General features: G+C 35.7%; 9 non-coding genes and 1 pseudogene across 9 annotated transcripts; 3 read left to right on the forward strand and 7 right to left on the reverse strand.

Moving 5' to 3' along the window:
• Positions 1-17,350: 17,350 nt before the first annotated feature.
• Positions 17,351-17,478, reverse strand: LOC135022370 (U1 spliceosomal RNA; annotated as a pseudogene).
• A 671-nt stretch (positions 17,479-18,149) lies between these two features.
• On the reverse strand, positions 18,150-18,311 carry LOC135022367 (U1 spliceosomal RNA). The gene has a single exon (XR_010219506.1). It is a non-coding gene; the product is annotated as a U1 spliceosomal RNA (small nuclear RNA).
• A 152-nt stretch (positions 18,312-18,463) lies between these two features.
• Positions 18,464-18,627, reverse strand: LOC135022353 (U1 spliceosomal RNA). The gene has a single exon (XR_010219494.1). It is a non-coding gene; the product is annotated as a U1 spliceosomal RNA (small nuclear RNA).
• A 646-nt stretch (positions 18,628-19,273) lies between these two features.
• LOC135022360 (U1 spliceosomal RNA) lies at positions 19,274-19,436 on the reverse strand. The gene has a single exon (XR_010219500.1). It is a non-coding gene; the product is annotated as a U1 spliceosomal RNA (small nuclear RNA).
• Positions 19,437-19,588: 152 nt separating this feature from the next.
• On the reverse strand, positions 19,589-19,752 carry LOC135022356 (U1 spliceosomal RNA). Its single transcript, XR_010219497.1, has one exon. It is a non-coding gene; the product is annotated as a U1 spliceosomal RNA (small nuclear RNA).
• Positions 19,753-20,423: 671 nt separating this feature from the next.
• On the reverse strand, positions 20,424-20,586 carry LOC135022364 (U1 spliceosomal RNA). Its single transcript, XR_010219503.1, has one exon. It is a non-coding gene; the product is annotated as a U1 spliceosomal RNA (small nuclear RNA).
• Positions 20,587-20,738: 152 nt separating this feature from the next.
• Positions 20,739-20,902, reverse strand: LOC135022373 (U1 spliceosomal RNA). The gene has a single exon (XR_010219509.1). It is a non-coding gene; the product is annotated as a U1 spliceosomal RNA (small nuclear RNA).
• A 23,975-nt stretch (positions 20,903-44,877) lies between these two features.
• Positions 44,878-44,951, forward strand: TRNAN-AUU (transfer RNA asparagine (anticodon AUU)). The gene has a single exon. It is a non-coding gene; the product is annotated as a tRNA-Asn (tRNA).
• A 4,597-nt stretch (positions 44,952-49,548) lies between these two features.
• Positions 49,549-49,622, forward strand: TRNAN-AUU (transfer RNA asparagine (anticodon AUU)). The gene has a single exon. It is a non-coding gene; the product is annotated as a tRNA-Asn (tRNA).
• A 1,096-nt stretch (positions 49,623-50,718) lies between these two features.
• TRNAN-AUU (transfer RNA asparagine (anticodon AUU)) lies at positions 50,719-50,792 on the forward strand. The gene has a single exon. It is a non-coding gene; the product is annotated as a tRNA-Asn (tRNA).
• Positions 50,793-57,794: the final 7,002 nt, after the last annotated feature.

The following is a 57,794-nucleotide window of genomic DNA, read 5'->3' on the forward strand; positions in this document are numbered from 1 at the left end:
AATGAATCCAGAACTGACTGAAGAGTTTTAGACGTGCCCCCACTGGTGCGGGCTCCTGCAAGAGAGCCCCAGCGTCATGCAGTGGATTTGGCAGAAGCAGAGGATGATCTCTGCTCCTGCGATCTTGAAGACAATAACTTTTACCATTTTAATTTGTTTTAATAGTATATTGACAGTATTGTTTTCTTTCAAAAATCCACTTCATTTTCTTTACCCTATTATTAAAATGGTAATTGACAAAAACAAACTACATTGTCACCAGAAGAGCAATACAAAATGTACAAGTGATATATTAAATTCATCTTTCCAGCTTGAATTTCAATGATGCATTGGGTCAACAATTTTGTGAGAAACATCTTCACCCTTAAATAAAGATTTTCTTAATTCCTTACCTGTGTGCTAATTAGATATCACCTTGTTTTCACATTAAACAGACTTCCACATGAGAAAGCAGCAAGGATGCAGTGGCGTTAATGTTTCCTGGTGTCAACTTGTATTATTTCAGTAGACATTGAAATGAGGATGCATCTTGCTGCCTTTCCAATGAAGCAAGTTTAATTTAGTAATAGGTGAAAAACCATCCTTACAAAGGTGTTAATCAGAGACTTGGCTTTGTGGACACTTTTCAGAGAACAAATTTGTTAGCATAAAAATAAAGCCAGAAAATGAAGAGCTGTTTAATCACTCAATTGGATTTTTCTGCCAGCATATTTTTTTTCTCTGCAACCCACTGCTAAATTGTGCTTCCTAGCTGTTTTTTATAAAATCACTGAATCAAATCTAACTCTGATTACATCAGAGAAGGCCAGGTACCCTACACAATAAGAGGGGGTTTGAAATTTTGACTTGTCTACTTAAATATCACCAAAATCTGATCACAAGGTCAATTACGTCCCTGGGTGGGATTGAACCACCAACCTTTTGGTTAATAGTCAAGCACACTAACCGATTGCGCCACAGAGACACTTTGCAAAATGTACATACTGACAAAGGCTAATAAGCATACATCTAGAACGTTTCCTAGAAAAACATTAAAAAATAAATAATCTGGAGAGTTTTTGTAAGATGTTTCTTCCATCAACCAACGAATAAACACATTGGTACTTTCCCATGATGAGTGAGTGCTTCAGGATCTCTTGCACTTACATGTGCAGCAGAGTACTGCAATGGAAGCATGCTGGACCCATAACCCAGAGGTAGGCAGATTGAAACTATCCTTTGCTATATGCATTTTTTTTTGTTAATTTAAGTAATCAAAACTGGGATTGATATTTTTGCTCTTTTATTTTTACTTAAAGTACAATAACTTTTACCATTTTAATTTGTTTTAATAGTATATTGACAGTATAGTTTTCTTTCAAAAATCCACTTCATTTTCTTTACCCTATTATTAAAATGGTAATTGACAAAAAAACTACATTGTCACCAGAAGAGCAATACAAAATGTACAAGTGATATATTAAAATCATCTTTCCAGCTTGAATTTCAATGATGCATTGGGGCAACGATTTTGTGAGAAACATCTTCACCCTTAAATAAAGATTTTCTTAATTCCTTACCTGTGTGCTAATTAGATATCACCTTGTTTTCACATTAAACAGACTTCCACATGAGAAAGCAGCAAGGATGCAGTGGCGTTAATGTTTCCTGGTGTCAACCTGTATTATTTCAGTAGACATTGAAATGAGGATGCATCTTGCTGCCTTTCCAATGAAGCAAGTTTAATTTAGTAATAGGTGAAAAACCATCCCTACAAAGGTGTTAATCAGAGACTTTGCTTTGTGGACACTTTTCAGAGAACAAATTTGTTAGCATAAAAATAAAGCCAGAAAATGAAGAGCTGTTTAATCACTCAATTGGATTTTTCTGCCAGCATATTTCTTTTTCTCTGCAACCCACTGCTAAATTGTGCTTCCTAGCTGTTTTTATAAAATCACTGAATCAAATCTAACTCTGATTACATCAGAGAAGGCCAGGTACCCTACACCATAACAGGGGGTTTGAAATTTTGACTTGTCTACTTAAAGATCACCAAAATCTGATAACAAGGTCAATTACGTACCTGGGTGGGATTGAACCACCAACCTTTTGGTTAATAGCCGTACACACTAACTAATTGCGCCACAGAGACACATTGCAAAAGTATATACTGACAAGGGCTAATAAGCATTCATCTAAAACGTTTCCTAGAAAAACTTTAAAAAGTCAATAATCTGGAGAGTTTTTGTAAGATGTTTCTTCCATCAACCAACGAAGAAACACATTGGTACTTTCCCATGATGAGTGAGTGCTTCAGGATCTCTTGCACTTACATGTGCAGCAGAGTACAGCAATGGAAGCATGCTGGGCCCATAACCCAGAGGTAGGCAGATTGAAACTATCCTTTGCTATATGCTTTTTTTTTTGTTAATTAAAGTAATCCAAAACTGGGATTGATATTTTGGCTCTTTTATTTTTACTTAAAGTACAATAACTTTTACCATTTTAATTTGTTTTAATAGTATATTGACAGTATTGTTTTCTTTCAAAAATCCACTTAATTTTCTTTACCCTATTATTAAAATGGTAATTGACAAAAACAAACTACATTGTCACCAGAAGAGCAATACAAAATGTACAAGTGATATATTAAAATCATCTTTCCAGCTTGAATTTCAATGATGCATTGGGGCAACGATTTTGTGAGAAACATCTTCACCCTTAAATAAAGATTTTCTTAATTCCTTACCTGTGTGATAATTAGATATCACCTTGTTTTCGCATTAAACAGACTTCCACATGAGAAAGCAGCAAGGATGCAGTGGCGTTAATGTTTCCTGGTGTCAACTTGTATTATTTCAGTAGACATTGAAATGAGGATGCATCTTGCTGCCTTTCCAATGAAGCAAGTTTAATTTAGTAATAGGTGAAAAACCATCCTTACAAAGGTGTTAATCAGAGACTTGGCTTTGTGGACACTTTTCAGAGAACAAATTTGTTAGCATAAAAATAAAGCAAGAAAATGAAGAGCTGTTTAATCACTCAATTGGATTTTTCTGCCAGCATATTTTTTTTCTCTGCAAACCACTGCTAAATTGTGCTTCCTAGCTGTTTTTATAAAATCAATGAATCAAATCTAACTCTGATTACATCAGAGAAGGCCAGGTACCCTACACCATAAGAGGGGGTATGAAATTTTGACTTGTCTACTTAAAGATCACCAAAATCTGATAGCAAGATCAATTACATCCCTGGGTGGGATTGAACCACCAACCTTTTAGTTAATAGCCATACACACTAACTGATTGCGCCACAAAGACACTTTGCGAAAGGGCATACTGACAAAGGCTAATAAGCATTCATCTAAAACGTTTCCTAGAAAAACTTTAAAAAGTCAATAATCTGGAGAGTTTTTGTAAGATGTTTCTTCCATCAACCAACGAAGAAACACATTGGTACTTTCCCATGATGAGTGAGTGCTTCAGGATCTCTTGCACTTACATGTGCAGCAGAGTACAGCAATGGAAGCATGCTGGGCCCATAACCCAGAGGTAGGCAGATTGAAACTATCCTTTGCTATATGCTTTTTTTTTGTTAATTAAAGTAATCCAAAACTGGGATTGATATTTTGGCTCTTTTATTTTTACTTAAAGTACAATAACTTTTACCATTTTAATTTTCTTTTAATAGTATATTGACAGTATTGTTTTCTTTCAAAAATCCACTTAATTTTCTTTACCCTATTATTAAAATGGTAATTGACAAAAACAAACTACATTGTCACCAGAAGAGCAATACAAAATGTACAAGTGATATATTAAAATCATCTTTCCAGCTTGAATTTCAATGATGCATTGGGGCAACGATTTTGTGAGAAACATCTTCACCCTTAAATAAAGATTTTCTTAATTCCTTACCTGTGTGATAATTAGATATCACCTTGTTTTCGCATTAAACAGACTTCCACATGAGAAAGCAGCAAGGATGCAGTGGCGTTAATGTTTCCTGGTGTCAACTTGTATTATTTCAGTAGACATTGAAATGAGGATGCATCTTGCTGCCTTTCCAATGAAGCAAGTTTAATTTAGTAATAGGTGAAAAACCATCCCTACAAAGGTGTTAATCAGAGACTTGGCTTTGTGGACACTTTTCAGAGAACAAATTTGTTAGCATAAAAATAAAGCCAGAAAATGAAGAGCTGTTTAATCACTCAATTGGATTTTTTTTGCCAGCATATTTTTTTTCTCTGCAACCCACTGCTAAATTGTGCTTCCTAGCTGTTTTTTATAAAATCACTGAATCAAATCTAACTCTGGTTACATCAGAGAAGGCCAGGTACCCTACACAATAAGAGGGGGTTTGAAATTTTGACTTGTCTACTTAAATATCACCAAAATCTGATCACAAGGTCAATTACGTCCCTGGGTGGGATTGAACCACCAACCTTTTGGTTAATAGTCGAACACACTAACCGATCGCGCCACAGAGACACTTTGCAAAAAGTACATACTGACAAAGGCTAATAAGCATACATCTAGAACGTTTCCTAGAAAAACATTAAAAAATAAATAATCTGGAGAGTTTTTGTAAGATGTTTCTTCCATCAACCAACGAATAAACACATTGGTACTTTCCCATGATGAGTGAGTGCTTCTGGATCTCTTGCACTTACATGTGCAGCAGAGTACTGCAATGGAAGCATGCTGGACCCATAACCCAGAGGTAGGCAGATTGAAACTATCCTTTGCTATATGCATTTTTTTTGTTAATTTAAGTAATCAAAACTGGGATTGATATTTTTGCTCTTTTATTTTTACTTAAAGTACAATAACTTTTACCATTTTAATTTGTTTTAATAGTTTATTGACAGTATAGTTTTCTTTCAAAAATCCACTTAATTTTCTTTACCCTATTATTAAAATGGTAATTGACAAAAAAAACTACATTGTCACCAGAAGAGCAATACAAAATGTACAAGTGATATATTAAAATCATCTTTCCAGCTTGAATTTCAATGATGCATTGGGGCAACAATTTTGTGAGAAACATCTTCACCCTTAAATAAAGATTTTCGTAATTCCTTACCTGTGTGCTAATTAGATATCACCTTGTTTTCACATTAAACAGACTTCCACATGAGAAAGCAGCAAGGATGCAGTGGCGTTAATGTTTCCTGGTTTCAACCTGTATTATTTCAGTAGACATTGAAATGAGGATGCATCTTGCTGCCTTTCCAATGAAGCAAGTTTAATTTAGTAATAGGTGAAAAACCATCCCTACAAAGGTGTTAATCAGAGACTTGGCTTTGTGGACACTTTTCAGAGAACAAATTTGTTAGCATAAAAATAAAGCCAGAAAATGAAGAGCTGTTTAATCACGCAATTTGATTTTTTTGCCAGCATATTTTTTTCTCTGCAACCCACTGCTAAATTGTGCTTCCTAGATGTTTTTATAAAATCATTGAATCAAATCTAACTCTGATTACATCAGAGAAGGCCAGGTACCCTACACAATAACAGGGGGTATGAAATTTGACATGTCTACTTAAAGATCACCAAAATCTGATAACAAGGTCAATTACGTCCCTGGGTGGGATTGAACCACCAACCTTTTGGTTAATAGCCGTACACACTAACTGATTGCGCCACAGAGACACTTTGCAAAAGTCTATACTGACAAATGCTAATAAGCATTCATCTAAAACGTTTCCTAGAAAAACTTAAAAAAAGTCAATAATCTGGAGAGTTTTTGTAAGATGTTTCTTCTATCAACCAACGAAGAAACACATTGGTACTTTCCCATGATGAGTGAGTGCTTCAGGATCTCTTGCACTTACATGTGCAGCAGAGTACAGCAATGGAAGCATGCTGGGCCCATAACCCAGAGGTAGGCAGATTGAAACTATCCTCTGCTATATGCATTTTTTGTTGTTAATTAAAGTAATCCAAAACTGGGATTGATATTTTGGCTCTTTTATTTTTACTTAAAGTACAATAACTTTTACCATTTTAATTTGTTTTAATAGTATATTGACAGTATTGTTTTCTTTCAAAAATCCACTTCATTTTCTTTACCCTATTATTAAAATGGTAATTGACAAAAATAAACTACATTGTCACCAGAAGAGCAATACAAAATGTACAAGTGATATATTAAAATCATCTTTCCAGCTTGAATTTCAATGATGCATTGGGGCAACGATTTTGTGAGAAACATCTTCACCCTTAAATAAAGATTTTCTTAATTCCTTACCTGTGTGCTAATTAGATATCACCTTGTTTTCACATTAAACAGACTTCCACATGAGAAAGTAGCAAGGATGCAGTGGCGTTAATGTTTCCTGGTGTCAACCTGTATTATTTCAGTAGACATTGAAATGAGGATGCATCTTGCTGCCTTTCCAATGAAGCAAGTTTAATTTAGTAATAGGTGAAAAACCATCCCTACAAAGGTGTTAATCAGAGACTTTGCTTTGTGGACACTTTTCAGAGAACAAATTTGTTAGCATAAAAATAAAGCCAGAAAATGAAGAGCTGTTTAATCACTCAATTGGATTTTTCTGCCAGCATATTTCTTTTTCTCTGCAACCCACTGCTAAATTGTGCTTCCTAGCTGTTTTTATAAAATCACTGAATCAAATCTAACTCTGATTACATCAGAGAAGGCCAGGTACCCTACACAATAAGAGGGGGTTTGAAATTTTGACTTGTCTACTTAAATATCACCAAAATCTGATCACAAGGTCAATTACGTCCCTGGGTGGGATTGAACCACCAACCTTTTGGTTAATAGTCGAACACACTAACCGATCGCGCCACAGAGACACTTTGCAAAAAGTACATACTGACAAAGGCTAATAAGCATACATCTAGAACGTTTCCTAGAAAAACATTAAAAAATAAATAATCTGGAGAGTTTTTGTAAGATGTTTCTTCCATCAACCAACGAATAAACACATTGGTACTTTCCCATGATGAGTGAGTGCTTCAGGATCTCTTGCACTTACATGTGCAGCAGAGTACTGCAATGGAAGCATGCTGGACCCATAACCCAGAGGTAGGCAGATTGAAACTATCCTTTGCTATATGCATTTTTTTTTGTTAATTTAAGTAATCAAAACTGGGATTGATATTTTTGCTCTTTTATTTTTACTTAAAGTACAATAACTTTTACCATTTTAATTTGTTTTAATAGTATATTGACAGTATAGTTTTCTTTCAAAAATCCACTTAATTTTCTTTACCCTATTATTAAAATGGTAATTGACAAAAAAAACTACATTGTCACCAGAAGAGCAATACAAAATGTACAAGTGATATATTAAAATCATCTTTCCAGCTTGAATTTCAATGATGCATTGGGGCAACAATTTTGTGAGAAACATCTTCACCCTTAAATAAAGATTTTTTGTAATTCCTTACCTGTGTGCTAATTAGATATCACCTTGTTTTCACATTAAACAGACTTCCACATGAGAAAGCAGCAAGGATGCAGTGGCGTTAATGTTTCCTGGTTTCAACCTGTATTATTTCAGTAGACATTGAAATGAGGATGCATCTTGCTGCCTTTCCAATGAAGCAAGTTTAATTTAGTAATAGGTGAAAAACCATCCCTACAAAGGTGTTAATCAGAGACTTGGCTTTGTGGACACTTTTCAGAGAACAAATTTGTTAGCATAAAAATAAAGCCAGAAAATGAAGAGCTGTTTAATCACGCAATTTGATTTTTTTGCCAGCATATTTCTTTTTCTCTGCAACCCACTGCTAAATTGTGCTTCCTAGATGTTTTTATAAAATCATTGAATCAAATCTAACTCTGATTACATCAGAGAAGGCCAGGTACCCTACACAATAACAGGGGGTTTGAAATTTTGACTTGTCTACTTAAAGATCACCAAAATCTGATAACAAGGTCAATTACGTACCTGGGTGGGATTGAACCACCAACCTTTTGGTTAATAGCCGTACACACTAACTAATTGCGCCACAGAGACACATTGCAAAAGTATATACTGACAAGGGCTAATAAGCATTCATCTAAAACGTTTCCTAGAAAAACTTTAAAAAGTCAATAATCTGGAGAGTTTTTGTAAGATGTTTCTTCCATCAACCAACGAAGAAACACATTGGTACTTTCCCATGATGAGTGAGTGCTTCAGGATCTCTTGCACTTACATGTGCAGCAGAGTACAGCAATGGAAGCATGCTGGGCCCATAACCCAGAGATAGGCAGATTGAAACTATCCTTTGCTATATGCTTTTTTTTTGTTAATTAAAGTAATCCAAAACTGGGATTGATATTTTGTCTCTTTTATTTTTACTTAAAGTACAATAACTTTTACCATTTTAATTTGTTTTAATAGTATATTGACAGTATTGTTTTCTTTCAAAAATCCACTTAATTTTCTTTACCCTATTATTAAAATGGTAATTGACAAAAACAAACTACATTGTCACCAGAAGAGCAATACAAAATGTACAAGTGATATATTAAAATCATCTTTCCAGCTTGAATTTCAATGATGCATTGGGGCAACGATTTTGTGAGAAACATCTTCACCCTTAAATAAAGATTTTCTTAATTCCTTACCTGTGTGCTAATTAGATATCACCTTGTTTTCACATTAAACAGACTTCCACATGAGAAAGCAGCAAGGATGCAGTGGCGTTAATGTTTCCTGGTGTCAACCTGTATTATTTCAGTAGACATTGAAATGAGGATGCATCTTGCTGCCTTTCCAATGAAGCAAGTTTAATTTAGTAATAGGTGAAAAACCATCCTTACAAAGGTGTTAATCAGAGACTTGGCTTTGTGGACACTTTTCAGAGAACAAATTTGTTAGCATAAAAATAAAGCCAGAAAATGAAGAGCTGTTTAATCACTCAATTGGATTTTTCTGCCAGCATATTTTTTTTCTCTGTAACCCACTGCTAAATTGTGCTTCCTAGCTGTTTTTTATAAAATCACTGAATCAAATCTAACTCTGATTACATCAGAGAAGGCCAGGTAGCCTACACAATAAGAGGGGGTTTGAAATTTTGACTTGTCTACTTAAATATCACCAAAATCTGATCACAAGGTCAATTACGTCCCTGGGTGGGATTGAACCACCAACCTTTTGGTTAATAGTCGAACACACTAACCGATCGCGCCACAGAGACACTTTGCAAAAAGTACATACTGACAAAGGCTAATAAGCATACATCTAGAACGTTTCCTAGAAAAACATTAAAAAATAAATAATCTGGAGAGTTTTTGTAAGATGTTTCTTCCATCAACCAACGAATAAACACATTGGTACTTTCCCATGATGAGTGAGTGCTTCAGGATCTCTTGCACTTACATGTGCAGCAGAGTACTGCAATGGAAGCATGCTGGACCCATAACCCAGAGGTAGGCAGATTGAAACTATCCTTTGCTATATGCATTTTTTTTTGTTAATTTAAGTAATCAAAACTGGGATTGATATTTTTGCTCTTTTATTTTTACTTAAAGTACAATAACTTTTACCATTTTAATTTGTTTTAATAGTATATTGACAGTATAGTTTTCTTTCAAAAATCCACTTAATTTTCTTTACCCTATTATTAAAATGGTAATTGACAAAAAAAACTACATTGTCACCAGAAGAGCAATACAAAATGTACAAGTGATATATTAAAATCATCTTTCCAGCTTGAATTTCAATGATGCATTGGGGCAACAATTTTGTGAGAAACATCTTCACCCTTAAATAAAGATTTTCGTAATTCCTTACCTGTGTGCTAATTAGATATCACCTTGTTTTCACATTAAACAGACTTCCACATGAGAAAGCAGCAAGGATGCAGTGGCGTTAATGTTTCCTGGTTTCAACCTGTATTATTTCAGTAGACATTGAAATGAGGATGCATCTTGCTGCCTTTCCAATGAAGCAAGTTTAATTTAGTAATAGGTGAAAAACCATCCCTACAAAGGTGTTAATCAGAGACTTGGCTTTGTGGACACTTTTCAGAGAACAAATTTGTTAGCATAAAAATAAAGCCAGAAAATGAAGAGCTGTTTAATCACGCAATTTGATTTTTTTGCCAGCATATTTCTTTTTCTCTGCAACCCACTGCTAAATTGTGCTTCCTAGATGTTTTTATAAAATCATTGAATCAAATCTAACTCTGATTACATCAGAGAAGGCCAGGTACCCTACACAATAACAGGGGGTATGAAATTTGACTTGTCTACTTAAAGATCACCAAAATCTGATAACAAGGTCAATTACGTCCCTGGGTGGGATTGAACCACCAACCTTTTGGTTAATAGCCGTACACACTAACTGATTGCGCCACAGAGACACTTTGCAAAAGTACATACTGACAAATGCTAATAAGCATTCATCTAAAACGTTTCCTAGAAAAACTTAAAAAAGTCAATAATCTGGAGAGTTTTTGTAAGATGTTTCTTCTATCAACCAACGAAGAAACACATTGGTACTTTCCCATGATGAGTGAGTGCTTCAGGATCTCTTGCACTTACATGTGCCGCAGAGTACAGCAATGGAAGCATGCTGGGCCCATAACCCAGAGGTAGGCAGATTGAAACTATCCTCTGCTATATGCATTTTTTTTTGTTAATTAAAGTAATCCAAAACTGGGATTGATATTTTGGCTCTTTTATTTTTACTTAAAGTACAATAACTTTTACCATTTTAATTTGTTTTAATAGTATATTGACAGTATTGTTTTCTTTCAAAAATCCACTTCATTTTCTTTACCCTATTATTAAAATGGTAATTGACAAAAACAAACTACATTGTCACCAGAAGAGCAATACAAAATGTACAAGTGATATATTAAAATCATCTTTCCAGCTTGAATTTCAATGATGCATTGGGGCAACGATTTTGTGAGAAACATCTTCACCCTTAAATAAAGATTTTCTTAATTCCTTACCTGTGTGCTAATTAGATATCACCTTGTTTTCACATTAAACAGACTTCCACATGAGAAAGCAGCAAGGATGCAGTGGCGTTAATGTTTCCTGGTGTAAACCTATATTATTTCAGTAGACATTGAAATGAGGATGCATCTTGCTGCCTTTCCAATGAAGCAAGTTTAATTTAGTAATAGGTGAAAAACCATCCCTACAAAGGTGTTAATCAGAGACTTTGCTTTGTGGACACTTTTCAGAGAACAAATTTGTTAGCATAAAAATAAAGCCAGAAAATGAAGAGCTGTTTAATCACTCAATTGGATTTTTCTGCCAGCATATTTCTTTTTCTCTGCAACCCACTGCTAAATTGTGCTTCCTAGCTGTTTTTATAAAATCACTGAATCAAATCTAACTCTGATTACATCAGAGAAGGCCAGGTACCCTACACCATAACAGGGGGTTTGAAATTTTGACTTGTCTACTTAAAGATCACCAAAATCTGATAACAAGGTCAATTACGTACCTGGGTGGGATTGAACCACTAACCTTTTGGTTAATAGCCGTACACACTAACTAATTGCGCCACAGAGACACATTGCAAAAGTATATACTGACAAGGGCTAATATGCATTCATCTAAAACGTTTCCTAGAAAAACTTTAAAAAGTCAATAATCTGGAGAGTTTTTGTAAGATGTTTCTTCCATCAACCAACGAAGAAACACATTGGTACTTTCCCATGATGAGTGAGTGCTTCAGGATCTCTTGCACTTACATGTGCAGCAGAGTACAGCAATGGAAGCATGCTGGGCCCATAACCCAGAGGTAGGCAGATTGAAACTATCCTTTGCTATATGCTTTTTTTTTGTTAATTAAAGTAATCCAAAACTGGGATTGATATTTTGGCTCTTTTATTTTTACTTAAAGTACAATAACTTTTACCATTTTAATTTGTTTTAATAGTATATTGACAGTATTGTTTTCTTTCAAAAATCCACTTAATTTTCTTTACCCTATTATTAAAATGGTAATTGACAAAAACAAACTACATTGTCACCAGAAGAGCAATACAAAATGTACAAGTGATATATTAAAATCATCTTTCCAGCTTGAATTTCAATGATGCATTGGGGCAACGATTTTGTGAGAAACATCTTCACCCTTAAATAAAGACTTTCTTAATTCCTTACCTGTGTGATAATTAGATATCACCTTGTTTTCGCATTAAACAGACTTCCACATGAGAAAGCAGCAAGGATGCAGTGGCATTAATGTTTCCTGGTGTCAACTTGTATTATTTCAGTAGACATTGAAATGAGGATGCATCTTGCTGCCTTTCCAATGAAGCAAGTTTAATTTAGTAATAGGTGAAAAACCATCCTTACAAAGGTGTTAATCAGAGACTTGGCTTTGTGGACACTTTTCAGAGAACAAATTTGTTAGCATAAAAATAAAGCCAGAAAATGAAGAGCTGTTTAATCACTCAATTGGATTTTTCTGCCAGCATATTTTTTTTCTCTGCAAACCACTGCTAAATTGTGCTTCCTAGCTGTTTTTATAAAATCAATGAATCAAATCTAACTCTGATAACATCAGAGAAGGCCAGGTACCCTACACCATAAGAAGGGGTTTGAAATTTTGACTTGTCTACTTAAAGATCACCAAAATCTGATAACAAGATCAATTACATCCCTGGGTGGGATTGAACCACCAACCTTTTAGTTAATAGCCGTACACACTAACTGATTGCGCCACAGAGACACTTTGCGAAAGGGTATACTGACAAAGGCTAATAAGCATTCATCTAAAACGTTTCCTAGAAAAACTTTAAAAAGTCAATAATCTGGAGAGTTTTTGTAAGATGTTTCTTCCATCAACCAACGAAGAAACACATTGGTACTTTCCCATGATGAGTGAGTGCTTCAGGATCTCTTGCACTTACATGTGCAGCAGAGTACAGCAATGGAAGCATGCTGGGCTCATAACCCAGAGGTAGGCAGATTGAAACTATCCTCTGCTGTATGCTTTTTTTTTTAATTAAAGTAATCCAAAACTGGGATTGATATTTTGGCTCTTTTATTTTTACTTAAAGTACAATAACTTTTACCATTTTAATTTGTTTTAATAGTATATTGACAGTATTGTTTTCTTTCAAAAATCCACTTAATTTTCTTTACCCTATTATTAAAATGGTAATTGACAAAAACAAACTACATTGTCACCAGAAGAGCAATACAAAATGTACAAGTGATATATTAAAATCATCTTTCCAGCTTGAATTTCAATGATGCATTGGGGCAACGATTTTGTGAGAAACATCTTCACCCTTAAATAAAGATTTTCTTAATTCCTTACCTGTGTGCTAATTGGATATCACCTTGTTTTCGCATTAAACAGACTTCCACATGAGAAAGCAGCAAGGATGCAGTGGCGTTAATGTTTCCTGGTGTCAACTTGTATTATTTCAGTAGACATTGAAATGAGGATGCATCTTGCTGCCTTTCCAATGAAGCAAGTTTAATTTAGTAATAGGTGAAAAACCATCCCTACAAAGGTGTTAATCAGAGACTTGGCTTTGTGGACACTTTTCAGAGAACAAATTTGTTAGCTTAAAAATAAAGCCAGAAAATGAAGAGCTGTTTAATCACTCAATTGGATTTTTTTTTGCCAGCATATTTTTTTTCTCTGCAACCCACTGCTAAATTGTGCTTCCTAGCTGTTTTTTTTATAAAATCACTGAATCAAATCTAACTCTGATTATATCAGAGAAGGCCAGGTACCCTACACAATAAGAGGGGGTTTGAAATTTTGACTTGTCTACTTAAATATCACCAAAATCTGATCACAAGGTCAATTACGTTCCTGGGTGGGATTGAACCACCAACCTTTTGGTTAATAGCCTTACACACTAACCAATTGCACCACAGAGACACTTTGCAAAAAGTACATACTGACAAAGGCTAATAAGCATTCATCAAGAACGTTTCCTAGAAAAACTTTAAAAAGTCAATAATCTGGAGAGTTTTTGTAAGATGTTTCTTCCATCAACCAATGAAGAAACACATTGGTACTTTCCCATGATGAGTGAGTGCTTCAGGATCTCTTGCACTTACATGTGCAGCAGAGTACTGCAATGGAAGCATGCTGGGCCCATAACCCAGAGATAGGCAGATTGAAACTATCCTTTGCTATATGCATTTTTTTTTGTTAATTAAAGTAATCCAAAACTGGGATTGATATTTTGGCTCTTTTATTTTTACTTAAAGTACAATAACTTTTACCATTTTAATTTGTTTTGATAGTATATTGACAGTATTGTTTTCTTTTAAAAATCCACTTAATTTTCTTTACCCTATTATTAAAATGGTAATTGACAAAAACAAACTACATTGTCACCAGAAGAGCAATACAAAATGTACAAGTGATATATTAAAATCATCTTTCCAGCTTGAATTTCAATGATGCATTGGGGCAACGATTTTGTGAGAAACATCTTCACCCTTAAATAAAGATTTTCTTAATTCCTTACCTGTGTGATAATTAGATATCACCTTGTTTTCACATTAAACAGACTTCCACATGAGAAAGCAGCAAGGATGCAGTGGCGTTAATGTTTCCTGGTGTCAACCTGTATTATTTCAGTAGACATTGAAATGAGGATGCATCTTGTTGCCTTTCCAATGAAGCAAGTTTAATTTAGTAATAGGTGAAAAACCATCCCTACAAAGGTGTTAATCAGAGACTTGGCTTTGTGGACACATTTCAGAGAACAAATTTGTTAGCATAAAAATAAAGCCAGAAAATGAAGAGCTGTTTAATCACTCAATTGTATTTTTTTGCCAGCATATTTTTTTATCTGCAACCCACTGCTAAATTGTGCTTCCTAGCTGTTTTTTTTATAAAATCACTGAATCAAATCTAACTCTGATTACATCAGAGAAGGCCAGGTACCCTACACAATAAGAGGGGGTATGAAATTTTGACTTGTCTACTTAAATATCACCAAAATCTGATCACAAGGTCAATTACATTCCTGGGTGGGATTGAACCACCAACCTTTTGGTTAATAGTCTTACACACTAACCAATTGCACCACAGAGACACTTTGCAAAAGTACATACTGACAAAGGCTAATAAGCATTCATCTAGAACGTTTCCTAGAAAAACTTTAAAAAGTCAATAATCTGGAGAGTTTTTGTAAGATGTTTCTTCCATCAACCAACGAAGAAACACATTGGTACTTTCCCATTATGAGTGAGTGCTTCAGGATCTCTTGCACTTACATGTGCAGCAGAGTACTGCAATGGAAGCATGCTGGGCCCATAACCCAGAGGTAGGCAGATTGAAACTATCCTTTGCTATATGCATTTTTTTTTGTTAATTAAAGTAATCCAAAACTGGGATTGATATTTTTGCTCTTTTATTTTTACTTAAAGTACAATAACTTTTACCATTTTAATTTGTTTTAATAGTATATTGACAGTATTGTTTTCTTTCAAAAATCCACTTAATTTTCTTTACCCTATTATTAAAATGGTAATTGACAAAAACAAATTACATTGTCACAAGAAGAGCAATACAAAATGTACAAGTGATATATTAAAATCATCTTTCCAGCTTGAATTTCAATGATGCATTGGGGCAACGATTTTGTGAGAAACATCTTCACCCTTAAAGATTTTCTTAATTCCTTACCTGTGTGCTAATTAGATATCACCTTGTTTTCACATTAAACAGACTTCCACATGAGAAAGCAGCAAGGATGCAGTGGTGTTAATGTTTCCTGGTGTCAACCTGTATTATTTCAGTAGACATTGAAATGAGGATGCATCTTGCTGCCTTTCCAATGAAGCAAGTTTAATTTAGTAATAGGTGAAAAACCATCCCTACAAAGGTGTTAATCAGAGACTTGGCTTTGTGGACACTTTTCAGAGAACAAATTTGTTAGCATAAAAATAAAGCCAGAAAATGAAGAGCTGTTTAATCACTCAATTGGATTTTTTTGCAAGCATATTTCTTTTTCTCTGCAACCCACTGCTAAATTGTGCTTCCTAGCTGTTTTAATAAAATCACTGAATCAAATCTAACTCTGATTACATCAGAGAAGGCCAGGTAGCCTACACCATAACAGGGGGTTTGAAATTTTGACTTGTCTACTTAAAGATCACCAAAATCTGATCACAAGGTCAATTACGTCCCTGGGTGTGATTGAACCACCAACCTTTTGGTTAGTAGCTGTACACACTAACTAATTGCGCCACAGAGACACTTTGCAGAAGTAAATACTGACAAAGGCTAATAAGCATTCATCTAGAACGTTTCCTAGAAAAACTTTAAAAAGTCAATAATCTGGAGAGTTTTTGTAAGATGTTTCTTCCATCAACCAACGAAGAAACACATTGGTACTTTCCCATGATGAGCGAGTGCTTCAGGATCTCTTGCACTTACATGTGCAGCAGAGTACAGCAATGGAAGCATGCTGGGCCCATAACCCAGAGGTAGGCAGATTGAAACTATCCTTTGCTATATGCTTTTTTTTTGTTAATTAAAGTAATCCAAAACTGGGATTGATATTTTGGCTCTTTTATTTTTACTTAAAGTACAATAACTTTTACCATTTTAATTTGTTTTAATAGTATATTGACAGTATTGTTTTCTTTCAAAAATCCACTTAATTTTCTTTACCCTATTATTAAAATGGTAATTGACAAAAACAAACTACATTGTCACCAGAAGAGCAATACAAAATGTACAAGTGATATATTAAAATCATCTTTCCAGCTTGAATTTCAATGATGCATTGGGGCAACGATTTTGTGAGAAACATCTTCACCCTTAAATAAAGATTTTCTTAATTCCTTACCTGTGTGATAATTAGATATCACCTTGTTTTCGCATTAAACAGACTTCCACATGAGAAAGCAGCAAGGATGCAGTGGCGTTAATGTTTCCTGGTGTCAACTTGTATTATTTCAGTAGACATTGAAATGAGGATGCATCTTGCTGCCTTTCCAATGAAGCAAGTTTAATTTAGTAATAGGTGAAAAACCATCCTTACAAAGGTGTTAATCAGAGACTTTGCTTTGTGGACACTTTTCAGAGAACAAATTTGTTAGCATAAAAATAAGCCAGAAAATGAAGAGCTGTTAAATCACTCAATTGGATTTTTCTGCCAGCATATTTTTTTTCTCTGCAAACCACTGCTAAATTGTGCTTCCTAGCTGTTTTTATAAAATCAATGAATCAAATCTAACTCTGATTACATCAGAGAAGGCCAGGTACCCTACACCATAAGAGGGGGTTTGAAATTTTGACTTGTCTACTTAAAGATCACCAAAATCTGATAACAAGATCAATTACATCCCTGGGTGGGATTGAACCACCAACCTTTTAGTTAATAGCCGTACACACTAACTGATTGCGCCACAGAGACACTTTGCGAAAGTCTGTTTAATGTCTGTTTAATGTGAAAATGCAGTCGAGTTTCCCACATTTGGGGAAATCATAGGGGTCAGCATACCCAGAATGCAATGAATGAACCTCACCCTGGGAGAACAATCTTCATGACCATGGTATCTCCTATGCAAAATAAGTATGATTTGGGATAGGGCAGGGGAGGGCCGCTGCTCAGGCACATCTCTGTCAAGTAAAGGAGATTCAACTGAGGCAGCACAAGGGAACTCTCATCTGGGGACAACAACTGCAGGGAGAACACATATTTTCAGATGAACATGGGAGGGCAGAAGGCTGCCTAATACTGAAGCACCCCCAAACAACAAACCAAATGCAACAACTAGTGCAAGCATTCCTGGGGGAAGGCCTGCAGCAGATGGATTTGCATATGGTAATGCCATCCAAGCAGTGGGTCAAAGTTGGCTTCAACCCTCGTCTGCATATGAAAAGAAAAAAGGGATGTGCAGGGCATGGCGGCCTTTTGCGGCGCTTGCATGACCCTTAGTTCGCATTAAACACCCCCACCCTCCTTCGGTGTGGGGCTCATGTTGGCTATGCCCCAGCACCTGAAGCATTCAAGCTGATTTCTTGCAGCAGCTGGGCACTGTAACAGCTCCAGAGCTGCTCTGTGAGGCAAGTAAAAGGGTGTGGGCCCTGCAGCACTACCTGTAGTTTGCATTGTGTGTTGGAAGGCACAAAGTAAGCAGACGGGAGAAGTCAGGATAGTGCGCAAGGGCATAGAAGGGAGCGGCTCAAGAAAAGAGAAGTGGAAACAGACAGCAAACTAGGCTGGAGAGAGACCTGAGACAAAGAGATCTGAATTATACGAGAGACGACCAGGGGAAACACAAATTATGCAGAAAGTTTCCCACATTTGGGGAAATCACAGGGGCAGCACACCCAGAGTGCAATGGGTGAGCCTTGCCCTGGGAGAAGCACCTACATGATCATAGTATCTCACCTGGCAGGTAAGTAGGAGTTGGGCTAGAGCTGGGGAGGGTCGCTGCTCGGGTACCCCCCTGTCAAGTGAAGGAGATCCAACTGAGGCAGCACAAGGGAACTCTCGAAAGAGGAACAAGGCTAGAGGAAGATCTGAGACAAAGAAATCTGATTTTTACCAGAGTTGACCAGAAGAAAGCACAAACACAGTCCCCCACTACCACAAATAATGCAGTCGAGTTTCCCACATTTGGGGAAATCATAGGGGTCAGCATACCCAGAATGCAATGAATGAACCTCACCCTGGGAGAACAATCTTCATGACCATGGTATCTCCTATGCAAAATAAGTATGATTTGGGATAGGGCTGGGGAGGGCCGCTGCTCAGGCACATCTCTGTCAAGTAAAGGAGATTCAACTGAGGCAGCACAAGGGAACTCTCATCTGGGGACAACAACTGCAGGGAGAACACATATTTTCAGATGAACATGGGAGGGCAGAAGGCTGCCTAATACTGAAGCACCCCCAAACAACAAACCAAATGCAACAACTAGTGCAAGCATTCCTGGGGGAAGGCCTGCAGCAGATGGATTTGCATATGGTGATGTCATCCAAGCAGTGGGTCAAAGTTGGCTTCAACCATCGTCTGCATATGAAAAGAAAAAAGGGATGTGCAGGGCATGGTGTCCTTTTGTGGCGCTTGGATGACCCCTCCTTCGGTGTGGGGCTCATGTTGGCTATGCCCCAGCCCCTGAAGCATTCAAGATGATTTCTTGCAGCAGCTGGGCACTGTAACAGCTCCAGAGCTGTTCTGTAAAGCATGTAAAAGGGTGTGGGCCCTGCAGCACTACCTGTAGTATGCATTGTGCGTTGGAAGGCACAAAGTAAGCAGACGGGAGAGGTCAGGATAGTGCGCAAGGGCATAGAAGGGAGCGGCTCAAGAAAAGAGAAGTGGAAACAGACAGCAAACTAGGCTGGAGAAAGACCTGAGACAAAGAGATCTGAATTATACGAGAGCCGACCAGAGGAAACACAAATTATGCAGTCAAGTTTCCCACATTTGGGGAAATCGCAGGAGCAGCACACCCAGAGTGCAATGGGTGAGCCTTGCCCTGGGAGAAGCACCTTCCTGATCATAGTATCTCACCTGGCAGGTAAGTAGGAGTTGGGCTAGAGCTGGGGAGGGTCGCTGCTCGGGCACCCCCCTGTCAAGTGAAGGAGATCCAACTGAGGCAGCACAAGGGAACTCTCGAAAGAAGAACAAGGCTAGAGGAATATCTGAGACAAAGAAATCTGACTTTTACCAGAGCTGAGCAGAGGAAAGCACAAACACAGTCCCCCACTACCACAAATAATGCAGTCGAGTTTCCCACATTTGGGGAAATCACAGGGGTCAGCATACCCAGAATGCAATGAATGAACCTCACCCTGGGAGAACAATCTTCATGACCATGGTATCTCTTATGCAAAATAAGTATGATTTGGGATAGGGCTGGGGAGGGCCGCTGCTCAGGCACATCTCTGTCAAGTAAAGGAGATTCAACTGAGGCAGCACAAGGGAACTCTCATCTGGGGACAACAACTGCAGGGAGAACACATATTTTCAGATGAACATGGGAGGGCAGAAGGCTGCCTAATACTGAAGCACCCCCAAACAACAAACCAAATGCAACAACTAGTGCAAGCATTCCTGGGGGAAGGCCTGCAGCAGATTGATTTGCATATGGTAATGCCATCCAAGCAGTGGGTCAAAGTTGGCTTCAACCCTCGTCTGCATATGAAAAGAGAAAAGGGGCGTGCAGGGCATGGCGGCCTTTTGCGGCGCTTGGGTGACCCTTAGTTCGCATTAAACACCCCCACCCTCCTTCGGTGTGGGGCTCATGTTGGCAATGCCCAAGCCCCTGAAGCATTCAAGCTGATTTCTTGCAGCAGCTGGGTACTGTAACAGCTCCAGAGCTGCTCTGTGAGGCAAGTAAAAGGGTGTGGGCCCTGCAGCACTACCTGTAGTTTGCATTGTGTGTTGGAAGGCACAAAGTAAGCAGACGGGAGAAGTCAGGATAGTGCGCAAGGGCATAGAAGGGAGCGGCTCAAGAAAAGAGAAGTGGAAACAGACAGCAAACTAGGCTGGAGAGAGACCTGAGACAAAGAGATCTGAATTATACGAGAGACGACCAGGGGAAACACAAATTATGCAGTCAAGTTTCCCACATTTGGGGAAATCACAGGGGCAGCACACCCAGAGTGCAATGGGTGACCCTTGCCCTGGGAGAAGCACCTACATGATCATAGTATCTCACCTGGCAGGTAAGTAGGAGTTGGGCTAGAGCTGGGGAGGGTCGCTACTCGGGTACCCCCCTGTCAACTTAAGGAGATCCAACTGAGGCAGCACAAGGGAACTCTCGAAAGAGGAACAAGGCTAGAGGAAGATCTGAGACAAAGAAATCTGACTTTTACCAGAGCTGACCAGAGGAAAGCACAAACACAGTCCCCCACTACCACAAATAATGCAGTCGAGTTTCCCACATTTGGGGAAATCATAGGGGTCAGCATACCCAGAATGCAATGAATGAACCTCACCCTGGGAGAACAATCTTCATGACCATGGTATCTCCTATGCAAAATAAGTATGATTTGGGATAGAGCTGGGGAGGGCCGCTGCTCAGGCACATCTCTGTCAAGTAAAGGAGATTCAACTGAGGCAGCACAAGGGAACTCTCATCTGGGGACAACAACTGCAGGGAGAACACATATTTTCAGATGAACATGGGAGGGCAGAAGGCTGCCTAATACTGAAGCACCCCCAAACAACAAACCAAATGCAACAACTAGTGCAAGCATTCCTGGGTGAAGGCCTGCAGCAGATAGATTTGCATATGGTGATGTCATCCAAGCAGTGGGTCAAAGTTGGCTTCAACCCTCGTCTGCATATGAAAAGAGAAAAGGGGCGTGCAGGGCATGGCAGGCCTTTTGCGGCGCTTGGATGACCCCTAGTTCGCATTAAACACCTCCACCCTCCTTCGGTGTGGGGCTCATGTTGGCTATGCCCCAGCCCCTTAAGCATTCAAGCTGATTTCTTGCAGCAGCTGGGCACTGTAACAGCTCCAGAGCTGCTCTGTAAGGCAAGTAAAAGGGTCTCTGTGGCGCAATCAGTTAGTATGTACGGCTATTAACCGAAAGGTTGGTGGTTCAATCCCACCCAGGGACGTAATTGACCTTGTGATCAGATTTTGGTGATATTTAAGTAGACAAGTCAAAATTTCAAACCCCCTCTTATTGTGTAGGGTACCTGGCCTTCTCTGATGTAATCAGAGTTAGATTTGATTCAGTGATTTTATAAAAAACAGCTAGGAAGCACAATTTAGCAGTGGGTTGCAGAGAAAAAAAATATGCTGGCAGAAAAATCCAATTGAGTGATTAAACAGCTCTTCATTTTCTGGCTTTATTTTTATGCTAACAAATTTGTTCTCTGAAAAGTGTCCACAAAGCCAAGTCTCTGATTAACACCTTTGTAAGGATGGTTTTTCACCTATTACTAAATTAAACTTGCTTCATTGGAAAGGCAGCAAGATGCATCCTCATTTCAATGTCTACTGAAATAATACAGGTTGACACCAGGAAACATTAACGCCACTGCATCCTTGCTGCTTTCTCATGTGGAAGTCTGTTTAATGTGAAAACAAGGTGATATCTAATTAGCACACAGGTAAGGAATTAAGAAAATCTTTATTTAAGGGTGAAGATGTTTCTCACAAAATTGTTGACCCAATGCATCATTGAAATTCAAGCTGGAAAGATGAATTTAATATATCACTTGTACATTTTGTATTGCTCTTCTGGTGACAATGTAGTTTGTTTTTGTCAATTACCATTTTAATAATAGGGTAAAGAAAATGAAGTGGATTTTTGAAAGAAAACAATACTGTCAATATACTATTAAAACAAATTAAAATGGTAAAAGTTATTGTACTTTAAGTAAAAATAAAAGAGACAAAATATCAATCCCAGTTTTGGATTACTTTAATTAACAAAAAAAAATGCATATAGCAGAGGATAGTTTCAATCTGCCTACCTCTGGGTTATGGGCCCAGCATGCTTCCATTGCAGTACTCTGCTGCACATGTAAGTGCATGAGATCCTGAAGCACTCACTCATCATGGGAAAGTACCAATGTGTTTCTTCGTTGGTTGATGGAAGAAACATCTTACAAAAACTCTCCAGATTATTGACTTTTTAAAGTTTTGCTAGGAAACGTTTTAGATGAATGCTTATTAGCCTTTGTCAGTATGGACTTTTGCAAAGTGTCTCTGTGGCGCAATCAGTTAGTATGTACGGCTATTAACCAAAAGCACTGTTTGCAAAGTGTCTCGGTGGCGCAATCGGTTAGTGTGTTCGGCTATTAACCAAAAGGTTGGTGGTTCAATCCCACCCAGGGACGTAATTGACCTTGTGATCAGATTTTGGTGATATTAAAGTAGACAAGTCAAAATTTCAAACCCCCTCTTATTGTGTAGGGTACCTGGCCTTCTCTGATGTAATCAGAGTTAGATTTGATTCAGTGATTTTATAAAAAAACAGCTAGGAAGCACAATTTAGCAGTGGGTTGCAGAGAAAAAAAATATGCTGGCAGAAAAATCCAATTGAGTGATTAAACAGCTCTTCATTTTCTGGCTTTATTTTTATGCTAACAAATTTGTTCTCTGAAAAGTGTCCACAAAGCCAAGTCTCTGATTAACACCTTTGTAAGGATGGTTTTTCACCTATTACTAAATTAAACTTGCTTCATTGGAAAGGCAGCAAGATGCATCCTCATTTCAATGTCTACTGAAATAATACAAGTTGACACCAGGAAACATTAACGCCACTGCATCCTTGCTGCTTTCTCATGTGGAAGTCTGTTTAATGTGAAAACAAGGTGATATCTAATTAGCACACAGGTAAGGAATTAAGAAAATCTTTATTTAAGGGTGAAGATGTTTCTCACAAAATCGTTGCCCCAATGCATCATTGAAATTCAAGCTGGAAAGATGATTTTAATATATCACTTGTACATTTTGTATTGCTCTTCTGGTGACAATGTAGTTTGTTTTTGTCAATTACCATTTTAATAATAGGGTAAAGAAAATTAAGTGGATTTTTGAAAGAAAACAATACTGTCAATATACTATTAAAACAAATTAAAATGGTAAAAGTTATTGTACTTTAAGTAAAAATAAAAGAGCCAAAATATCAATCCCAGTTTTGGATTACTTTAATTAACAAAAAAAAAAAGCATACAGCAGAGGATAGTTTCAATCTGCCTACCTCTGGGTTATGGGTCCAGCATGCTTCCATTGCTGTACTCTGCTGCACATGTAAGTGCAAGAGATCCTGAAGCACTCACTCATCATGGGAAAGTACCAATGTGTTTCTTTGTTGGTTGATGGAAGAAACATCTTACAAAAACTCTCCAGATTATTGACTTTTTAAAGTTTTTCTAGGAAACGTTTTAGATGAATGCTTATTAGCCTTTGTCAGTATGAACTTTTGCAAAGTGTCTCTGTGGCGCAATCAGTTAGTATGTATGGCTATTAACCAAAAGGTTGGTGGTTCAATCCCACCCAGGGACCTAATTGACCTTGTTATAAGATTTTGGTGATCTTTAAGTAGACAAGTCAAATTTCATACCCCCTGTTATGGTGTAGGGTACCTGGCCTTCTCTGATGTGATCAGAGTTAGATTTGATTCAGTGATTTTATAAAAACATCTAGGAAGCACAATTTAGCAGTGGGTTGCAGAGAAAAAGAAATATGCTGGCAAAAAAATCAAATTGTGTGATTAAACAGCTCTTCATTTTCTGGCTTTATTTTTATGCTAACAAATTTGTTCTCTGAAAAGTGTCCACAAAGCCAAGTCTCTGATTAACACCTTTGTAGGGATGGTTTTTCACCTATTACTAAATTAAACTTGCTTCATTGGAAAGGCAGAGAGATGCATCCTCATTTCAATGTCTACTGAAATAATACAGGTTGACACCAGGAAACATTAACGCCACTGCATCCTTGCTGCTTTCTCATGTGGAAGTCTGTTTAATGTGAAAACAAGGTGATATCTAATTAGCACACAGGTAAGGAATTAAGAAAATCTTTATTTAAGGGTGAAGATGTTTCTCACAAAATTGTTGCCCCAATGCATCATTGAAATTCAAGCTGGAAAGATGATTTTAATATATCACTTGTACATTTTGTATTGCTCTTCTGGTGACAATGTAGTTTTTTTTGTCAATTACCATTTTAATAATAGGGTAAAGAAAATTAAGTGGATTTTTGAAAGAAAACTATACTGTCAATATACTATTAAAACAAATTAAAATGGTAAAAGTTATTGTACTTTAAGTAAAAATAAAAGAGCCAAAATATCAATCCCAGTTTTGGATTACTTTAATTAACAAACAAAAAAATGCATATAGCAGAGGATAGTTTCAATCTGCCTACCTCTGGGTTATGGGCCCAGCATTCTTCCATTGCTGTACTCTGCTGCACATGTAAGTGCAAGAGATCCTGAAGCACTCACTCATCATGGGAAAGTACCAATGTGTTTCTTCGTTGGTTGATGGAAGAAACATCTTACAAAAACTCTCCAGATTATTGACTTTTTTAAGTTTTTCTAGGAAACATTTTAGATGAATGCTTATTAGCATTTGTCAGTATGTACTTTCGCAAAGTGTCTCTGTGGCGCAATCAGTTAGTGTGTACGGCTATTAACCAAAAGGTTGGTGGTTCAATCCCACCCAGGGATGTAATTGACCTTGTTATCAGATTTTGGTGATCTTTAAGTAGACAAGTCAAATTTCAAACCCCCTGTTATGGTGTAGGGTACCTGGCCTTCTCTGATGTAATCAGAGTTAGATTTGATTCAGTGATTTTATAAAAACATCTAGGAAGCACAATTTAGCCGTGGGTTGCAGAGAAAAAGAAATATGCTGGCAAAAAAATCAAATTGCGTGATTAAACAGCTCTTCATTTTCTGGCTTTATTTTTATGCTAACAAATTTGTTCTCTGAAAAGTGTCCACAAAGCCAAGTCTCTGATTAACACCTTTGTAGGGATGGTTTTTCACCTATTACTAAATTAAACTTGCTTCATTGGAAAGGCAGCAAGATGCATCCTCATTTCAATGTCTACTGAAATAATACAAGTTGACACCAGGAAACATTAACGCCACTGCATACTTGCTGCTTTCTCATGTGGAAGTCTGTTTAATGTGAAAACAAGGTGATATCTAATTAGCACACAGATAAGGAATTAAGAAAATCTTTATTTAAGGGTGAAGATGTTTCTCACAAAATTATTGACCCAATGCATCATTGAAATTCAAGCTGGAAAGATGATTTTAATATATCACTTGTACATTTTGTATTGCTCTTCTGGTGACAATGTAGTTTGTTTTTGTCAATTACCATTTTAATAATAGGGTAAAGAAAATGAAGTGGATTTTTGAAAGAAAACAATACTGTCAATATACTATTAAAACAAATTAAAATGGTAAAAGTTATTGTACTTTAAGTAAAAATAAAAGAGCCAAAATATCAATCCCAGTTTTGGATTACTTTAATTAACAAAAAAAAAAAGCATACAGCAGAGAATAGTTTCAATCTGCCTACCTCTGGGTTATGGGTCGAGCATGCTTCCATTGCTGTACTCTGCTGCACATGTTAGTGCAAGAGATCCTGAAGCACTCACTCATCATGGGAAAGTACCAATGTGTTTCTTCGTTGGTTGATGGAAGAAACATCTTACAAAAACTCTCCAGATTATTGACTTTTTAAAGTTTTGCTAGGAAACGTTTTAGATGAATGCTTATTAGCCTTTGTCAGTATGGACTTTTGCAAAGTGTCTCTGTGGCGCAATCAGTTAGTATGTACGGCTATTAACCAAAAGGTTGGTGGTTCAATCCCACCCAGGGACCTAATTGACCTTGTTATCAGATTTTGCTGATCTTTAAGTAGACAAGTCAAAATTTCAAACCCCCTGTTATGGTGTAGGGTACTTGGCCTTCTCTGATGTAATCAGAGTTAGATTTGATTCAGTGATTTTATAAAAACAGCTAGGAAGCACAATTTAGCAGTGGGTTGCAGAGAAAAAAAATATGCTGGCAGAAAAATCCAATTGAGTGATTAAACAGCTCTTTATTTTCTGGCTTTATTTTTATGCTAACAAATTTGTTCTCTGAAAAGTGTCCACAAAGCCAAGTCTCTGATTAACACCTTTGTAAGGATGGTTTTTCACCTATTACTAAATTAAACTTGCTTCATTGGAAAGGCAGCAAGATGCATCCTCATTTCAATGTCTACTGAAATAATACAGGTTGACACCAGGAAACATTAACGCCACTGCATCCTTGCTGCTTTCTCATGTGGAAGTCTGTTTAATATGAAAACAAGGTGATATCTAATTAGCACACAGGTAAGGAATTAAGAAAATCTTTATTTAAGGGTGAAGATGTTTCTCACAAAATCGTTGCCCCAATGCATCATTGAAATTCAAGCTGAAAGGTGATTTTAATATATCACTTGTACATTTTGTATTGCTCTTCTGGTGACAATGTAGTTTGTTTTTGTCAATTACCATTTTAATAATAGGGTAAAGAAAATGAAGTGGATTTTTGAAAGAAAACAATACTGTCAATATACTATTAAAACAAATTAAAATGGTAAAAGTTATTGTACTTTAAGTAAAAATAAAAGAGACAAAATATCAATCCCAGTTTTGGATTACTTTAATTAACAAAAAAAAATGCATATAGCAGAGGATAGTTTCAATCTGCCTACCTCTGGGTTATAGGCCCAGCATGCTTCCATTGCAGTACTCTGCTGCACATGTAAGTGCAAGAGATCCTGAAGCACTCACTCATCATGGGAAAGTACCAATGTGTTTCTTCGTTGGTTGATGGAAGAAACATCTTACAAAAACTCTCCAGATTATTGACTTTTTAAAGTTTTTCTAGGAAACGTTTTAGATGAATGCTTATTAGCCTTTGCAGTATGAACTTTTGCAAAGTGTCTCTGTGGCGCAATCAGTTAGTATGTACGGCTATTAACCAAAAGGTTGGTGGTTCAATCCCACCCAGGGACCTAATTGACCTTGTTATCAGATTTTGCTGATCTTTAAGTAGACAAGTCAAAATTTCAAACCCCCTGTTATGGTGTAGGGTACTTGGCCTTCTCTGATGTAATCAGAGTTAGATTTGATTCAGTGATTTTATAAAAACAGCTAGGAAGCACAATTTAGCAGTGGGTTGCAGAGAAAAAAAATATGCTGGCAGAAAAATCCAATTGAGTGATTAAACAGCTCTTTATTTTCTGGCTTTATTTTTATGCTAACAAATTTGTTCTCTGAAAAGTGTCCACAAAGCCAAGTCTCTGATTAACACCTTTGTAAGGATGGTTTTTCACCTATTACTAAATTAAACTTGCTTCATTGGAAAGGCAGCAAGATGCATCCTCATTTCAATGTCTACTGAAATAATACAGGTTGACACCAGGAAACATTAACGCCACTGCATCCTTGCTGCTTTCTCATGTGGAAGTCTGTTTAATATGAAAACAAGGTGATATCTAATTAGCACACAGGTAAGGAATTAAGAAAATCTTTATTTAAGGGTGAAGATGTTTCTCACAAAATCGTTGCCCCAATGCATCATTGAAATTCAAGCTGAAAGGTGATTTTAATATATCACTTGTACATTTTGTATTGCTCTTCTGGTGACAATGTAGTTTGTTTTTGTCAATTACCATTTTAATAATAGGGTAAAGAAAATGAAGTGGATTTTTGAAAGAAAACAATACTGTCAATATACTATTAAAACAAATTAAAATGGTAAAAGTTATTGTACTTTAAGTAAAAATAAAAGAGACAAAATATCAATCCCAGTTTTGGATTACTTTAATTAACAAAAAAAAATGCATATAGCAGAGGATAGTTTCAATCTGCCTACCTCTGGGTTATAGGCCCAGCATGCTTCCATTGCAGTACTCTGCTGCACATGTAAGTGCAAGAGATCCTGAAGCACTCACTCATCATGGGAAAGTACCAATGTGTTTCTTCGTTGGTTGATGGAAGAAACATCTTACAAAAACTCTCCAGATTATTGACTTTTTAAAGTTTTTCTAGGAAACGTTTTAGATGAATGCTTATTAGCCTTTGCAGTATGAACTTTTGCAAAGTGTCTCTGTGGCGCAATCAGTTAGTATGTACGGCTATTAACCAAAAGGTTGGTGGTTCAATCCCACCCAGGGACCTAATTGACCTTGTTATCAGATTTTGGTGATCTTTAAGTAGACAAGTCAAATTTCATACCCCCTGTTATGGTGTAGGGTACCTGGCCTTCTCTGATGTAATCAGAGTTAGATTTGATTCAGTGATTTTATAAAAACATCTAGGAAGCACAATTTAGCAGTGGGTTGCAGAGAAAAAGAAATATGCTGGCAAAAAAATCAAATTGCGTGATTAAACAGCTCTTTATTTTCTGGCTTTATTTTTATGCTAACAAATTTGTTCTCTGAAAAGTGTCCACAAAGCCAAGTCTCTGATTAACACCTTTGTAGGGATGGTTTTTCACCTATTACTAAATTAAACTTGCTTCATTGGAAAGGCAGCAAGATGCATCCTCATTTCAATGTCTACTGAAATAATACAGGTTGACACCAGGAAACATTAACGCCACTGCATCCTTGCTGCTTTCTCATGTGGAAGTCTGTTTAATGTGAAAACAAGGTGATATCTAATTAGCACACAGGTAAGGAATTAAGAAAATCTTTATTTAAGGGTGAAGATGTTTCTCACAAAATTGTTGACCCAATGCATCATTGAAATTCAAGCTGGAAAGATGATTTTAATATATCACTTGTACATTTTGTATTGCTCTTCTGGTGACAATGTAGTTTTTTTTGTCAATTACCATTTTAATAATAGGGTAAAGAAAATTAAGTGGATTTTTGAAAGAAAACTATACTGTCAATATACTATTAAAACAAATTAAAATGGTAAAAGTTATTGTACTTTAAGTAAAAATAAAAGAGCAAAAATATCAATCCCAGTTTTGATTACTTAAATTAACAAAAAAAAATGCATATAGCAAAGGATAGTTTCAATCTGCCTACCTCTGGGTTATGGGTCCAGCATGCTTCCATTGCAGTACTCTGCTGCACATGTAAGTGCAAGAGATCCTGAAGCACTCACTCATCATGGGAAAGTACCAATGTGTTTATTCATTGGTTGATGGAAGAAACATCTTACAAAAACTCTCCAGATTATTGATTATTTAATGTTTTTCTAGGAAACGTTCTAGATGTATGCTTATTAGCCTTTGTCAGTATGTACTGTTTGCAAAGTGTCTCGGTGGCGCAATCGGTTAGTGTGTTCGGCTATTAACCAAAAGGTTGGTGGTTCAATACCACCCAGGGACATAATTGACCTTGTGATCACATTTTGGTGATATTTAAGTAGACAAGTCAAAATTTCAAACCCCCTCTTATTGTGTAGGGTACCTGGCCTTCTCTGATGTAATCAGAGTTAGATTTGATTCAGTGATTTTATAAAAAACAGCTAGGAAGCACAATTTAGCAGTGGGTTGCAGAGAAAAAAAATATGCTGGCAGAAAAATCCAATTGAGTGATTAAACAGCTCTTCATTTTCTGGCTTTATTTTTATGCTAACAAATTTGTTCTCTGAAATGTGTCCACAAAGCCAAGTCTCTGATTAACACCTTTGTAAGGATGGTTTTTCACCTATTACTAAATTAAACTTGCTTCATTGGAAAGGCAGCAAGATGCATCCTCATTTCAATGTCTACTGAAATAATACAGGTTGACACCAGGAAACATTAACGCCACTGCATGCTTGCTGCTTTCTCATGTGGAAGTCTGTTTAATGTGAAAACAAGGTGATATCTAATTAGCACACAGGTAAGGAATTACGAAAATCTTTATTTAAGGGTGAAGATGTTTCTCACAAAATTGTTGCCCCAATGCATCATTGAAATTCAAGCTGGAAAGATGATTTTAATATATCACTTGTACATTTTGTATTGCTCTTCTGGTGACAATGTAGTTTTTTTGTCAATTACCATTTTAATAACAGGGTAAAGAAAATTAAGTGGATTTTTGAAAGAAAACTATACTGTCAATATACTATTAAAACAAATTAAAATGGTAAAAGTTATTGTACTTTAAGTAAAAATAAAAGAGCAAAATATCAATCCCAGTTTTGATTACTTAAATTAACAAAAAAAATGCATATAGCAAAGGATAGTTTCAATCTGCCTACCTCTGGGTTATGGGTCCAGCATGCTTCCATTGCAGTACTCTGCTGCCCATGTAAGTGCAAGAGATCCTGAAGCACTCACTCATCATGGGAAAGTACCAATGTGTTTATTCGTTGGTTGATGGAAGAAACATCTTACAAAAACTCTCCAGATTATTGATTTTTTAATGTTTTTCTAGGAAACGTTCTAGATGTATGCTTATTAGCCTTTGTCAGTATATACTTTTTGCAACGTGTCTCTGTGTCGCAATCGGTTAGTGTGTTTGGCTATTAACCAAAAGGTTGGTGGTTCAATCCCACCCAGGGACGTAATTAACCTTGTGATCAGATTTTGGTGATATTTAAGTAGACAAGTCAAAATTTCAAACCTCCTCTTATGGTTTAGGGTACATGGCCTTCTCTGATGTAATCAGAGTTAGATTTGATTCAGTGATTTTATAAAAAACAGCTAGGAAGCACAATTTAGCAGTGGGTTGCAGAGAAAAAAAATATGCTGGCAAAAAAAATCCAATTGAGTGATTAAACAGCTCTTCATTTTCTGGCTTTATTTTTATGCTAACAAATTTGTTCTCTGAAAAGTGTCCACAAAGCCAAGTCTCTGATTAACACCTTTGTAAGGATGGTTTTTCACCTATTACTAAATTAAACTTGCTTCATTGGAAAGGCAGCAAGATGCATCCTCATTTCAATGTCTACTGAAATAATACAGGTTGACACCAGGAAACATTAACGCCACTGCATCCTTGCTGCTTTCTCATGTGGAAGTCTGTTTAATGTGAAAACAAGGTGATATCTAATTAGCACACAGGTAAGAAATTACGAAAATCTTTATTTAAGGGTGAAGATGTTTCTCACAAAATCGTTGCCCCAATGCATCATTGAAATTCAAGCTGGAAAGATGATTTTAATATATCACTTGTACATTTTGTATTGCTCTTCTGGTGACAATGTAGTTTGTTTTTGTCAATTACCATTTTAATAATAGGGTAAAGAAAATGAAGTGGATTTTTGAAAGAAAACAATACTGTCAATATACTATTAAAACAAATTAAAATGGTAAAAGTTATTGTACTTTAAGTTAAAATAAAAGAGACAAAATATCAATCCCAGTTTTGGATTACTTTAATTAACAAAAAAAAATGCATATAGCAGAGGATAGTTTCAATCTGCCTACCTCTGGGTTATGGGCCCAGCATGCTTCCATTGCAGTACTCTGCTGCACATGTAAGTGCAAGAGATCCTGAAGCACTCACTCATCATGGGAAAGTACCAATGTGTTTCTTCGTTGGTTGATGGAAGAAACATCTTACAAAAACTCTCCAGATTATTGACTTTTTAAAGTTTTGCTAGGAAACGTTTTAGATGAATGCTTATTAGCCTTTGCAGTATGAACTTTTGCATAGTGTCTCTGTGGCGCAATCAGTTAGTATGTACAGCTATTAACCAAAAGGTTGGTGGTTCAATCCCACCCAGGGACCTAATTGACCTTGTTATCAGATTTTGGTGATCTTTAAGTAGACAAGTCAAATTTCATACCCCCTGTTATGGTGTAGGGTACCTGGCCTTCTCTGATGTAATCAGAGTTAGATTTGATTCAGTGATTTTATAAAAACATCTAGGAAGCACAATTTAGCAGTGGGTTGCAGAGAAAAAGAAATATGCTGGCAAAAAAATCAAATTGCGTGATTAAACAGCTCTTAATTTTCTGGCTTTATTTTTATGCTAACAAATTTGTTCTCTGAAAAGTGTCCACAAAGCCAAGTCTCTGATTAACACCTTTGTAGGGATGGTTTTTCACCTATTACTAAATTAAACTTGCTTCATTGGAAAGGCAGCAAGATGCATCCTCATTTTAATGTCTTCTGAAATAATACAGGTTGACACCAGGAAACATTAACGCCACTGCATCCTTGCTGCTTTCTCATGTGGAAGTCTGTTTAATGTGAAAACAAGGTGATATCTAATTAGCACACAGGTAAGGAATTAAGAAAATCTTTATTTAAGGGTGAAGATGTTTCTCACAAAATTGTTGACCCAATGCATCATTGAAATTCAAGCTGGAAAGATGATTTTAATATATCACTTGTACATTTTGTATTGCTCTTCTGGTGACAATGTAGTTTTTTTTGTCAATTACCATTTTAATAATAGGGTAAAGAAAATTAAGTGGATTTTTGAAAGAAAACTATACTGTCAATATACTATTAAAACAAATTAAAATGGTAAAAGTTATTGTACTTTAAGTAAAAATAAAAGAGCAAAAATATCAATCCCAGTTTTGATTACTTAAATTAACAAAAAAAAATGCATATAGCAAAGGATAGTTTCAATCTGCCTACCTCTGGGTTATGGGCCCAGCATGCTTCCATTGCAGTACTCTGCTGCACATGTAAGTTCAAGAGATCCTGAAGCACTCACTCATCATGGGAAAGTACCAATGTGTTTCTTCGTTGGTTGATGGAAGAAACATCTTACAAAAACTCTCCAGATTATTGACTTTTTAAAGTTTTTCTAGGAAACGTTTTAGATGAATGCTTATTAGCCTTTGTCAGTATGGACTTTTGCAAAGTGTCTCTGTGGCGCAATCAGTTAGTATGTACGGCTATTAACCAAAAGGTTGGTGGTTCAATCCCACCCAGGGACCTAATTGACCTTGTTATCAGATTTTGGTGATCTTTAAGTAGACAAGTCAAAATTTCAAACCCCCTGTTATGGTGTAGGGTACCTGGCCTTCTCTGATGTAATCAGAGTTAGATTTGATTCAGTGATTTTATAAAAACAGCTAGGAAGCACAATTTAGCAGTGGGTTGCAGAGAAAAAAAATATGCTGGCAGAAAAATCCAATTGAGTGATTAAACAGCTCTTTATTTTCTGGCTTTATTTTTATGCTAACAAATTTGTTCTCTGAAAAGTGTCCACAAAGCCAAGTCTCTGATTAACACCTTTGTAAGGATGGTTTATCACCTATTACTAAATTAAACTTGCTTCATTGGAAAGGCAGCAAGATGCATCCTCATTTCAATGTCTACTGAAATAATACAGGTTGACACAAGGAAACATTAACGCCACTGCATCCTTGCTGCTTTCTCATGTGGAAGTCTGTTTAATGTGAAAACAAGGTGATATCTAATTAGCACACAGGTAAGGAATTAAGAAAATCTTTATTTAAGGGTGAAGATGTTTCTCACAAAATCGTTGCCCCAATGCATCATTGAAATTCAAGCTGGAAAGATGATTTTAATATATCACTTGTACATTTTGTATTGCTCTTCTGGTGACAATGTAGTTTGTTTTTGTCAATTACCATTTTAATAATAGGGTAAAGAAAATGAAGTGGATTTTTGAAAGAAAACAATACTGTCAATATACTATTAAAACAAATTAAAATGGTAAAAGTTATTGTACTTTAAGTAAAAATAAAAGAGACAAAATATCAATCCCAGTTTTGGATTACTTTAATTAACAAAAAAAATGCATATAGCAGAGGATAGTTTCAATCTGCCTACCTCTGGGTTATGGGCCCAGCATGCTTCCATTGCAGTACTCTGCTGCACATGTAAGTGCAAGAGATCCTGAAGCACTCACTCATCATGGGAAAGTACCAATGTGTTTCTTCGTTGGTTGATGGAAGAAACATCTTACAAAAACTCTCCAGATTATTGATTTTTTAATGTTTTTCTAGGAAACGTTCTAGATGTATGCTTATTAGCCTTTGTCAGTATGGACTTTTCGCAAAGTGTCTCTGTGGCGCAATCGGTTAGTGTGTTTGGCTATTAACCAAAAGTTTGGTGGTTCAATCCCACCCAGGGACCTAATTGACCTTGTTATCAGATTTTGGTGATCTTTAAGTAGACAAGTCAAAATTTCAAACCCCCTGTTATGGTGTAGGGTACCTGGCCTTCTCTGATGTAATCAGAGTTAGATTTGATTCAGTGATTTTATAAAAATAGCTAGGAAGCACAATTTAGCAGTGGGTTGCAGAGAAAAAAAATATGCTGGCAGAAAAATCCAATTGAGTGATTAAACAGCTCTTTATTTTCTGGCTTTATTTTTATGCTAACAAATTTGTTCTCTGAAAAGTGTCCACAAAGCCAAGTCTCTGATTAACACCTTTGTAAGGATGGTTTTTCACCTATTACTAAATTAAACTTGCTTCATTGGAAAGGCAGCAAGATGCATCCTCATTTCAATGTCTACTGAAATAATACAAGTTGACACCAGGAAACATTAACGCCACTGCATCCTTGCTGCTTTCTCATGTGGAAGTCTGTTTAATGTGAAAACAAGGTGATATCTAATTAGCACACATGTAAGGAATTAAGAAAATCTTTATTTAAGGGTGAAGATGTTTCTCACAAAATCGTTGCCCCAATGCATCATTGAAATTCAAGCTGGAAAGATGATTTTAATATATCACTTGTACATTTTGTATTGCTCTTCTGGTGACAATGTAGTTTGTTTTTGTCAATTACCATTTAATAATAGGGTAAAGAAAATTAAGTGGATTTTTGAAAGAAAACAATACTGTCAATATACTATTAAAACAAATTAAAATGGTAAAAGTTATTGTACTTTAAGTAAAAATAAAAGAGACAAAATATCAATCCCAGTTTTGGATTACTTTAATTAACAAAAAAAAAAGCATACAGCAGAGGATAGTTTCAATCTGCCTACCTCTGGGTTATGGGTCCAGCATGCTTCCATTGCTGTACTCTGCTGCACATGTAAGTGCAAGAGATCCTGAAGCACTCACTCATCATGGGAAAGTACCAATGTGTTTCTTCGTTGGTTGATGGAAGAAACATCTTACAAAAACTCTCCAGATTATTGACTTTTTAAAGTTTTGCTAGGAAACGTTTTAGATGAATGCTTATTAGCCTTTGTCAGTATGGACTTTTGCAAAGTGTCTCTGTGGCGCAATCAGTTAGTATGTACGGCTATTAACCAAAAGGTTGGTGGTTCAATCCCACCCAGGGACCTAATTGACCTTGTTATCAGATTTTGCTGATCTTTAAGTAGACAAGTCAAAATTTCAAACCCCCTGTTATGGTGTAGGGTACTTGGCCTTCTCTGATGTAATCAGAGTTAGATTTGATTCAGTGATTTTATAAAAACAGCTAGGAAGCACAATTTAGCAGTGGGTTGCAGAGAAAAAAAATATGCTGGCAGAAAAATCCAATTGCGTGATTAAACAGCTCTTCATTTTCTGGCTTTATTTTTATGCTAACAAATTTGTTCTCTGAAAAGTGTCCACAAAGCCAAGTCTCTGATTAACACCTTTGTAAGGATGGTTTTTCACCTATTACTAAATTAAACTTGCTTCATTGGAAAGGCAGCAAGATGCATCCTCATTTCAATGTCTACTGAAATAATACAAGTTGACACCAGGAAACATTAACGCCACTGCATCCTTGCTGCTTTCTCATGTGGAAGTCTGTTTAATGTGAAAACAAGGTGATATCTAATTAGCACACATGTAAGGAATTAAGAAAATCTTTATTTAAGGGTGAAGATGTTTCTCACAAAATTGTTGCCCCAATGCATCATTGAAATTCAAGCTGAAAGGTGATTTTAATATATCACTTGTACATTTTGTATTGCTCTTCTGGTGACAATGTAGTTTGTTTTTGTCAATTACCATTTTAATAATAGGGTAAAGAAAATGAAGTGGATTTTTGAAAGAAAACAATACTGTCAATATACTATTAAAACAAATTAAAATGGTAAAAGTTATTGTACTTTAAGTAAAAATAAAAGAGACAAAATATCAATCCCAGTTTTGGATTACTTTAATTAACAAAAAAAAATGCATATAGCAGAGGATAGTTTCAATCTGCCTACCTCTGGGTTATGGGCCCAGCATGCTTCCATTGCAGTACTCTGCTGCACATGTAAGTGCAAGAGATCCTGAAGCACTCACTCATCATGGGAAAGTACCAATGTGTTTCTTCGTTGGTTGATGGAAGAAACATCTTACAAAAACTCTCCAGATTATTGACTTTTTTAAGTTTTTCTAGGAAACGTTTTAGATGAATGCTAATTAGCCTTTGCAGTATGAACTTTTGCAAAGTGTCTCTGTGGCGCAATCAGTTAGTATGTACGGCTATTAACTAAAAGGTTGGTGGTTCAATCCCACCCAGGGACCTAATTGACCTTTTTATCAGATTTTGGTGATCTTTAAGTAGACAAGTCAAATTTCATACCCCCTGTTATGGTGTAGGGTACCTGGCCTTCTCTGATGTAATCAGAGTTAGATTTGATTCAGTGATTTTATAAAAACATCTAGGAAGCACAATTTAGCAGTGGGTTGCAGAGAAAAAGAAATATGCTGGCAAAAAAATCAAATTGCGTGATTAAACAGCTCTTTATTTTCTGGCTTTATTTTTATGCTAACAAATTTGTTCTCTGAAAAGTGTCCACAAAGCCAAGTCTCTGATTAACACCTTTGTAGGGATGGTTTTTCACCTATTACTAAATTAAACTTGCTTCATTGGAAAGGCAGCAAGATGCATCCTCATTTCAATGTCTACTGAAATAATACAGGTTGACACCAGGAAACATTAACGCCACTGCATCCTTGCTGCTTTCTCATGTGGAAGTCTGTTTAATGTGAAAACAAGGTGATATCTAATTAGCACACAGGTAAGGAATTAAGAAAATCTTTATTTAAGGGTGAAGATGTTTCTCACAAAATTGTTGACCCAATGCATCATTGAAATTCAAGCTGGAAAGATGATTTTAATATATCACTTGTACATTTTGTATTGCTCTTCTGGTGACAATGTAGTTTTTTTTGTCAATTACCATTTTAATAATAGGGTAAAGAAAATTAAGTGGATTTTTGAAAGAAAACTATACTGTCAATATACTATTAAAACAAATTAAAAATGGTAAAAGTTATTGTACTTTAAGTAAAAATAAAAGAGAAAAAATATCAATCCCAGTTTTGATTACTTAAATTAACAAAAAAAAATGCATATAGCAAAGGATAGTTTCAATCTGCCTACCTCTGGGTTATGGGTCCAGCATGCTTCCATTGCAGTACTCTGCTGCACATGTAAGTGCAAGAGATCCTGAAGCACTCACTCATCATGGGAAAGTACCAATGTGTTTATTCATTGGTTGATGGAAGAAACATCTTACAAAAACTCTCCAGATTATTGATTTTTTAATGTTTTTCTAGGAAACGTTCTAGATGTATGCTTATTAGCCTTTGTCAGTATGTACTGTTTGCAAAGTGTCTCGGTGGCGCAATCGGTTAGTGTGTTCGGCTATTAACCAAAAGTTTGGTGGTTCAATCCCACCCAGGGACATAATTGACCTTGTGATCACATTTTGGTGATATTTAAGTAGACAAGTCAAAATTTCAAACCCCCTCTTATTGTGTAGGGTACCTGGCCTTCTCTGATGTAATCAGAGTTAGATTTGATTCAGTGATTTTATAAAAAACAGCTAGGAAGCACAATTTTACAGTGGGTTGCAGAGAAAAAAAATATGCTGGCAGAAAAATCCAATTGAGTGATTAAACAGCTCTTCATTTTCTGGCTTTATTTTTATGCTAACAAATTTGTTCTCTGAAAAGTGTCCACAAAGCCAAGTCTCTGATTAACACCTTTGTAAGGATGGTTTTTCACCTATTACTAAATTAAACTTGCTTCATTGGAAAGGCAGCAAGATGCATCCTCATTTCAATGTCTACTGAAATAATACAGGTTGACACCAGGAAACATTAACGCCACTGCATCCTTGCTGCTTTCTCATGTGGAAGTCTGTTTAATATGAAAACAAGGTGATATCTAATTAGCACACAGGTAAGGAATTAAGAAAATCTTTATTTAAGGGTGAAGATGTTTCTCACAAAATTGTTGCCCCAATGCATCATTGAAATTCAAGCTGAAAGGTGATTTTAATATATCACTTGTACATTTTGTATTGCTCTTCTGGTGACAATGTAGTTTGTTTTTGTCAATTACCATTTTAATAATAGGGTAAAGAAAATGAAGTGGATTTTTGAAAGAAAACAATACTGTCAATATACTATTAAAACAAATTAAAATGGTAAAAGTTATTGTACTTTATGTAAAAATAAAAGAGACAAAATATCAATCCCAGTTTTGGATTACTTTAATTAACAAAAAAAAATGCATATAGCAGAGGATAGTTTCAATCTGCCTACCTCTGGGTTATGGGCCCAGCATGCTTCCATTGCAGTACTCTGCTGCACATGTAAGTGCAAGAGATCCTGAAGCACTCACTCATCATGGGAAAGTACCAATGTGTTTCTTCGTTGGTTGATGGAAGAAACATCTTACAAAAACTCTCCAGATTATTGACTTTTTAAAGTTTTTCTAGGAAACGTTTTAGATGAATGCTAATTAGCCTTTGCAGTATGAACTTTTGCAAAGTGTCTCTGTGGCGCAATCAGTTAGTATGTACGGCTATTAACTAAAAGGTTGGTGGTTCAATCCCACCCAGGGACCTAATTGACCTTTTTATCAGATTTTGGTGATCTTTAAGTAGACAAGTCAAATTTCATACCCCCTGTTATGGTGTAGGGTACCTGGCCTTCTCTGATGTAATCAGAGTTAGATTTGATTCAGTGATTTTATAAAAACATCTAGGAAGCACAATTTAGCAGTGGGTTGCAGAGAAAAAGAAATATGCTGGCAAAAAAATCAAATTGCGTGATTAAACAGCTCTTTATTTTCTGGCTTTATTTTTATGCTAACAAATTTGTTCTCTGAAAAGTGTCCACAAAGCCAAGTCTCTGATTAACACCTTTGTAGGGATGGTTTTTCACCTATTACTAAATTAAACTTGCTTCATTGGAAAGGCAGCAAGATGCATCCTCATTTCAATGTCTACTGAAATAATACAGGTTGACACCAGGAAACATTAACGCCACTGCATCCTTGCTGCTTTCTCATGTGGAAGTCTGTTTAATGTGAAAACAAGGTGATATCTAATTAGCACACAGGTAAGGAATTAAGAAAATCTTTATTTAAGGGTGAAGATGTTTCTCACAAAATTGTTGACCCAATGCATCATTGAAATTCAAGCTGGAAAGATGATTTTAATATATCACTTGTACATTTTGTATTGCTCTTCTGGTGACAATGTAGTTTTTTTTGTCAATTACCATTTTAATAATAGGGTAAAGATAATTAAGTGGATTTTTGAAAGAAAACTATACTGTCAATATACTATTAAAACAAATTAAAAATGGTAAAAGTTATTGTACTTTAAGTAAAAATAAAAGAGAAAAAATATCAATCCCAGTTTTGATTACTTAAATTAACAAAAAAAAATGCATATAGCAAAGGATAGTTTCAATCTGCCTACCTCTGGGTTATGGGTCCAGCATGCTTCCATTGCAGTACTCTGCTGCACATGTAAGTGCAAGAGATCCTGAAGCACTCACTCATCATGGGAAAGTACCAATGTGTTTATTCATTGGTTGATGGAAGAAACATCTTACAAAAACTCTCCAGATTATTGATTTTTTAATGTTTTTCTAGGAAACGTTCTAGATGTATGCTTATTAGCCTTTGTCAGTATGTACTGTTTGCAAAGTGTCTCGGTGGCGCAATCGGTTAGTGTGTTCGGCTATTAACCAAAAGTTTGGTGGTTCAATCCCACCCAGGGACATAATTGACCTTGTGATCACATTTTGGTGATATTTAAGTAGACAAGTCAAAATTTCAAACCCCCTCTTATTGTGTAGGGTACCTGGCCTTCTCTGATGTAATCAGAGTTAGATTTGATTCAGTGATTTTATAAAAAACAGCTAGGAAGCACAATTTTACAGTGGGTTGCAGAGAAAAAAAATATGCTGGCAGAAAAATCCAATTGAGTGATTAAACAGCTCTTCATTTTCTGGCTTTATTTTTATGCTAACAAATTTGTTCTCTGAAAAGTGTCCACAAAGCCAAGTCTCTGATTAACACCTTTGTAAGGATGGTTTTTCACCTATTACTAAATTAAACTTGCTTCATTGGAAAGGCAGCAAGATGCATCCTCATTTCAATGTCTACTGAAATAATACAGGTTGACACCAGGAAACATTAACGCCACTGCATCCTTGCTGCTTTCTCGTGTGGAAGTCTGTTTAATGTGAAAACAAGGTGATATCTAATTAGCACACAGGTAAGGAATTACGAAAATCTTTATTTAAGGGTGAAGATGTTTCTCACAAAATTGTTGCCCCAATGCATCATTGAAATTCAAGCTGGAAAGATGATTTTAATATATCACTTGTACATTTTGTATTGCTCTTCTGGTGACAATGTAGTTTTTTTGTCAATTACCATTTTAATAACAGGGTAAAGAAAATTAAGTGGATTTTTGAAAGAAAACTATACTGTCAATATACTATTAAAACAAATTAAAATGGTAAAAGTTATTGTACTTTAAGTAAAAATAAAAGAGCAAAAATATCAATCCCAGTTTTGATTACTTAAATTAACAAAAAAAATGCATATAGCAAAGGATAGTTTCAATCTGCCTACCTCTGGGTTATGGGTCCAGCATGCTTCCATTGCAGTACTCTGCTGCACATGTAAGTGCATGAGATCCTGAAGCACTCACTCATCATGGGAAAGTACCAATGTGTTTCTTCGTTGGTTGATGGAAGAAACATCTTACAAAAACTCTCCAGATTATTGACTTTTTAAAGTTTTGCTAGGAAACGTTTTAGATGAATGCTTATTAGCCTTTGTCAGTATGGACTTTTGCAAAGTGTCTCTGTGGCGCAATCAGTTAGTATGTACGGCTATTAACCAAAAGCACTGTTTGCAAAGTGTCTCGGTGGCGCAATCGGTTAGTGTGTTCGGCTATTAACCAAAAGGTTGGTGGTTCAATACCACCCAGGGACGTAATTGACCTTGTGATCAGATTTTGGTGATATTAAAGTAGACAAGTCAAAATTTCAAACCCCCTCTTATTGTGTAGGGTACCTGGCCTTCTCTGATGTAATCAGAGTTAGATTTGATTCAGTGATTTTATAAAAAACAGCTAGGAAGCACAATTTAGCAGTGGGTTGCAGAGAAAAAAAATATGCTGGCAGAAAAATCCAATTGAGTGATTAAACAGCTCTTCATTTTCTGGCTTTATTTTTATGCTAACAAATTTGTTCTCTGAAAAGTGTCCACAAAGCCAAGTCTCTGATTAACACCTTTGTAAGGATGGTTTTTCACCTATTACTAAATTAAACTTGCTTCATTGGAAAGGCAGCAAGATGCATCCTCATTTCAATGTCTACTGAAATAATACAAGTTGACACCAGGAAACATTAACGCCACTGCATCCTTGCTGCTTTCTCATGTGGAAGTCTGTTTAATGTGAAAACAAGGTGATATATAATTAGCACACAGGTAAGGAATTAAGAAAATCTTTATTTAAGGGTGAAGATGTTTCTCACAAAATTGTTGACCCAATGCATCATTGAAATTCAAGCTGGAAAGATGATTTTAATATATCACTTGTACATTTTGTATTGCTCTTCTGGTGACAATGTAGTTTGTTTTTGTCAATTACCATTTTAATAATAGGGTAAAGAAAATGAAGTGGATTTTTGAAAGAAAACAATACTGTCAATATACTATTAAAACAAATTAAAATGGTAAAAGTTATTGTACTTTAAGTAAAAATAAAAGAGACAAAATATCAATCCCAGTTTTGGATTACTTTAATTAACAAAAAAAAAATGCATATAGCAGAGGATAGTTTCAATCTGCTTACCTCTGGGTTATGGGCCCAGCATGCTTCCATTGCAGTACTCTGCTGCACATGTAAGTTCAAGAGATCCTGAAGCACTCACTCATCATGGGAAAGTACCAATGTGTTTCTTCGTTGGTTGATGGAAGAAACATCTTACAAAAACTCTCCAGATTATTGACTTTTTAAAGTTTTTCTAGGAAACGTTTTAGATGAATGCTAATTAGCCTTTGCAGTATGAACTTTTGCAAAGTGTCTCTGTGGCGCAATCAGTTAGTATGTACGGCTATTAACCAAAAGGTTGGTGGTTCAATCCCACCCAGGGACCTAATTGACCTTGTTATCAGATTTTGGTGATCTTTAAGTAGACAAGTCAAATTTCATACCCCCTGTTATGGTGTAGGGTACCTGGCCTTCTCTGATGTAATCAGAGTTAGATTTGATTCAGTGATTTTATAAAAACATCTAGGAAGCACAATTTAGCAGTGGGTTGCAGAGAAAAAGAAATATGCTGGCAAAAAAATCAAATTGCGTGATTAAACAGCTCTTTATTTTCTGGCTTTATTTTTATGCTAACAAATTTGTTCTCTGAAAAGTGTCCACAAAGCCAAGTCTCTGATTAACACCTTTGTAGGGATGGTTTTTCACCTATTACTAAATTAAACTTGCTTCATTGGAAAGGCAGCAAGATGCATCCTCATTTCAATGTCTACTGAAATAATACAGGTTGACACCAGGAAACATTAACGCCACTGCATCCTTGCTGCTTTCTCATGTGGAAGTCTGTTTAATGTGAAAACAAGGTGATATCTAATTAGCACACAGGTAAGGAATTAAGAAAATCTTTATTTAAGGGTGAAGATGTTTCTCACAAAATTGTTGACCCAATGCATCATTGAAATTCAAGCTGGAAAGATGATTTTAATATATCACTTGTACATTTTGTATTGCTCTTCTGGTGACAATGTAGTTTTTTTTGTCAATTACCATTTTAATAATAGGGTAAAGAAAATTAAGTGGATTTTTGAAAGAAAACTATACTGTCAATATACTATTAAAACAAATTAAAAATGGTAAAAGTTATTGTACTTTAAGTAAAAATAAAAGAGAAAAAATATCAATCCCAGTTTTGATTACTTAAATTAACAAAAAAAAATGCATATAGCAAAGGATAGTTTCAATCTGCCTACCTCTGGGTTATGGGTCCAGCATGCTTCCATTGCAGTACTCTGCTGCACATGTAAGTGCAAGAGATCCTGAAGCACTCACTCATCATGGGAAAGTACCAATGTGTTTATTCATTGGTTGATGGAAGAAACATCTTACAAAAACTCTCCAGATTATTGATTTTTTTAATGTTTTTCTAGGAAACGTTCTAGATGTATGCTTATTAGCCTTTGTCAGTATGTACTGTTTGCAAAGTGTCTCGGTGGCGCAATCGGTTAGTGTGTTCGGCTATTAACCAAAAGTTTGGTGGTTCAATCCCACCCAGGGACATAATTAACCTTGTGATCACATTTTGGTGATATTTAAGTAGACAAGTCAAAATTTCAAACCCCCTCTTATTGTGTAGGGTACCTGGCCTTCTCTGATGTAATCAGAGTTAGATTTGATTCAGTGATTTTATAAAAAACAGCTAGGAAGCACAATTTAGCAGTGGGTTGCAGAGAAAAAAAATATGCTGGCAGAAAAATCCAATTGAGTGATTAAACAGCTCTTCATTTTCTGGCTTTATTTTTATGCTAACAAATTTGTTCTCTGAAAAGTGTCCACAAAGCCAAGTCTCTGATTAACACCTTTGTAAGGATGGTTTTTCACCTATTACTAAATTAAACTTGCTTCATTGGAAAGGCAGCAAGATGCATCCTCATTTCAATGTCTACTGAAATAATACAGGTTGACACCAGGAAACATTAACGCCACTGCATCCTTGCTGCTTTCTCGTGTGGAAGTCTGTTTAATGTGAAAACAAGGTGATATCTAATTAGCACACAGGTAAGGAATTACGAAAATCTTTATTTAAGGGTGAAGATGTTTCTCACAAAATTGTTGCCCCAATGCATCATTGAAATTCAAGCTGGAAAGATGATTTTAATATATCACTTGTACATTTTGTATTGCTCTTCTGGTGACAATGTAGTTTTTTTGTCAATTACCATTTTAATAACAGGGTAAAGAAAATTAAGTGGATTTTTGAAAGAAAACTATACTGTCAATATACTATTAAAACAAATTAAAATGGTAAAAGTTATTGTACTTTAAGTAAAAATAAAAGAGCAAAAATATCAATCCCAGTTTTGATTACTTAAATTAACAAAAAAAATGCATATAGCAAAGGATAGTTTCAATCTGCCTACCTCTGGGTTATGGGTCCAGCATGCTTCCATTGCAGTACTCTGCTGCCCATGTAAGTGCAAGAGATCCTGAAGCACTCACTCATCATGGGAAAGTACCAATGTGTTTATTCGTTGGTTGATGGAAGAAACATCTTACAAAAACTCTCCAGATTATTGATTTTTTAATGTTTTTCTAGGAAACGTTCTAGATGTATGCTTATTAGCCTTTGTCAGGATGTACTTTTTGCAAAGTGTCTCTGTGGCGCAATCGGTTAGTGTGTTTGGCTATTAACCAAAAGGTTGGTGGTTCAATCCCACCCAGGGATGTAATTAACCTTGTGATCAGATTTTGGTGATATTTAAGTAGACAAGTCAAAATTTCAAACCTCCTCTTATGGTGTAGGGTACATGGCCTTCTCTGATGTAATCAGAGTTAGATTTGATTCAGTGATTTTATAAAAAACAGCTAGGAAGCACAATTTAGCAGTGGGTTGCAGAGAAAAAAAATATGCTGGCAGAAAAATCCAATCGAGTGATTAAACAGCTCATCATTTTCTGGCTTTATTTTTATGCTAACAAATTTGTTCTCTGAAAAGTGTCCACAAAGCCAAGTCTCTGATTAACACCTTTGTAAGGATGGTTTTTCACCTATTACTAAATTAAACTTGCTTCATTGGAAAGGCAGCAAGATGCATCCTCATTTCAATGTCTACTGAAATAATACAAGTTGACACCAGGAAACATTAACGCCACTGCATCCTTGCTGCTTTCTCATGTGGAAGTCTGTTTAATGTGAAAACAAGGTGATATATAATTAGCACACAGGTAAGGAATTAAGAAAATCTTTATTTAAGGGTGAAGATGTTTCTCACAAAATTGTTGACCCAATGCATCATTGAAATTCAAGCTGGAAAGATGATTTTAATATATCACTTGTACATTTTGTATTGCTCTTCTGGTGACAATGTAGTTTGTTTTTGTCAATTACCATTTTAATAATAGGGTAAAGAAAATTAAGTGGATTTTTGAAAGAAAACAATACTGTCAATATACTATTAAAACAAATTAAAATGGTAAAAGTTATTGTACTTTAAGTAAAAATAAAAGAGACAAAATATCAATCCCAGTTTTGGATTACTTTAATTAACAAAAAAAATGCATATAGCAGAGGATAGTTTCAATCTGCTTACCTCTGGGTTATGGGCCCAGCATGCTTCCATTGCAGTACTCTGCTGCACATGTAAGTTCAAGAGATCCTGAAGCACTCACTCATCATGGGAAAGTACCAATGTGTTTCTTCGTTGGTTGATGGAAGAAACATCTTACAAAAACTCTCCAGATTATTGACTTTTTAAAGTTTTTCTAGGAAACGTTTTAGATGAATGCTTATTAGCCTTTGTCAGTATGGACTTTTGCAAAGTGTCTCTGTGGCGCAATCAGTTAGTATGTACGGCTATTAACCAAAAGGTTGGTGGTTCAATCCCACCCAGGGACCTAATTGACCTTGTTATCAGATTTTGGTGATCTTTAAGTAGACAAGTCAAAATTTCAAACCCCCTGTTATGGTGTAGGGTACCTGGCCTTCTCTGATGTAATCAGAGTTAGATTTGATTCAGTGATTTTAGAAAAACAGCTAGGAAGCACAATTTAGCAGTGGGTTGCAGAGAAAAAAAATATGCTGGCAGAAAAATCCAATTGAGTGATTAAACAGCTCTTTATTTTCTGGCTTTATTTTTATGCTAACAAATTTGTTCTCTGAAAAGTGTCCACAAAGCCAAGTCTCTGATTAACACCTTTGTAAGGATGGTTTTTCACCTATTACTAAATTAAACTTGCTTCATTGGAAAGGCAGCAAGATGCATCCTCATTTCAATGTCTACTGAAATAATACAGGTTGACACCAGGAAACATTAACGCCACTGCATCCTTGCTGCTTTCTCATGTGGAAGTCTGTTTAATGTGAAAACAAGGTGATATCTAATTAGCACACAGGTAAGGAATTAAGAAAATCTTTATTTAAGGGTGAAGGTGTTTCTCACAAAATCGTTGCCCCAATGCATCATTGAAATTCAAGCTGGAAAGATGATTTTAATATATCACTTGTACATTTTGTATTGCTCTTCTGGTGACAATGTAGTTTGTTTTTGTCAATTACCATTTTAATAATAGGGTAAAGAAAATTAAGTGGATTTTTGAAAGAAAACAATACTGTCAATATACTATTAAAACAAATTAAAATGGTAAAAGTTATTGTACTTTAAGTAAAAATAAAAGAGCCAAAATATCAATCCCAGTTTTGGATTACTTTAATTAACAAACAAAAAAATGCATATAGCAGAGGATAGTTTCAATCTGCCTACCTCTGGGTTATGGGCCCAGCATGCTTCCATTGCTGTACTCTGCTGCACATGTAAGTGCAAGAGATCCTGAAGCACTCACTCATCATGGGAAAGTACCAATGTGTTTCTTCATTGGTTGATAGAAGAAACATCTTACAAAAACTCTCCAGATTATTGACTTTTTTAAGTTTTTCTAGGAAACGTTTTAGATGAATGCTTATTAGCATTTGTCAGTATGTACTTTTAGCAAAGTGTCTCTGTGGCGCAATCAGTTAGTGTGTACGGCTATTAACCAAAAGGTTGGTGGTTCAATCCCACCCAGGGACGTAATTGACCTTGTTATCAGATTTTGGTGATCTTTAAGTAGACAAGTCAAATTTCATACCCCCTGTTATGGTGTAGGGTACCTGGCCTTCTCTGATGTAATCAGAGTTAGATTTGATTCAGTGATTTTATAAAAACATCTAGGAAGCACAATTTAGCAGTGGGTTGCAGAGAAAAAGAAATATGCTGGCAAAAAAACCAAATTGCGTGATTAAACAGCTCTTCATTTTCTGGCTTTATTTTTATGCTAACAAATTTGTTCTCTGAAAAATGTCCACAAAGCCAAGTCTCTGATTAACACCTTTGTAAGGATGGTTTTTCACCTATTACTAAATTAAACTTGCTTCATTGGAAAGGCAGCAAGATGCATCCTCATTTCAATGTCTACTGAAATAATACAAGTTGACACCAGGAAACATTAACGCCACTGCATCCTTGCTGCTTTCTCATGTGGAAGTCTGTTTAATATGAAAACAAGGTGATATCTAATTAGCACACAGGTAAGGAATTAAGAAAATCTTTATTTAAGGGTGAAGATGTTTCTCACAAAATCGTTGCCCCAATGCATCATTGAAATTCAAGCTGGAAAGATGATTTTAATATATCACTTGTACATTTTGTATTGCTCTTCTGGTGACAATGTAGTTTGTTTTTGTCAATTACCATTTTAATAATAGGGTAAAGAAAATGAAGTGGATTTTTGAAAGAAAACAATACTGTCAATATACTATTAAAACAAATTAAAATGGTAAAAGTTATTGTACTTTAAGTAAAAATAAAAGAGACAAAATATCAATCCCAGTTTTGGATTACTTTAATTAACAAAAAAAATGCATATAGCAGAGGATAGTTTCAATCTGCCTACCTCTGGGTTATGGGCCCAGCATGCTTCCATTGCAGTACTCTGCTGCACATGTAAGTGCAAGAGATCCTGAAGCACTCACTCATCATGGGAAAGTACCAATGTGTTTCTTCGTTGGTTGATGGAAGAAACATCTTACAAAAACTCTCCAGATTATTGACTTTTTAAAGTTTTTCTAGGAAACGTTTTAGATGAATGCTTATTAGCCTTTGTCAGTATGGACTTTTGCAAAGTGTCTCTGTGGCGCAATCAGTTAGTATGTACGGCTATTAACCATAAGGTTGGTGGTTCAATCCCACCCAGGGACCTAATTGACCTTGTTATCAGATTTTGGTGATCTTTAAGTAGACAAGTCAAAATTTCAAACTCCCTGTTATGGTGTAGGGTACCTGGCCTTCTCTGATGTAATCAGAGTTAGATTTGATTCAGTGATTTCATAAAAACAGCTAGGAAGCACAATTTAGCAGTGGGTTGCAGAGAAAAAAAATATGCTGGCAGAAAAATCCAATCGAGTGATTAAACAGCTCTTCATTTTCTGGCTTTATTTTTATGCTAACAAATTTGTTCTCTGAAAAGTGTCCACAAAGCCAAGTCTCTGATTAACACCTTTGTAAGGATGGTTTTTCACCTATTACTAAATTAAACTTGCTTCATTGGAAAGGCAGCAAGATGCATCCTCATTTCAATGTCTACTGAAATAATACAGGTTGACACCAGGAAACATTAACGCCACTGCATCCTTGCTGCTTTCTCATGTGGAAGTCTGTTTAATATGAAAACAAGGTGATATCTAATTAGCACACAGGTAAGGAATTAAGAAAATCTTTATTTAAGGGTGAAGATGTTTCTCACAAAATCGTTGCCCCAATGCATCATTGAAATTCAAGCTGGAAAGATGATTTTAATATATCACTTGTACATTTTGTATTGCTCTTCTGGTGACAATGTCGTTTTTTTGTCAATTACCATTTTAATAACAGGGTAAAGAAAATTAAGTGGATTTTTGAAAGAAAACTATACTGTCAATATACTATTAAAACAAATTAAAATGGTAAAAGTTATTGTACTTTAAGTAAAAATAAAAGAGCAAAAATATCAATCCCAGTTTTGATTACTTAAATTAACAAAAAAAATGCATATAGCAAAGGATAGTTTCAATCTGCCTACCTCTGGGTTATGGGTCCAGCATGCTTCCATTGCAGTACTCTGCTGCCCATGTAAGTGCAAGAGATCCTGAAGCACTCACTCATCATGGGAAAGTACCAATGTGTTTATTCGTTGGTTGATGGAAGAAACATCTTACAAAAACTCTCCAGATTATTGATTTTTTAATGTTTTTCTAGGAAACGTTCTAGATGTATGCTTATTAGCCTTTGTCAGTATGTACTTTTTGCAAAGTGTCTCTGTGGCGCAATCGGTTAGTGTGTTTGGCTATTAACCAAAAGGTTGGTGGTTCAATCCCACCCAGGGACGTAATTAACCTTGTGATCAGATTTTGGTGATATTTAAGTAGACAAGTCAAAATTTCAAACCTCCTCTTATGGTGTAGGGTACATGGCCTTCTCTGATGTAATCAGAGTTAGATTTGATTCAGTGATTTTATAAAAAACAGCTAGGAAGCACAATTTAGCAGTGGGTTGCAGAGAAAAAAAATATGCTGGCAGAAAAATCCAATTGAGTGATTAAACAGCTCTTCATTTTCTGGCTTTATTTTTATGCTAACAAATTTGTTCTCTGAAAAGTGTCCACAAAGCCAAGTCTCTGATTAACACCTTTGTAAGGATGGTTTTTCACCTATTACTAAATTAAACTTGCTTCATTGGAAAGGCAGCAAGATGCATCCTCATTTCAATGTCTACTGAAATAATACAAGTTGACACCAGGAAACATTAACGCCACTGCATCCTTGCTGCTTTCTCATGTGGAAGTCTGTTTAATGTGAAAACAAGGTGATATCTAATTAGCACACAGGTAAGGAATTAAGAAAATCTTTATTTAAGGGTGAAGATGTTTCTCACAAAATCGTTGCCCCAATGCATCATTGAAATTCAAGCTGGAAAGATGATTTTAATATATCACTTGTACATTTTGTATTGCTCTTCTGGTGACAATGTAGTTTGTTTTTGTCAATTACCATTTAATAATAGGGTAAAGAAAATTAAGTGGATTTTTGAAAGACAACAATACTGTCAATATACTATTAAAACAAATTAAAATGGTAAAAGTTATTGTACTTTAAGTAAAAATAAAAGAGCCAAAATATCAATCCCAGTTTTGGATTACTTTAATTAACAAAAAAAAAAAGCATACAGCAGAGGATAGTTTCAATCTGCCTACCTCTGGGTTATGGGTCCAGCATGCTTCCATTGCAGTACTCTGCTGCCCATGTAAGTGCAAGAGATCCTGAAGCACTCACTCATCATGGGAAAGTACCAATGTGTTTATTCGTTGGTTGATGGAAGAAACATCTTACAAAAACTCTCCAGATTATTGATTTTTTAATGTTTTTCTAGGAAACGTTCTAGATGTATGCTTATTAGCCTTTGTCAGTATGTACTTTTTGCAAAGTGTCTCTGTGGCGCAATCGGTTAGTGTGTTTGGCTATTAACCAAAAGGTTGGTGGTTCAATCCCACCCAGGGACGTAATTAACCTTGTGATCAGATTTTGGTGATATTTAAGTAGACAAGTCAAAATTTCAAACCTCCTCTTATGGTGTAGGGTACATGGCCTTCTCTGATGTAATCAGAGTTAGATTTGATTCAGTGATTTTATAAAAAACAGCTAGGAAGCACAATTTAGCAGTGGGTTGCAGAGAAAAAAAATATGCTGGCAGAAAAATCCAATTGAGTGATTAAACAGCTCTTCATTTTCTGGCTTTATTTTTATGCTAACAAATTTGTTCTCTGAAAAGTGTCCACAAAGCCAAGTCTCTGATTAACACCTTTGTAAGGATGGTTTTTCACCTATTACTAAATTAAACTTGCTTCATTGGAAAGGCAGCAAGATGCATCCTCATTTCAATGTCTACTGAAATAATACAAGTTGACACCAGGAAACATTAACGCCACTGCATCCTTGCTGCTTTCTCATGTGGAAGTCTGTTTAATGTGAAAACAAGGTGATATCTAATTAGCACACAGGTAAGGAATTAAGAAAATCTTTATTTAAGGGTGAAGATGTTTCTCACAAAATCGTTGCCCCAATGCATCATTGAAATTCAAGCTGGAAAGATGATTTTAATATATCACTTGTACATTTTGTATTGCTCTTCTGGTGACAATGTAGTTTGTTTTTGTCAATTACCATTTAATAATAGGGTAAAGAAAATTAAGTGGATTTTTGAAAGACAACAATACTGTCAATATACTATTAAAACAAATTAAAATGGTAAAAGTTATTGTACTTTAAGTAAAAATAAAAGAGCCAAAATATCAATCCCAGTTTTGGATTACTTTAATTAACAACAAAAAAAAGCATACAGCAGAGGATAGTTTCAATCTGCCTACCTCTGGGTTATGGGTCCAGCATGCTTCCATTGCTGTACTCTGCTGCACATGTAAGTGCAAGAGATCCTGAAGCACTCACTCATCACGGGAAAGTACCAATGTGTTTCTTCGTTGGTTGATGGAAGAAACATCTTACAAAAATTCTCCAGATTATTGACTTTTTAAAGTTTTGCTAGGAAACGTTTTAGATGAATGCTTATTAGCCTTTGTCAGTATGGACTTTTGCAAAGTGTCTCTGTGGCGCAATCAGTTAGTATGTACGGCTATTAACCAAAAGGTTGGTGGTTCAATCCCACCCAGGGACCTAATTGACCTTGTTATCAGATTTTGGTGATCTTTAAGTAGACAAGTCAAAATTTCAAACCCCCTGTTATGGTGTAGGGTACTTGGCCTTCTCTGATGTAAACAGAGTTAGATTTGATTCAGTGATTTTATAAAAACATCTAGGAAGCACAATTTAGCAGTGGGTTGCAGAGAAAAAAAATATGCTGGCAGAAAAATCCAATTGAGTGATTAAACAGCTCTTTATTTTCTGGCTTTATTTTTATGCTAACAAATTTGTTCTCTGAAAAGTGTCCACAAAGCCAAGTCTCTGATTAACACCTTTGTAAGGATGGTTTTTCACCTATTACTAAATTAAACTTGCTTCATTGGAAAGGCAGCAAGATGCATCCTCATTTCAATGTCTACTGAAATAATACAGGTTGACACCAGGAAACATTAACGCCACTGCATCCTTGCTGCTTTCTCATGTGGAAGTCTGTTTAATATGAAAACAAGGTGATATCTAATTAGCACACAGGTAAGGAATTAAGAAAATCTTTATTTAAGGGTGAAGATGTTTCTCACAAAATCGTTGCCCCAATGCATCATTGAAATTCAAGCTGGAAAGATGATTTTAATATATCACTTGTACATTTTGTATTGCTCTTCTGGTGACAATGTAGTTTGTTTTTGTCAATTACCATTTTAATAATAGGGTAAAGAAAATGAAGTGGATTTTTGAAAGAAAACAATACTGTCAATATACTATTAAAACAAATTAAAATGGTAAAAGTTATTGTACTTTAAGTAAAAATAAAAGAGACAAAATATCAATCCCAGTTTTGGATTACTTTAATTAACAAAAAAAAAATGCATATAGCAGAGGATAGTTTCAATCTGCTTACCTCTGGGTTATGGGCCCAGCATGCTTCCATTGCAGTACTCTGCTGCACATGTAAGTTCAAGAGATCCTGAAGCACTCACTCATCATGGGAAAGTACCAATGTGTTTCTTCGTTGGTTGATGGAAGAAACATCTTACAAAAACTCTCCAGATTATTGACTTTTTAAAGTTTTTCTAGGAAACGTTTTAGATGAATGCTTATTAGCCTTTGTCAGTATGGACTTTTGCAAAGTGTCTCTGTGGCGCAATCAGTTAGTATGTACGGCTATTAACCAAAAGGTTGGTGGTTCAATCCCACCCAGGGACCTAATTGACCTTGTTATCAGATTTTGGTGATCTTTAAGTAGACAAGTCAAAATTTCAAACCCCCTGTTATGGTGTAGGGTACCTGGCCTTCTCTGATGTAATCAGAGTTAGATTTGATTCAGTGATTTTATAAAAACAGCTAGGAAGCACAATTTAGCAGTGGGTTGCAGAGAAAAAAAATATGCTGGCAGAAAAATCCAATTGAGTGATTAAACAGCTCTTTATTTTCTGGCTTTATTTTTATGCTAACAAATTTGTTCTCTGAAAAGTGTCCACAAAGCCAAGTCTCTGATTAACACCTTTGTAAGGATGGTTTTTCACCTATTACTAAATTAAACTTGCTTCATTGGAAAGGCAGCAAGATGCATCCTCATTTCAATGTTTACTGAAATAATACAGGTTGACACCAGGAAACATTAACGCCACTGCATCCTTGCTGCTTTCTCATGTGGAAGTCTGTTTAATGTGAAAACAAGGTGATATCTAATTAGCACACAGGTAAGGAATTAAGAAAATCTTTATTTAAGGGTGAAGGTGTTTCTCACAAAATCGTTGCCCCAATGCATCATTGAAATTCAAGCTGGAAAGATGATTTTAATATATCACTTGTACATTTTGTATTGCTCTTCTGGTGACAATGTAGTTTGTTTTTGTCAATTACCATTTTAATAATAGGGTAAAGAAAATTAAGTGGATTTTTGAAAGAAAACAATACTGTCAATATACTATTAAAACAAATTAAAATGGTAAAAGTTATTGTACTTTAAGTAAAAATAAAAGAGCCAAAATATCAATCCCAGTTTTGGATTACTTTAATTAACAAACAAAAAAATGCATATAGCAGAGGATAGTTTCAATCTGCCTACCTCTGGGTTATGGGCCCAGCATGCTTCCATTGCTGTACTCTGCTGCACATGTAAGTGCAAGAGATCCTGAAGCACTCACTCATCATGGGAAAGTACCAATGTGTTTCTTCGTTGGTTGATAGAAGAAACATCTTACAAAAACTCTCCAGATTATTGACTTTTTTAAGTTTTTCTAGGAAACGTTTTAGATGAATGCTTATTAGCATTTGTCAGTATGTACTTTTAGCAAAGTGTCTCTGTGGCGCAATCAGTTAGTGTGTACGGCTATTAACCAAAAGGTTGGTGGTTCAATCCCACCCAGGGACGTAATTGACCTTGTTATCAGATTTTGGTGATCTTTAAGTAGACAAGTTAAATTTCATACCCCCTGTTATGGTGTAGGGTACCTGGCCTTCTCTGATGTAATCAGAGTTAGATTTGATTCAGTGATTTTATAAAAACAGCTAGGAAGCACAATTTAGCAGTGGGTTGCAGAGAAAAAAAATATGCTGGCAGAAAAATCCAATTGAGTGATTAAATAGCTCTTCATTTTCTGGCTTTATTTTTATGCTAACAAATTTGTTCTCTGAAAAGTGTCCACAAAGCCAAGTCTCTGATTAACACCTTTGTAAGGATGGTTTTTCACCTATTACTAAATTAAACTTGCTTCATTGGAAAGGCAGCAAGATGCATCCTCATTTCAATGTCTACTGAAATAATACAGGTTGACACCAGGAAACATTAACGCCACTGCATCCTTGCTGCTTTCTCATGTGGAAGTCTGTTTAATATGAAAACAAGGTGATATCTAATTAGCACACAGGTAAGGAATTAAGAAAATCTTTATTTAAGGGTGAAGGTGTTTCTCACAAAATCGTTGCCCCAATGCATCATTGAAATTCAAGCTGGAAAGATGATTTTAATATATCACTTGTACATTTTGTATTGCTCTTCTGGTGACAATGTAGTTTGTTTTTGTCAATTACCATTTTAATAATAGGGTAAAGAAAATGAAGTGGATTTTTGAAAGAAAACAATACTGTCAATATACTATTAAAACAAATTAAAATGGTAAAAGTTATTGTACTTTAAGTAAAAATAAAAGAGACAAAATATCAATCCCAGTTTTGGATTACTTTAATTAACAAAAAAAAAATGCATATAGCAGAGGATAGTTTCAATCTGCTTACCTCTGGGTTATGGGCCCAGCATGCTTCCATTGCAGTACTCTGCTGCACATGTAAGTTCAAGAGATCCTGAAGCACTCACTCATCATGGGAAAGTACCAATGTGTTTCTTCGTTGGTTGATGGAAGAAACATCTTACAAAAACTCTCCAGATTATTGACTTTTTAAAGTTTTTCTAGGAAACGTTTTAGATGAATGCTTATTAGCCTTTGTCAGTATGGACTTTTGCAAAGTGTCTCTGTGGCGCAATCAGTTAGTATGTACGGCTATTAACCAAGAGGTTGGTGGTTCAATCCCACCCAGGGACCTAATTGACCTTGTTATCAGATTTTGGTGATCTTTAAGTAGACAAGTCAAAATTTCAAACCCCCTGTTATGGTGTAGGGTACCTGGCCTTCTCTGATGTAATCAGAGTTAGATTTGATTCAGTGATTTTATAAAAACAGCTAGGAAGCACAATTTAGCAGTGGGTTGCAGAGAAAAAAAATATGCTGGCAGAAAAATCCAATTGAGTGATTAAACAGCTCTTTATTTTCTGGCTTTATTTTTATGCTAACAAATTTGTTCTCTGAAAAGTGTCCACAAAGCCAAGTCTCTGATTAACACCTTTGTAAGGATGGTTTTTCACCTATTACTAAATTAAACTTGCTTCATTGGAAAGGCAGCAAGATGCATCCTCATTTCAATGTTTACTGAAATAATACAGGTTGACACCAGGAAACATTAACGCCACTGCATCCTTGCTGCTTTCTCATGTGGAAGTCTGTTTAATGTGAAAACAAGGTGATATCTAATTAGCACACAGGTAAGGAATTAAGAAAATCTTTATTTAAGGGTGAAGGTGTTTCTCACAAAATCGTTGCCCCAATGCATCATTGAAATTCAAGATGGAAAGATGATTTTAATATATCACTTGTACATTTTGTATTGCTCTTCTGGTGACAATGTAGTTTGTTTTTGTCAATTACCATTTTAATAATAGGGTAAAGAAAATGAAGTGGATTTTTGAAAGAAAACAATACTGTCAATATACTATTAAAACAAATTAAAATGGTAAAAGTTATTGTACTTTAAGTAAAAATAAAAGAGACAAAATATCAATCCCAGTTTTGGATTACTTAAATTAACAAAAAAAAAATGCATATAGCAGAGGATAGTTTCAATCTGCTTACCTCTGGGTTATGGGCCCAGCATGCTTCCATTGCAGTACTCTGCTGCACATGTAAGTTCAAGAGATCCTGAAGCACTCACTCATCATGGGAAAGTACCAATGTGTTTCTTCGTTGGTTGATGGAAGAAACATCTTACAAAAACTCTCCAGATTATTGACTTTTTAAAGTTTTTCTAGGAAACGTTTTAGATGAATGCTTATTAGCCTTTGTCAGTATGGACTTTTGCAAAGTGTCTCTGTGGCGCAATCAGTTAGTATGTACGGCTATTAACCAAAAGGTTGGTGGTTCAATCCCACCCAGGGACCTAATTGACCTTGTTATCAGATTTTGGTGATCTTTAAGTAGACAAGTCAAAATTTCAAACCCCCTGTTATGGTGTAGGGTACCTGGCCTTCTCTGATGTAATCAGAGTTAGATTTGATTCAGTGATTTTATAAAAACAGCTAGGAAGCACAATTTAGCAGTGGGTTGCAGAGAAAAAAAATATGCTGGCAGAAAAATCCAATTGAGTGATTAAACAGCTCTTTATTTTCTGGCTTTATTTTTATGCTAACAAATTTGTTCTCTGAAAAGTGTCCACAAAGCCAAGTCTCTGATTAACACCTTTGTAAGGATGGTTTTTCACCTATTACTAAATTAAACTTGCTTCATTGGAAAGGCAGCAAGATGCATCCTCATTTCAATGTTTACTGAAATAATACAGGTTGACACCAGGAAACATTAACGCCACTGCATCCTTGCTGCTTTCTCATGTGGAAGTCTGTTTAATGTGAAAACAAGGTGATATCTAATTAGCACACAGGTAAGGAATTAAGAAAATCTTTATTTAAGGGTGAAGGTGTTTCTCACAAAATCGTTGCCCCAATGCATCATTGAAATTCAAGCTGGAAAGATGATTTTAATATATCACTTGTACATTTTGTATTGCTCTTCTGGTGACAATGTAGTTTGTTTTTGTCAATTACCATTTTAATAATAGGGTAAAGAAAATTAAGTGGATTTTTGAAAGAAAACAATACTGTCAATATACTATTAAAACAAATTAAAATGGTAAAAGTTATTGTACTTTAAGTAAAAATAAAAGAGCCAAAATATCAATCCCAGTTTTGGATTACTTTAATTAACAAACAAAAAAATGCATATAGCAGAGGATAGTTTCAATCTGCCTACCTCTGGGTTATGGGCCCAGCATGCTTCCATTGCTGTACTCTGCTGCACATGTAAGTGCAAGAGATCCTGAAGCACTCACTCATCATGGGAAAGTACCAATGTGTTTCTTCGTTGGTTGATAGAAGAAACATCTTACAAAAACTCTCCAGATTATTGACTTTTTTAAGTTTTTCTAGGAAACGTTTTAGATGAATGCTTATTAGCATTTGTCAGTATGTACTTTTAGCAAAGTGTCTCTGTGGCGCAATCAGTTAGTGTGTACGGCTATTAACCAAAAGGTTGGTGGTTCAA

Source organism: Pseudophryne corroboree, unplaced genomic scaffold (assembly GCF_028390025.1).
Source record: "Pseudophryne corroboree isolate aPseCor3 unplaced genomic scaffold, aPseCor3.hap2 scaffold_387, whole genome shotgun sequence".
Lineage (NCBI taxonomy): Eukaryota > Metazoa > Chordata > Amphibia > Anura > Myobatrachidae > Pseudophryne > Pseudophryne corroboree.